The sequence below is a fragment of the Spinacia oleracea genome, chromosome 5, assembly GCF_020520425.1.
Source record: "Spinacia oleracea cultivar Varoflay chromosome 5, BTI_SOV_V1, whole genome shotgun sequence".
In the NCBI taxonomy this organism is placed as follows: Eukaryota; Viridiplantae; Streptophyta; class Magnoliopsida; order Caryophyllales; family Amaranthaceae; genus Spinacia; species Spinacia oleracea.
The window spans coordinates 57,953,374-58,024,955 of record NC_079491.1 but is presented as its reverse complement, the minus strand read 5'-3'; the positions used below and the strand labels follow the sequence as shown (position 1 = coordinate 58,024,955).

Below are 71,582 nucleotides of genomic sequence, written 5' to 3'. Positions count from 1 at the left end.
ATATTTTATTTCGGATAATTTTATATATATTTAATTAAACTCACGGCCCGGCCCAAGTTAAATAAAATAATTAATTAATTATCCCCGTTAGCCATTTTGATGCAAATATTAACTTTTAAAGCCCAATGAACAAAATTAGCCAAAATTGTGCAATGCGGGCTAGGCTTGCGCCCAGCCCAGCAATGCCATGTGCGATGTGGCCTACGAGGCCACGAGCTCATCGCCCATGCCCCGCAAGCCCATCGCACACCACGCAGCCATCGCTGCTCGTGGCTCGCTATGCTCGATGTGCTCGCTGCTCGTCGCTGCGCGCAAGGCAAGGTAGCCACGCCCTTGCTTGCTCGCAGCTCGCAAGCCAATGCTTGCCTGCCTTGCTCGTTCTCTCAGCCAGCGCGCGCGGCACGCAGCTCGCTTGCTGCTGTTCGCGTTGCTGCACTTGTGCTGCGGGGAGGCAGCACGCATGGGCTACGACGAGCCACACGCACCGCACACTCCTTTTGTCTCGTGACTTTGGTTCGTGCCATACGAACCAACTGATTAAAAAATAATTTTTCAATTTCACGAAACCATATTTGCATTAGTTATTTTTCACAAAATTAACAAATTAATCGTTTTTATTTTCGAAAAATAACAAGTTTATGATTTAATTAATTTTTACAACAATCCGATTATGCAAAATTTATTAAATCTAGGCTAACAATATTCAAATTTGACGAACGAACAATGTCAACAAAAATTTGAACATTTTTGATAATTGAATCATAAATTTTAAGTCGTTCTAAACATTCAAAATTCAGATTTTTATCAATTTGGTTTAAGTGTCGATTAAAATTAACGAATCTAATCACAATTTTAATCTAATAATTTTTAAAATCTGCCACTTTGTATGAATTTTATTCCCTTTCCCAATTAACCAAATTTCCAGATCTAAATTATTTAAAATATCAATTAGCGATCTAAAAATTACAAATTTGTGGAAAGTGAAATTAGGGTTTATACTTAACATTTATGGCAGAAAGTTCTACCAAAATTTTAAAAATATACCCAAGAACAGTAGGTAAAATTTTCAATCAATTCCGAGTAGTTTAGGTCGACCAATTAATTGAAAAACTTTCCGAATTTGTTAATTTTAATTCGTTAATTAACAAAAACTCCCAAAAACTCATACTTCGAGGCCTGTTTTTGCGATTATGTTCTCATGAGTTGATCTTAGAAAATCGTTTTCAATCAAATTAGGGTCAAAAAAATCAAAATTTCGATAATTTTCGAATTCAGAACTGCTTCGTGCGATCTATCCAATAATCCAGAAACATTCGAAAAAATTACGAAAAATATAGGAAAATTCGACATAATACAAAAACATATAATCATGCTAAAAAATTCTTTAATACATAAGGCTCATGTAAGGGAATACAGTTAAATACATATAACATGTGCGGAACAATCCCCAAAGCCAGAAAACATGTATAAAGCACAGATTAAGCAAACTTACATTCGAAGCGTGTTTTACCGAGTTTATGATTCACGAACACGAACAAAGAACTCCAAGTTTCGTTCCTCTATTTGGTTCACCGACACGTTTAGATCCGTCTTGATAATCGTAGCTTAGACAATATTCAAGAGTGTTTGCTTTTGGGAAGAACAGTTTTGTGTAGAGAGCAAAACTGAAACTACGTAATTTCTGAATTAGATTTTTGGGTTAGGAAAAACAACTTGGGAGTGTGGAATATAACCCTAAGGTTATATTTGTGTAACCGGCCAAGACACAAGGCCTTGACCGACCACACGCATGCCCACACTCACACGCAAGCCCAGCAGAAGCCGAAGCCCACAGCAGCCGAGCAGCAGCAATGGGCCGCGGGCCTTGCTTGCTATGCTCGCTGCGCTACTGCCCCTTGTGCGCGCACACGTTGTGCCGCGGGCTGGCTTGCTTGCTGCACGCGAGCTTGCTGGCTCGTTGGGCCTTGAGCGCATGCGCGCTTGGCTCGACGGGCCGGCAGCTCCATTGCGGCTCGTATTCGCGACGAACGTCTTACGGCTATTATTTATCGTATCATACACGACGAATCACCGTCGAACGGAAGATTATTCGTTTCGCCCGGCTTACGAATATTCGCGATACGATATACGATTTCGATCCAACGTCATATCGTATATTATGTTTTTCCGAACTAATTCCCGAAAAGCTATTAAATGAATTTCCGATTCATTTAATCTGGTGATCTGTTACATGCCATTGGTGTGACCTTATAGGTTCAGTCAAGAGTAAGTTGTGAGCCTAATATAGATTAGAACTCACTGATCGGAAGCATTGCTCCAGCTAGCTGTTCCGATCACTTGATCGATCTCACCGAATTAATTGTTCGTAATTAATTTGAACCTTGGTATTAGACTTAATGCACCTTGGGTGAAGTACACATTTCCTTCACCACACGCACTGCACACCCCTTTGTCTCGTGCCTTTGGTTTGTGTCATACGAACCAACTAATTAAAAAAATAATTCAATTTCACGAAACCATATTTGCATTAGTTATTTTTCATAAAATTAACAAATTAATCGTTTTTTATTTTCGAAAAATAACAAGTTTACGATTTATTTAATTTTTACAACAATCCAATTTTGCAAAATTTATCAAATCTAGGCTAACTATATTCAAATTTGACGAACGAACAATGTCAACAAAAATTTGAACATTTTGATAATCGAATCCAAAATTTTAAATCGTTCTTAACATTCAAAATTCAGATTTTTACCAATTTGGTTTGAGTGACGATTAAAATTAACGAATCTAATCAAAATTTTAATCCAATAATTTTTAAAAACTGCCACTTTATATGAAATTATATTCCCTTTCCCAATTAACCAAATTTCCAAATCTAAATTATTTTAAAAAATCAATTTGCGATCTAAAAATTACAAAATTGGGGAAAGTGAAATTAGGGTTTATACTTAACATTTATGGCCGAAATTTTTTCCATAATTTTAAAATATACCCAAGAACAGTATGTCAAAATTTCAATCAATTACGAGTAGTTTAGGTCGACCAATTAATTAAAATACTTTTCGATTTTGTTAATTTTAATTCGTTCATTAACAAAAACCCCCAAAAACTCATACTTTGAGGCCTGTTTTTCCAATTCTGTTCTCATGAGTTGATCTTAAAAAATCATTTTCAATCAAATTAGGGTCAGAAAAATCGAAATTTTGACACTTTTTAAATTCAGAACATATTATACGATTCATCCAATAATCCACAATATTTCGTAAATTCAACAAAAAATTCGAAAAAATTCGACAGCATACAAAAACATATAATTCATGCTAAAAAGTACTTTAATACATAAGGCTCTGATACCACTATAGGGGAATACAATTAAATACATATTAACATGTGTGGAACAATCCCCAAAGCCAGGAAACATGTATAAAGCACAGATTAAGCAAACTTACATTCGTAGCGTGTTTTCCCTAGTTTATGATTCACGAACATGAACAAAGAACTCCAATTGTCGTTCCTCTATTTGGTTCACCGACACGTTCAAATCCGTCTTGAGCTTCGTAGCTTAGACTTCACTCAAGAGTTTGTGCTTTTGGGAAGAACACATCCATGGAGGCTAAGAGAGAATTAGGGTTTCTCTCTCTTCCTTAGGGTTTTATGTGTGTAATCTGAATTGTATGAGAAAAACATATATTTTGGTTATTAAAATAACCTAGATAATAAGCAAGCCAACAGACCAAGGCCTAAGGCCATTGGCCGGCCAGCAAGCCCACGAGGGGCTTTATGCGTGCACAGCAACATGGGCCGCGGGCTGCGAGCTGCTGCTTGCTTTGTGCCTTGTCCGCGCGCGCCACACAACAGTAAGGCCTATGGGCCAGCGCTGCATTGCCATGCACCTGCGCCCATGGGCCTTGCGCTTGTGCGCTCCGGCTCGTGGGTTGCTTTCGTATTGCGATTAAATTTGTAATACCCCGGAATTTTAAACTCGATTTATTAAAATCAAAAAAAAAAAAATTATTAACTTGATTTCGTTTCAAATAATTATGAATAATCGAATTTCGTTATTTTAATCGTTTTTACGATTTATTTTAAACGATAAATTTATAAACGAAAATTTATTTATTTTTCGTTAACGATATTTTTATTAAGAATTATTTTAAACTAAACATTTCTATTTTTAGTAGTTTCCAAAAATAGCAACAAATTTCAGAATTTTGGCCTAATCTTGTGAAATGACCAAAATGCCCTCAAGAATAAAATTCCATTTGTTTTCTCCTTTTTCCTGCTATTCACGTGAACCAGAGGAAGAAACCATTTTCTTCCTTCCTTCTCCTTTTCCCTCAATCTGATACACATTCATTGCCAAGTTCAAATTGGATTCTTACTCATTCCCTTTACAAATTCAACAATCAGAGACCAATTTCCTCAACCAAAAATCAAAATCAAAAACTCAATTTCACTCCCTTTATTTTCCTGTGATTCGGACCATCACCCACCACCACCACCACAAACACCAACTGCCACCACCTCAACCACCACTGCCCCCACTGTCTACCTCCGTCCAACACCACTCGACCACCACAATCACCAATTCACCACCGCATACCCACCATACCCCCCTTCTCCCTCTTCTTCCCCTCGCGGTCCCCCGCCCCTCCCCTGTTTCCTCCCCCTTCTCTGCCTCGCTGCACCACCGCCGTCACGCCCCACCACCTTCAGTCACCTCCACCCTCGCCGCCGAGTCGTCCCCTCCCTTCGCCCAGAACCACCACACCAAGAATCCCCTGCTTCTTTTTTTTCGCACGACCTTTTCCTCTCTTGCCTCGCCGTATCGCCGCGGCAAATCACCCACCCTAACTGCCGCCTTTACCAGCGCGGGGTTGCGACGCCAAACCACCGAGCCGGCCAGGCAGCCACCTCCCTCCTCTCCTCTCCTCCTCTTCGTGTTCTCCCCTCCCCTGTTCCGTGTTCTGCTTCCAGAAAACCAAAACCAAATTTTTGGTTTTTGGTTATATCCCTTAAAACCCACAAAATTAAATTGGGCCAAATTAATTTGGGCCTTGGGTAAGAAACCAACTTATGATTTCAGATTTTCCTAATTTATTAGTTTCATGTTTTAATTTATTTCTATGATATAAATATTTACTAATAAAATTATAAATTATTTTTCAGGTTTAATTATCGATTTTAATAAAGGAAATTACTAGATTTATTTAAAAAAAATGGAATTTAAATAATATTCATGACAAACAATTTATGAAATAAATATATATACATATATATTTTGATTGAAAATTAGATTAATATTATTTTCATTAAATTTCGAAAGTATATTTTATTAAAACTCTTTATTTATAAAATTTATTAATTATAAATCTATGATTTTATAAACTATTGATTTATTTATCGATCTAGTACTAATTCAATTATTTAATATTTTGAAAGAAATTGGACTCGGAGCTCAGGACGAACGAACCAACGAAAATCCCTTAGCAAAGTCGCGGAATTAAGGTAACGGCTATTGCTAGTACCCGCAATTCCCTTATAAATGCGTTTATGAAATTACCACGTTATGATTGATTTATGAACTGAATGTTTTGACATGTTTTATTGAATTGCGGGAAATGAAATATGATTTGATTGAATTATTTATTATAATATGTTTTGATGGAATTATTCCTTATTTCATGATTGATTGAATTTCTTATAAAATGATATTATGATTGATTGAATGTCTTATAAAATGATGTTTACAAGAAACCATGTTTGATCGTATGATCCAAAGGAAATATGTTACTTCAACTGAAGTAAAAAGGCTTAAATGTAAAATTAAACGAAACATGATAAATGAAAGTGAAAGACATAGTCCGTTTGGCGGTATATGTTCACAGGTTACTATTCTCGGTCATGCATGTACCCATGGGACATCCGCCCATTGAGCCAAGGCTCTCATGTTTTTCGGGCCAAGGCCCCATGTTTTATGGACAGCGGTCCATCGTGGAAGACGTTCCACCATGTCATACTTGCCACGGCTAGCATGTGCACCCTAAATCTATAAATGAATTAAATAAAGGACTTTATAAAATGATTTACTATACTCTATTCTCCCTGTGTTATTAAATAAAATGAATTGAAATGAATTTACGCTGCTAGAATAGTTCGTTACTAAGTCTTCGGCTCACCGTTTTGTTTTCTGTTTTAGGTACTGCGGGGAACGATGGAAACGATTAGTTGGCGAGGAATTTCACCATTATAATATTCACCTAGTTTATGCTTAAAGTTATAATAGTTTAATTAAGAACTTTTAGTAAGTTATGTACTTTTATTTTGGTAATATAAAGGATTATTATATTGAGTTTTGGGATTTGATAGCTTATGATTGATGGTTGCCTTGTAATTCCCAAGAGGGAGTTACGGCAGGTAATGTCCCGACCAAATTAGGTTAATTCCGCTGCTAATTATGCTTAATAATTGAATTAGAGGTCGGGGCGTTACAGTTTGGTATCCGAGCGAAGGTTCTGGACCATTAGTGCTAAACCTCACGGGTTTTGGCACGTAATTAGATCATTAGGCTTTAAGCAAAGAGTTTTAAGGAATTAAGTAGAAAGAAATTTTCTAAAAATCATGATTAAGTTAAGCTAAAATGAACATGAATGTGAGTGTAGGAACGGGTTAAAGGGCTTATTTTCTATTGATTATCCGCTTCAATCTGATAAGACATGTCATGCAGAATGTCGACTATCGAAGCTAACAATGATGTTACCAACGGAGCTCACAACGAGCACCATGTTCATGATGATAACGACACGATCCACAAGGAATATGTCCATGTCGACGGCCATGAGGAAAGAATGGAGCGATTGGAAAATGTAAGTGCGATGTTGGCCGAATTAGTTCAAGTTTCCCGGAAAAAGAAAGATGTAAGTGGGAACGAGAGCGCAACGATGTTCAAGAGCTTTTCAACGATCAACCCACCATCCTACGATGGCAAGCCCGATCCAGTTGAATTCGAGGATTGGATAAGTCGCATCGATCAGTTGTTTGAAACCCTGCAATGCCCGGAGAAATGGAGAGTTGACTTTGCCGTGTTTTATTTAACGGGCCAAGCAGGATTATGGTGGAAAGTAAACAAGGAACGAAAGAATGTGCCGGGATTTGGTTGGAACCAACTCCAGAAGTTAATGAGAGATAAGTTTTATCCACCATCATTAAGGAAGCAAAAGGAAGATGAATTTCTGCACTTGCAGCAAGGAACAATGAGTGTTCTAGAGTACGCAAATAAGTTCATGGAGCTGTTAAGGTTCGCACCAGACCTGGTGTCGACAGAGCAGTCCAGGATGAACCGTTTCGAGCGAGGTCTGCACCTTAAGTACCAAGATAGGTTGTCCACTCAAAGGTTTACTTCCTATCAAGATATGGTTGATATTGCAGCTAATGTAGAGCGAGTGGTACTGCTTCGGGAAGCGAAGAATGTTGGGTATAAAAGGAGAAATGATAACCAAGGTCCAGGAGGAGCAAAGAAGCCTAACCATGGATATCAAGGAAATCAAAGGAGAAATGATGGTAGTCAAGGAAATAATAGGGGACAAGGAATCCAAGGAAAGAAAAAGCGGTCGTAAGGATGTGCCAAATGTGGAAAAAGGAGTCATGTTGAGAGTGAATGTCGTGTTGGCACGAATGCTTGCTATCGATGTGGAAGCCATGATCATTACGTCAGAGATTTCCCAAATCAAGTGACGCCAACCATGAGAGGACCAGTTTCAACTAACAACGATCGTGGTCGGAACAACAATGCAGGAGGTTCAAACCGCAATCCACCACTACCCCCGCCAACTGGAAGAGTGTTTGTGATGAGACAAGATGAAGCAGATGAGGATGATAATGTTATCACTGGTACCTTTTCTATCCATCACTAGTGGAAAAAGGGTCATTTGCATCGCACTTTTAAGCACATTTGCGTCGCACATCGTGCGTGGCAAAAGCTCTCGACGCAAATGACTAAAAGTCATTTGCGTCGCACATTTGTGCGACGCAAATGAACCTTATTTGCGTCGCACATTTAGCTAATGTGCGACGCAAATAACTTTTCAGGCATGGTGCTGAAAGTCATTTGCAACGCACATTAGCTAAATGTGCGACGCAAATAAGGTTCATTTGCAACGCACATTTAGCTAATGTGCGTTGCAAATGACTTTCAGCACCATGCCTGAAAAGTTATTTGCGTCGCACATTAGCTAAATGTGCGACGCAAATAACTTTTTAGGCATGGTGCTGAAAAGTCATTTGCAACGCACATTAGCTAAATGTGCGTTGCAAATGACAATTTTAGCGCCAAAAAATTAAGTCATTTGCCTCGCACATTGAGCTAACGTGCGTTGCAAATGACTTATTTTTTTAAAAAAAATATTCGTTTTTTAATATTTTAGTTGGAAATTCCGACATGATCGTCTTTGAAATGAGACGCTTCATTCCCAGTACCGGGAATACATTTATAATTAATACCTGTCACTAAAGTTTACAACGTAATTAACGTTCCCAATAAAAGGCAATTAAATTCGTCATAGATCGATCAACCAACATGTTACAACAAACATAAAATTATTACAACAAAGGTACGTAGCTAGCTAGAGATCAAGTTCATATTACAAATTAAGCTAAAAATTCGACATTGTTCATGAAGTAATCTGCCCAAAAATCTTTCACCTCATTAATCTCCTCCGGTGAATAGGGCAATGTTCTTGAAAAATCCTAAAAAAGTGTAAATAATTCAATTTATCAACGATTGATCAATATAATAGTTTTGTGTACTTCAATTTATTATATAAAGTACGTAGTTTATGAGAACATACCTTAGTAAGATCTTGACTATTACCATGATTCATTATTATGTCGTACATAAAACGCATGACGTAGTAGCCACAATCTAGTGATCCCGGTTGTTGAGCACACTAAATGCATTAAAATAAATAACACAAGTAAAATTTCTATCACATTGTATGTTATAATTTTGAAAAACTTATTTCTTAGGTAAATAATAAACTAATTATATATATATATATACCTGTGCTGGAATCCATGTTAATTTAGTTCCCTTAGATTGTCCACCTAGTCTCTTGTAACTCCGAAAAGCACTACACATTCGATAAAATATGCAATTATATATACTTTGTTTACACATGTAAATGCAAAGAATATTTTACATGTAAGTGCAATTATATACTTTATTTACACATGTAAATGCAATTATATACGTAGTAGTCACATTTAAGGCTAATTGGGTCGTTCTAGGTCATTTTTAGGCAAAAATGATGTTTTCGAACCCAACTTTGAACCAAAGAACCTAAGGAATGTTTTCAAACTTATTACACGTCTCATATGCATAGTTATAACTTTCTAAGGCCCTTTACAATCTATTATTTCACATTTAAGGCTATTTGGGTCGTCCTAGGTCATTTTTAGGCAAAAATGATGTTTTCAAACCCAACTTTGAACCAAAGAACCTAAGGAATGTTTTCAAACTTATTACACGTCTCATATGCATAGTTATAACTTTCTAAGGCCCTTTACAATCTATTATTTCACATTCAAGGCTATTTGGGTCGTCCTAGGTCATTTTTAGGCAAAAATGATGTTTTCGAACCCAACTTTGAACCAAAGAACCTAAGGAATGTTTTCAAACTTATTACACGTCTCATATGCATAGTTATAACTTTCTAAGGCCCTTTACAATCTATTATTTCACATTTAAGGCTAATTGGGTCGTCCTAGGTCATTTTTAGGCAAAAATGATGTTTTCGAACCCAACTTTGAACCAAAGAACCTAAGGAATGTTTTCAAACTTATTACACGTCTCATATGCATAGTTATAACTTTCTAAGGCCCTTTACAATCTATTATTTCACATTTAAGGCTATTTGGGTCGTCCTAGGTCATTTTTAGGCAAAAATGATGTTTTCGAACCCAACTTTGAACCAAAGAACCTAAGGAATGTTTTCAAACTTATTACACGTCTCATATGCATAGTTATAACTTTCTAAGGCCCTTTACAATCTATTATTTCACATTCAAGGCTATTTGGGTCGTCCTAGGTCATTTTTAGGCAAAAATGATGTTTTCGAACCCAACTTTGAACCAAAGAACCTAAGGAATGTTTTCAAACTTATTACACGTCTCATATGCATAGTTATAACTTTCTAAGGCCCTTTACAATCTATTATTTCACATTCAAGGCTATTTGGGTCGTCCTAGGTCATTTTTAGGCAAAAATGATGTTTTCGAACCCAACTTTGAACCAAAGAACCTAAGGAATGTTTTCAAACTTATTACACGTCTCATATGCATAGTTATAACTTTCTAAGGCCCTTTACAATCTATTATTTCACATTTAAGGCTAATTGGGTCGTTCTAGGTCATTTTTAGGCAAAAATGATGTTTTCGAACCCAACTTTGAACCAAAGAACCTAAGGAATGTTTTCAAACTTATTACACGTCTCATATGCATAGTTATAACTTTCTAAGGCCCTTTACAATCTATTATTTCACATTTAAGGCTATTTGGGTCGTCCTAGGTCATTTTTAGGCAAAAATGATGTTTTCGAACCCAACTTTGAACCAAAGAACCTAAGGAATGTTTTCAAACTTATTACACGTCTCATATGCATAGTTATAACTTTCTAAGGCCCTTTACAATCTATTATTTCACATTCAAGGCTATTTGGGTCGTCCTAGGTCATTTTTAGGCAAAAATGATGTTTTCGAACCCAACTTTGAACTAAAGAACCTTAGGCAAAAATTTAGGCAAAAATGGCATTTTCATATGCATACTTTACTTACTTGTTTAGTGGCTCCTTAATCATCAAATTTCTCTTCTTCTGTTGAGAATCAAATATGTAGACCTCACGTTTAGACAAGCAAAGAACTAAAAGCATCCAGTGACTCCTACATACAAACAATAAACGTATGTAGTTAGAAAAAAAAAAGTTAAATTTATAACAATCAATTAAAAACGAAGTTCAAAGTAATTTTCATACTTTTCGTAGTATGGACTTAAGATGAATGTCTTAGAACTAAGTGCACTCATGGACCTCGTCATGTACAATAGAATTCGATCTGCATCGGACTTTAACATGGTGGCCGAGATCATCTCCGGGCACATGAATCCAATACTATTGGGGTGACAATCATCGTGAAAACACAACTCACTCAAAGCCCTATAATATAGAGTGTAAGAACGTTAAGACAATCATAAAAATCAAATTTAGGGGCAAAATATGAATTTAGGTAACTCACGTAACAAAAACTTGTATTATTGATATATTGAGCCATGCTCCCGAGAGAAGTTGATCGGTGTCTTCAACGGTGACACTAATTTCAAAGTCCTTTTCCATATTGAATGTCCTTTTAGTGCAATGTACCTTAACGTGCTCCCCTTCTTTTAATCCCAACATCATAGTTTTCATCACATTGCACTTACCACTCAAATTTTGCACTTTATAATTTTCAAGGAAATAGGTTTTTGATTTAGTGTTGGACGCTTTTGTTCCACTTCCCCCAACCACTATCTCTTTCCCTTTGTTCCCTTTCCCTTTAGGCTCTTTACTTGTAGGCTTGTTTACCTGAGGTATGATTTTCAAATAACGATATACATATTAGTGAGCATACATGGTATAATAGTTCTACTTCAAATTATCATGCATATGTTAGTTACCTCCTCATTCATAAGCGACACCAAATGCTTTGGCCACTGAGTGAAGGTACCATGAGCTTGAGCAAGTTTCTTAATATATTGAGAAGGCACGGGGACGGGAGCTTCTTTGTACGGGGGCTCAAAATCATCAACGCTCACTTTCACGTTATCGGACGTGACGTCGTTGTGGTGATCAAGGAGCAACTCTGGACATATGGTACCATAGGCAACAAAGACTTTCTCCGAGCCTATGTTCAGGTATAGATGGCACGGGACAGGTTCCTTATTATTTATTTTGAACAATAACGCAAATACAATGTAACATGTTAGAAAAGTTCAATAGAATTAACTAGAAACAAATTACTTGAAAAACACAAATTATCATACCGTAATGTCGGCAAATGGATCTAAACCCCCGGAACGACAACTACTATGAACATTTGCGTCTATCCTCATATGGCTTGGTATTTGGACACCAAGTTCTTTAGCAAATGTGATAAATTTCTCCATGACCATGGCATCCATCTTGGAGTTCATCTCTTGTATTGTCTCATCTTTGACCCTTTTGGTCACTCTTGCTTCCATTTCCTCCATCTCCGCATCTCCATACCGTCGAAAGCTACGCCGCTCTCCGGTCCCCCACACAGCTTTGATGCCTACTCCACCACCAAATGTTAGTGGTCTCCCTTCTTTAGTCTTACCAAGTGCACGAGATAAGACATCATCTCGTGCACTTTTGGGAACAAATTCCCCTTCATCTTGTTTCCTTTTCCATTCATCCTACATGAAATCAAATGGTTTTGAGAAAAGTTCAACACTTGGTTTCATAGTTAAGAACATATATGAAATTAGAGGAATCACAACATTACGCAAAATTGTTAAATGAACTTACAATATTTTCTTTGACCTTTTGTGTGCCCTGATCCGGCAAGTAAGGATTTCCTTTCTCATCTGGTACCGATCTTGCAAGAAGCCATAAACATGTCCTACTCGGCAAACTTGAAGAAATTGTAGACGCAGAGGAACCTTCAGATGACGAAGAAACTGAGGGAATGTACCCTTTTCTCTGCCATTCACTTGTCATTTCAGCATATGATTTCTGTCCCATATGATGAGGATATATGTTGAAAGATTGACTTTGTCTTGCTTTCTCACTTATTTCCTAATTTTAGGGGGGTAAAAGAAATTATTACAACAAAATAAAACTTAGATTATAACAAGACTTTAAATAAGAATAATTTTTATACCTCAGCTTCTTCGGAGGTACGTATCTTCACAAATTCCTTCCATATATCCTTAGTTATATAACTATACAAATCATATGGCATCTTTTCATCTTTTGGCCTTTTTCTTGTACCCCGGATCCAACCAGTCGTCAATCTTGATTTGAATTCCCTCCAACGCTTATCACAACTCTTTAAGACAACTTCTTTCTTAGTTTCATCTGTGATATGAAATTCTCTCTAAATGAAAGAAAAAGAAAAGGAACAAGAAAGTCTTTTAGCACATGAAAAAGACACGTAGATATGTACAACTGAATTTCCAAAATAAAACCGGTTACCTTGACGTCTTCCCACAAAGTGTCTTTTATTCCTTGTGAAACATCTTCCCAGGTTCTGATCAATATTGAAACCTTTACGCGACTTATCTCGCCAATGTGATTCTTGTAATCCGTTGCCCATTTCCCTGTGGGTCGGTCCAAGTGATCCCATTCAATTATTCTTGGAACCCCGGGCATGGATTTTATTCCTTTTGTAGGGCCTCTTGGCTTTTTTTTTTGCTTTTGGGGCACTTGATTTGGTGATTTGTTAGAAGGACCTGAATTTGCGTGTTGATCTTCATCCATGCCTGACGCTACTGCATTGGAAAATCATCAAAATTACATACCTTCAAAAGCAGGATTTTAAAATAAAAATAAAGAACTGACCAGTTCTGTGCACTGATCTGCACAGCTCAGATCAGAACTGTGCAGATCAGTGCACAGAACTGATCAGAGCTGACCAGTTCTGTGCACTGATCTGCACAGCTCAGATCAGAACTGTGCAGATCAGTGCACAGAACTGATCAGAACTGACCAGTTCTGTGCACTGATCTGCACAGCTCAGATCAGAGCTGTGCAGATCAGTGCACAGAACTGATCAGAGCTGACCAGTTCTGTGCACTGATCTGCACAGCTCAGATCAGAACTGTGCAGATCAGTGCACAGAACTGATCAGAGCTGACCAGTTCTGTGCACTGATCTGCACAGCTCAGATCAGAACTGTGCAGATCAGTGCACAGAACTGATCAGAACTGACCAGTTCTGTGCACTGATCTGCACAGCTTAGATCAGAACTGTGCAGATCAGTGCACAGAACTGATCAGAGCTTTGCAACATTTTGGAACAGATCGAAACCCATGAAAGACACCATCAATCATGCATGCTGTCATTATTTCGATTCTAACCCATAAAATGACGTTTTCCTAGGTCATTTTTAGGCAAAAATGACATTTTCGAACCCAACTTTGAACCAAACAACCTAAGGAATGTTTTCAAACTTATTACATGTCTCATATGCATAGTTATAACTTTCTAAGCCTCGTACTAATCTATTATTCCACATTTAAGGGTAATTGGGTCGTTATAGTACATATTTAGGCAAAAATGACATTTTCGAACCCAACTTTGAACCAAACAACCTAAGGAATGTTTTCAAACTTATTACATGTCTCATATGCATAGTTATAACTTTCTAAGCCTCGTACTAATCTATTATTCCACATTTAAGGGTAATTGGGTCGTTATAGTACATATTTAGGCAAAAATGACATTTTCGAACCCAACTTTGAACCAAACAACCTAAGGAATGTTTTCAAACTTATTACATGTCTCATATGCATAGTTATAACTTTCTAAGCCTCGTACTAATCTATTATTCCACATTTAAGGGTAATTGGGTCGTTATAGTACATATTTAGGCAAAAATGTCATTTTCGAACCCAACTTTGAACCAAACAACCTAAGGAATGTTTTCAAACTTATTACATGTCTCATATGCATAGTTATAACTTTCTAAGCCTCGTACTAATCTATTATTCCACATTTAAGGGTAATTGGGTCGTTATAGTACATATTTAGGCAAAAATGACATTTTCGAACCCAACTTTGAACCAAACAACCTAAGGAATGTTTTCAAACTTATTACATGTCTCATATGCATAGTTATAACTTTCTAAGCCTCGTACTAATCTATTATTCCACATTTAAGGGTAATTGGGTCGTTATAGTACATATTTAGGCAAAAATGACATTTTCGAACCCAACTTTGAACCAAACAACCTAAGGAATGTTTTCAAACTTATTACATGTCTCATATGCATAGTTATAACTTTCTAAGCCTCGTACTAATCTATTATTCCACATTTAAGGGTAATTGGGTCGTTATAGTACATATTTGGGCAAAAATGACATTTTCGAACCCAACTTTGAACCAAACAACCTAAGGAATGTTTTCAAACTTATTACATGTCTCATATGCATAGTTATAACTTTCTAAGCCTCGTACTAATCTATTATTCCACATTTAAGGGTAATTGGGTCGTTATAGTACATATTTAGGCAAAAATGACATTTTCGAACCCAACTTTGAACCAAACAACCTAAGGAATGTTTTCAAACTTATTACATGTCTCATATGCATAGTTATAACTTTCTAAGCCTCGTACTAATCTATTATTCCACATTTAAGGGTAATTGGGTCGTTATAGTACATATTTAGGCAAAAATGACATTTTCGAACCCAACTTTGAACCAAACAACCTAAGGAATGTTTTCAAACTTATTACATGTCTCATATGCATAGTTATAACTTTCTAAGCCTCGTACTAATCTATTATTCCACATTTAAGGGTAATTGGGTCGTTATAGTACATATTTAGGCAAAAATGACATTTTCGAACCCAACTTTGAACCAAACAACCTAAGGAATGTTTTCAAACTTATTACATGTCTCATATGCATAGTTATAACTTTCTAAGCCTCGTACTAATCTATTATTCCACATTTAAGGGTAATTGGGTCGTTATAGTACATATTTAGGCAAAAATGACATTTTCGAACCCAACTTTGAACCAAACAACCTAAGGAATGTTTTCAAACTTATTACATGTCTCATATGCATAGTTATAACTTTCTAAGCCTCGTACTAATCTATTATTCCACATTTAAGGGTAATTGGGTCGTTATAGTACATATTTAGGCAAAAATGACATTTTCGAACCCAACTTTTAACTAATCTACAAATTAACTTGGTGAAAAAATAGTTGCCAAAATAGTACCTATCTCACTATTTCTCTTTTTCAACATAAAATCCTTCATCATGATCTCGGCGTGTATAACTCATGTCAACATCGTCAATCATTTGAGGGATATGCCAGGAGGAAGGTGGAATCTCATTAAACTGCTCATCATACTCTTCTTCATCATCTACATCCTCAACGCCAAGTATTCTTCTTTTGCCTTCCAGAACAACTGACCAACTACGATCGGCAGGGTCAACCATGTAAAAGATTTGTTTTGCCTATGATGCTAATATGAAAGGATCTGCAAGATGCCCAACTCGACTAAAGTTTACAAGTGTCAGGTACCCATGTTCATCCTTTTTGACACCGCGACTAATATCAACCCACTTGCACCGGAATAGAGGAATCTTAAAATACTTATATTCCAACTCTAATATTTCTTCAATGACTCCATAGTAAGAGTTCGTCTTATCTACAAGTGTTCTATCTTTTACACTAGCATACTCTGAAGACAAACATATTGCCGTAACACCACTATTTTGCATCGTCGTTTTGTCATCTTGTCGCTTCGTGTAAAAAGAATAGCCATTGATGTCGTACCCCTCATAAGATATGACTTGACATTTAGGACCATATGCCAACCATCTCACCATGTCAGATACCTCATTAGGCGTGTCGAAAAATTGATCCATCACTCGACGCTTGAACCATGTGAGGAATGAACGATTATGCTCTTTTATCAGTTGAGGACCATTTTTTGAAGGATATTGCTCTCTAAGAAAGTTCATGTGCTCAGCCACGTATGGATGGACTTCACTAAGACTTTGCACCACAAACAGCTCAACCTTACACATCATTTCAGAACTGATTGATATCCTTTTCTTGCCAATTGTACCTTGACCCCCAAGTCTCCCATCATGTCTAGACTTTGGTACTCCGACTTCTTTCAAACGTGCCATATATTGAGAAACCCATGCAGCAACTTCCTCCGCGACGGTTCGTTGGACAATACTAGCTTCAGGTTTGGCCGGATTCATCACTCTATCTTTCAAGGTACCCATTTCCCGTTCAAAGGGATACATGTACCTCATACAAACTGGCCCACAAAGCTTAATTTCACGAACAAGATGAATAATCAAATGAGGCATCATGTCAAAGAATGATGGCGGAAAATACTTTTCAAACCGACACATGGTCTCAAGTACATCAGCCTGCAAATCATCCAGTATTGTTGGATTGATCACCTTGCTACAAATTGTGTTGAAAAAGAAACACAATCTTGTACTGGTATACCTCACTTGTGGCGGCAATATCCCTCGAATTGCAACCGGCAGCAATTGTTGCATCAACACGTGACAATCATGAGATTTCATTCCAACTAATTTCAAGTCAGACATGGACACAAGTCTACGAAAATTTGAAGAGTAACCGGCAGGGACCTTTAAGCCATGCAAAGACTCACAAAAGCTAACTTTCTCCTTTTTAGACAGGGTGAAACAAGCTGGGGGAAGGTACCAGCGTTTTCCCCTTTCTTGAGGTGCCAACTCGGAGCGACCCATAGCAGCCATATCTTGTCTAACTTTAGGCCCATCCTTCGTTTTCCCTTGCATATTCAACAATGTCCCAACAATGGCATCACAAACATTTTTCTCAATATGCATTACATCCAAACAATGCCTAACTTCCAAATCTCTCCAATATGGGAGATCCCAAAAGATAGACCTCTTCTTGTAACCACCACTTGGCTGACCTTTATAAGGCTTACCAAACTCTGTCTCAATGTCTTTAACCCGTTCATAAACCTCACACGCACATAAGGGGGCAGGAGCTTCTCTCATCTCCAATTCTCCATTAAAAGCTTCCTTCTCTTTTCGAAATGGGTGATCTTCAGGAAGATACATCCGGTAATCCATGTACACATCTTTCCCACAAAATTTTAGGCGCCTCGAGACCAAATCATCATGACAAACTGGACATGCCTTCTTTCCCTTTACAGAATACCCTGACAAATTTCCATAAGCCGGGAAATCATTTATCGTACAAAAAATCATGGCACGTAAAGTGAAATTGGTTTTGGTGTATGCATCAAACATCAACACCCCTTCATCCCACAACAATTTCAAATCTTCAATGAGTGGCTCTAGATACACATCTATGTCATTTCCGGGTTGTTTAGGCCCAGAGATTAAGAGCGACAACATGATGTATCTACGCTTCATGCATAACCAAGGAGGCAAATTGTATATGGTGAGAAGAACCGGCCAAGTGCTATATTGGGTACTAAGTGTCCCAAATGGGTTCATTCCATCCGTGCAAAGACCAAGCCTGAGATTCCGAACTTCTTCCCTAAAGACCTTGTACTTTCGATCAATGTTCCTCCATTGTGGAGAATCAGCAGGATGCCTCATTAACCCATCTTTCTTCCTCCCTTCGGCATGCCACCTCAAGAGTTTTGCAGTTTTCTCTTCTGAGAAAAGGCGCTTAAATCTTGGTATAATTGGAAGATACCAAAGCACCTTAGCCGGAGAAGGTTTCTTCTTAGTTGATGTTGCATCATTCTCCACGATCTTGTAACGGGACAATCCGCATCTTGGACACTCATGCAGATTTGCATACTGCTTTCGATACAACACGCAATCATTTGGACACGCGTGTATCTTCTCATAATCCATACCCAAAGGACACATAAGCTTCTGGGCCTCATAGTTAGACCTTGGAAGTTTGTTTCCTTCAGGAAGATTACCAGACGTGGCCTCCAAAAACTGTGAAAAACTCTTGTTGGTCCAACCGTTTTCCACCTTTAAGTTGAAATATTCGATGACGGCACCAAGTACAGTTTGTGTAGAACCAGGATATAATGGTGTTGCGGAAGCTTTGATTATACTATCATACATATGGGGACGCTCAACGAAATGATGGTCTTCCACATCATGCATCATATCATCTATCCTATCTTTCTCCTCTTCTTCCTCACTTTCAACACCAATATCATCCTCAATTTCATTATCATCACCATTATCACAATGATTATGCTGACTCGAGCTCGGCATACTAGAACTTGCCCCATGATCTATGCTCTCACCATGCCATGTCCACGTCGTGTAGTTACCCTTAAAACCGCGACGAACTATGTGATCAACAATATCATCAATATCCCGATACCCCCTTGAATTATTGCAATCACAACAAGGACACAGAATTAAACTTGATTCATGTTCTGATTGATGTTTCAAGGCAACCTTAATGAACTCTTGAATCCCTTGTAAGAACCTTGTAGAAAATCGTTTACTACCATACATCCAACTCCGATCCATTTTCAACCACTAAAGATAAAACAATATGACCAAATTTTGTCAAAGGTTAGAATATAAACTAGGCTATTCATATCATTATAAATCCATGGCTTCCAACAAAACCTACCATAACTAATAACAAGTTCCCATAGTACAATTCATTTCACATCACAAATTCACAAACCCGAATTTCATTTCATAACCTTAATTCAATAAAACCTAAATGTAATAAACAAATAAATTCAACAAAACCAACTATTATAATAACCTATTACAATTCATCAAAAACTACAATTAAAATTCAACAAAACCTAAATCTTAAATGTGCACAATTAAAATTCAATTAAATAATATCCACAATCATAATATATTCAATCTTAAAATTCAACTAAAATGTACAATTAAAATTCCAATCAAAATATCCAGAATTATAATTAAAATGCACAATTAAAATTCAATTAAAATTCAATTAAAATTCAATCTTAAATGTAAATAATACCTAATTAATTATTGAAGAGAGGAGAGATGTGAGAGCAACGGGACGTGCAGGGGGCGGTGGTGCAGGGGGCGGTGGTAGTATGGGAAGTGTGCAGGGGCGGCTGTGCCGCGGCAACACTGTGCAACACCGCGGCGGCAGTTTGTGACAGCGACAGAGAAGAGGGAGCAGGAGGACTTCCTTGGCCGTGAGCGGCAGTGAAGCAACGACGACGGCAGTGAAGCACCGACGACGGCAGTGAACAGGGTGAAGCCGCCGGTGAAGCCGCCGGTGAGAACAACGCAGCTAGTGTTGGTGTTGGTTTGGTTTGGGAGGGAAGCAGTGTCGAGCAATATTAACCTAAGTCAGAATGTTCCTAAGCAATTAAGCTGAGCGCGAATTCGAAAAAAAAAAAATCAAAACACATTTGCGTCGCAGCTTTGTTAAACTGCGACGCAAATGACTCTAGGATGCCCCCCAGAGTCATTTGCGTCGCAGTTTAACAAAGCTACGACGCACTTGATTGAGTTAATTGCGTCGCAGCTTTGTTAATCTGCGACGCAAATGACTCTGGGGGGCATCCTAGAGTCATTTGCGTCGCAGTTTAACAAAGCTGCGACGCAAATGACTAAATTTTATGCTAAAATTTGTCATTTGCGTCACATGTTCAGAATGGCGTGGCAAATGCGGGGATGCAAATAAGCCTTTTTCTACTAGTGCATTCTTCACCTGCCCATGTTCTTTTCGATTCCGGTGCTTCGCATTCCTTTATTTCTCCATTGCTTGCTAAATGTTTAACTTTGAAACCATGTTGTGACTTTCATGCTATGAGTGTTGCCCTTCCTAGCGGAGAAATTGTGAAATGTAGAACCATGTATAAGAATTGTCCTATTATAATAGAGGAAGTTGAGTTTCTAGCGGACTTAATAGCTTTTGACCTATCTGAATTTGATGTAATCTTGGGAATGAATCGGTTGACTAAGTATGAAGCTAACCTTAATTGTTCGAGGCAAAGTGTGACCCTTAGAACGCCAAATGGAGATAGAATTTCATTCCATAAGTTAGTAAGAGAACCAACGATCCAGATTGTCCATGCTTTGCGAGCCCATAAAACGATTGAGAGTAGTTTTTCCGGTTATCTGTGTAGTATTATTGACCTAAATACCCCTGGATCTTCCATTACCGATATACCCGTTGTTTGTGAGTACCCACATGTTTTTCCAGAAGAAATACCTAGTATGCCCCCACCAAGAGAATTAGACTTTAGCATTGAGTTAATTCCAGGATCCACCCCCATCTCTTAGGCACCATATAGAATGGCACCATCTGAGTTACAAGAATTAAAGAAACAACTAGATGAGTTACTTGAAAAAGGATATATTCGACCTAGTGTTTCACCTTGGGGAGCCCCTGTTTTATTTGTGAAGAAAAAGGATGGAACTATGAGGTTATGCATAGACTATAGAGAGTTAAACAAGATCAGCATTAAGAATAAGTATCCCTTACCACGTATTGATGATTTGTTTGACCAGCTTCGAGGTGCAAAAGTATTTTCTAAAATTGATTTGAGGTGTGGATACCTTCAACTCCGAATTAAACCTGAGGATATTCCAAAGACAACCTTTAGAACTAGATATGGTCACTATGAGTTTGTTGTCATGCCTTTTGGGTTGACCAATGCACCAGCTGTATTTATGGATTTAATGAACCGTATTTTTAAACCCTACCTTGATAAGTTTGTGGTTGTTTTTATTGATGATATTTTGGTATATTCCGAGAGTAATGAGGAACATGAGGTTCATTTGACAAAAGTGTTAGAAACATTGATTGAAAACCAATTGTATGCCAAGTTATCAAAGTGTGAGTTCTGGCTTAAGGAAATCTCATTTTTAGGTCATATTATTTCTGAGAAAGGTATATTTGTTGACCCTGAGAAAATAAAAGCAATTGTGGAATGGCCTAGACCAACTAATATCCCTGAAGTAAGGAGTTTTATGGGTTTAGCTGGATACTATAGAAGGTTCGTTCAAGACTTTTCTAAGGTTGCCTTACCCATAACCCGACTAGTTAGGAAGAATACCAAATTTGTGTGGAATGATGACTGTGATCGTGCATTTCAAGAACTTAAGAAACGTCTCACCACTGCCCCTATTCTTACCCTTCCATCTGGAACTGAAGGATTTGTTATTTATAGTGATGCTTCTAAGAATGGGTTAGGATGTGTCTTAATGCAAAATGGAAAAGTTATAGCTTATGCTTCTCGTCAACTCAAAGTCCATGAACAGAACTACCCTACCCATGACCTTGAACTTGCAGCTGTTGTTTTCGCCCTTAAGATTTGGAGACGTTATTTGTATGGAGTTTCGTGTCAAATTTTCACTGATCATAAAAGCCTTAAGTATATTTTCACTCAGAAAGAGCTCAACATGAGACAACGTAGGTGGTTAGAACTCTTTAAAGATTATGATCTTGATATTCAATACCATCCCGGAAAGGCTAACGTGGTTACCGATGCATTAAGTCGAAAATCTCACCTAAGCTCAATCCTAACTTTTTCTCGAGCCAACCAAGATGATCTGCAAAAGATGGAAATTGAGTTCATTAAGAAAGGAAGTGTATGTTTGTATACGTTGGTAATGAAGCCAACTTTGATTGATGAGATTAAGGAAGCACAATGTCAGGACTTGCAATTAGAAAGAATAAGAAACGAAGTGCAAAATGGGAAGTCACCTGGTTTTGTAGTGCAAGAAGATGGCACGTTGAGATTTCAAGGGAGATTATGCGTACCAAACGACGAAAAGTTGAAAAAGAGAATCTTAGAGGAAGCTCACAGTTCGCCATACTCGATCCACCCTGGAGGAAATAAGATGTATAAGGATTTGAGACAAGTGTATTGGTGGAGAAACATGAAGCAAGAAGTGGCAGAATATGTGGCTAAATGTTTGACGTGTCAAAGAATTAAGATAGAGCATCAAAGACCAGCAGGTTTGCTGCAACCTCTGGATGTGCCAGAGTGGAAATGGGACTCAGTTTCAATGGATTTTATCGTAGGGTTGCCAAGGTCAACCAAGGGGATGAATGCTATTGGGTCATTGTTGATCGATTAACAAAGTCAACGCATTTCTTAGCAATGAAGAACAATTCAAGTTTGGATCAACTTGCTGAACTATATGTGAACACTATTGTGCGGTTGCATGGAGTACCTAGTTCGATTGTTTCTGATCATGATACAAGGTATCAATCAACCTATTGGAAAGAATTGCAGAAAGCTCTTGGAACGAAACTTAACTTTAGTATTGCATTCCACCCAACGACTGATGGAAAAACAGAACGTACCAATCAAATTGTCGAGGATATGTTGAGAGCATGTATTTTGGATTTTCAAGGAACCTGGGAGAAGTTTCTACCTATGGTTTCGTACAACAACAGTTATCAGGCCACCATTGGTATGGCACCGTACGAAGCTCTTTATGGAAGAAAATGTCGAACACCATTATGTTGGAGTGATATCGATGAAGCACGTGTCATAGGACCAGAATTGATTCAAGAAACTACCGACAAGATTCGTTTAATCCAATCGAGAATGAAAGCAGCGCAAAGTAGGCAAAAGAGTTATGTAGACCAACGAAGAAGACCATTAGAATTTGAAGTTGGTGATCACGTGTTCTTGAAAATTTCACCCACAAAAGGAATAATGAGGTTTGGTCAGGCTGGGAAGTTGATCCCAAGATACATCGGGCCATATGAGATATTAGAAAGAATAGGAGAAGTAGCATACCGACTTGCTTTACCGACCGATTCGGAAAAGGTGCATAATGTGTTCCACGTATCCATGTTAAGGAAATATGTTCCTGATCCCAGCCATGTGATTGTTCACGAACCCTTGATGTTGCGAAACGATCTGACTTACGAGGAGAAACCAATCGAAATTCTTGAACAAAGAGAGAAACGACTTAGAAACAAAGTAATTCCAATGGTTAAAGTCTTCTGGGCCAATCACTTGACATCTGAAGCCACCTGGGAAGTCAAAGCGCAAATGAGATCGAAATACCCCCAGTTATTCGTTGAGAAGCAATAAGATGTATGAATTTTAATGTGCTATTTCAATAATTATGTTATAATGTTATTTCATCATGTTTGTGCAACGAATAGAATGATTAAGTGCGAATTGTATGATTTCTATGGATGGCTAGTTTGACTGAGCTCCAGTTTCGAGGACGAAACTTTTTCTAAGGGGGTAAGGATGTAATACCCCGGAATTTTAAACTCGATTTATTAAAATAAAATAAAAAAATTATTAACTTGATTTCGTTTTAAATAATTATGAATAATCGAATTTCGTTATTTTAATCGTTTTTACGATTTATTTTAAACGATAAATTTATAAACGAAAATTTATTTATTTTTCGTTAACGATATTTTTATTAAGAATTATTTTAAACTAAACATTTCTATTTTTAGTAGTTTCCAAAAATAGCAACAAATTTCAGAATTTTGGCCTAATCTTGTGAAATGACCAAAATGCCCTCAAGAATAAAATTCCATTTGTTTTCTCCTTTTTCCTGCTATTCACGTGAACCAGAGGAAGAAACCATTTTCTTCCTTCCTTCTCCTTTTCCCTCAATCTGATACACATTCATTGCCAAGTTCAAATTGGATTCTTACTCATTCCCTTTACAAATTCAACAATCAGAGACCAATTTCCTCAACCAAAAATCATAATCAAAAACTCAATTTCACTCCCTTTATTTTCCTGTGATTCGGACCATCACTCACCACCACCACCACAAACACCAACTGCCACCACCTCAACCACCACTGCCCCCACTGTCTACCTCCGTCCAACACCACTCGACCACCACAATCACCAATTCACCACCGCATACCCACCGTACCCCCCTTCTCCCTCTTCTTCCCCTCGCGGTCCCCCGCCCCTCCCCTGTTTCCTCCCACTTCTCTGCCTCGCTGCACCACCGCCGTCACGCCCCACCACCTTCAGTCACCTCCACCCTCGCCGCCGAGTCGTCCCCTCCCTTCGCCCAGAACCACCACACCAAGAATCCTCTGCTTCTTTTTTTTCGCACGACCTTTTCCTCTCTTGCCTCGCCGTATCGCCGCGGCAAATCACCCACCCTAACTGCCGCCTTTACCGGCGCGGGGTTGCGACGCCAAACCACCGAGCCGGCCAGGCAGCCACCTCCCTCCTCTCCTCTCCGCCTCTTCGTGTTCTCCCCTCCCCTGTTCCGTGTTCTGCTTCCAGAAAACCAAAACCAAATTTTTGGTTTTTGGTTATATCCCTTAAAACCCACAAAATTAAATTGGGCCAAATTAATTTGGGCCTTGGGTAAGAAACCAACTTATGATTTCAGATTTTCCTAATTTATTAGTTTCATGTTTTAATTTATTTCTATGATATAAATATTTACTAATAAAATTATTTATTATTTTTCAGGTTTAATTATTGATTTTAATAAAGGAAATTACTAGATTTATTTAACAAAAATGGAATTTAAATAATATTCATGACAAACAATTTATGAAATAAATATATATACATATATATTTTGATTGAAAATTAGATTAATATTATTTTCATTAAATTTCGAAAGTATATTTTATTAAAACTCTTTATTTATAAAATTTATTAATTATAAATCTATGATTTTATAAACTATTGATTTATTTATCGATCTAGTACTAATTCAATTATTTAATATTTTGAAAGAAATTGGACTCGGAGCTCAGGACGAACGAACCAACGAAAATCCCTTAGCAAAGTCGCGGAATTAAGGTAACGGCTATTGCTAGTACCCGCAATTCCCTTATAAATACGTTTATGAAATTACCACGTTATGATTGATTTATGAACTGAATGTTTTGACATGTTTTATTGAATTGCGGGAAATGAAATATGATTTGATTGAATTATTTATTATAATATGTTTTGATGGAATTATTCCTTATTTCATGATTGATTGAATTTCTTATAAAATGGTATTATGATTGATTGAATGTCTTATAAAATGCTGTTTACAAGAAACCATGTTTGATCGTATGATCCAAAGGAAATATGTTACTTCAACTGAAGTAAAAAGGCTAAAATGTAAAATTAAACGAAACATGATAAATGAAAGTGAAAGACATAGTCCGTTTGGCGGTATATGTTCACAAGTTACTATTCTCGGTCATGCATGTACCCATGGGACATCCGCCCATTGAGCCAAGGCTCTCATGTTTTTCGGGCCAAGGCCCCATGTTTTATGGACAGCGGTCCATCGTGGAAGACGTTCCACCATGTCATACTTGCCACAGCTAGCATGTGCACCCTAAATCTATAAATGAATTAAATAAAGGAATTTATAAAATGATTTACTATACTCTATTCTCCCTGTGTTATTAAATAAAATGAATTGAAATGAATTTACGCTGCTAGAATAGTTCGTTACTGAGTCTTCGGCTCACCGTTTTGTTTTCTGTTTTAGGTACTGCGGGGAACGATGGAAACGATTAGTTGGCGAGGAATTTCACCATTATAATATTCACCTAGTTTATGCTTAAAGTTATAATAGTTTAATTAAGAACTTTTAGTAAGTTATGCACTTTTATTTTGGTAATATAAAGGATTATTATATTGAGTTTTGGGATTTGATAGCTTATGATTGATGGTTGCCTTGTAATTCCCAAGAGGGAGTTACGGCAGGTAATGTCCCGACCAAATTAGGTTAATTCCGTTGCTAATTATGCTTAATAATTGAATTAGAGGTCGGGGCGTTACAAAATTATCCTTCGACAATTTATTTATCGTTTCATAATTGACGATCCAATGTCGTACGATACGATTATTCGTCTCGCCTAGCTTACGAATATACGCAATACGATATACGATTTCACAATCCAATGTTTAATCGTATAATTATGTTTTTCCGAACTAATTTCCAGAAAAGTTATTAAATGAGTTTATTCCTATTCATTTAACCCGGTGATCTGTTACATGCCAATGTTGTGACCTTATAGGTTCAGTCAACAGTAAGTTGTGAGCCTAATATAGATTAGAACTCACTGATATGAAGCATTGCTCCAGCTAGCTGTTCCGATCACTTGATCTCACTGAATTAATTGTTCGTAATTAATCTGAACCTTGGTATTGGACTAATGCACCTTGGGTGAAGGACATATTTCCTTCAGGTTCGTCTTGGGCCTCAAGCAATGTCCGATTACTTAGTCGCCAAGTAACTTTGGCTTTGAGTATTAGTTTTCTTAGTCCTCCTAGAACTGGATTAATTAAGAGTTTAATTATTGCTGCAATTCTAATTGGTTAAGAATTTCAATCCTAAAGGGATTGGTAATTGTTTTCCTAGTAAGACTCAAATCCCTTATTTCCTGCTCTATAAATATGAGGATGGTCCTCATAATTTATATACATATCAATACATCAAATCTTATTCTTTGCATATATTGTATTCAAGGGAGAAAATAGTTTAATTATAGCCTAACCCGAGTGCATAAAACCTTAGTAATATCCTAGTTGGTTGAACCTAAGGCGGATCGAATGTGCCGTGGACTTTCTACGGAGGGGCGACACTTGAAGCTCTAAATACTTGTTCTTGTTCGGTTCGGGAGCAGGTAGGGAAGGCACACATCACACTGTATGTAACCTAAATTATGCTAATTGACTATGTGGCAATTAATTTGGATTCCTTGCTTTATGGTTTTTCCGCATGAATTATATTGTTTGTATTATTCATAACCCTAAAAATACAACAACATACAAAGGTTATATCACGCTTAACAAAGATAATTTTTGGATAAATCGGCCTTAGGTTCCCTTAATTAACTTTAAAGCAAAGTGACCATATACAAGTAGCAAATACAATGTTCTAAATGCATGATTCAACCCGCCTAGTGCCATGATTAGGATTTCATGAAAACGATCCTTGTCTTGTGTTTGAACGTACTTTTCAAGATATATTGCCAAAAATAAGCGGTTCGTTCCCGTATCCGAATCTCACCCGTTCGGTTTCAAGATTCAATGCCTTATCCAAAAAGAGTCATGCTAAGGTCTTTCTAAACTAGATCCTTAAACACGTTTGGCAAAGAGTCCTCCGAATTTCAAATTAAGCTGTAGAGGCATCTACGAAAAATACAAAAGAAAAACCACCCCCTACAGACCCTGAAATGTTCAATTTGTAAATCTCAATAAAAAATAATTTGTTTTTAGTTTGTTAATTTGTTCATTACCAATCGGATATATCATCATAAATTGTTCAATTTATTAACACAATTCCTGTTTTTGTTTTGTTCATTTATGCATGAATGCGGGAGAAAAACATATCTTCGCCACTTCAAGAGAAACGGTGGCAGGAGATTTGGGGTGAACTCGTTTATTTGATGTACTCTTTAAAGTAATTTTGGTTTTACATATAAATAATAGAGATTTTGACAATTGTAAGTAATTTGTACTCCGTATAATTTTTTTTTATTTTTTTTTATCTCTTCTTTGACTTTTATTTTATTGTTTTCGGGAAAGAAAATGAGATATTATAGGACTAATTTCCACGATCGTTGAATTTCAATTCTATTGCTTTTATGTTTTGCGGAGAAACAACTCAATTCTTGTTGACTTTTTACCGTTACATTGCCTAATTTTATGAATAATAATTACTTTCCTAAATTGAAAGATTGAAGCAAATCATCAGTTCTTTAAATTAGTAAAGAATCCAAATTTAATTTTATGCGTGATTTATGTATGTCTGACTTATATGGTTATCTTGATTTGTTATTACAATAAGTTTTTTAAATTACTAAACAATCAACTTTTTTTTAATTTTTTTTATTGAAAATTGAATTGTGAAGGTGTGAGGGTATTATCGTCTATTCCCAGAGAGACACGAAAAAATGGATTATCGAAATACCCCTCTCCTCCTACCAAAACAGAAGTTAGAAGATGCTCAAGGAAATAGACATTCCGTAGCATTTAGGCAGGGCTGGGAGCGCGTGTTTGATTCTAGCACGCATACAACATAAACGAATTTCAGTGGGAATCCGTATATGTTTTTCTTTCTTTGTTTCTGATTTCTCTCTCATCAATTCGTGAAATCTGCCTCCGATTTTTACAATACAATCACCAATTTCCTTCCTCTGATCAATCTAGGGTTTTTGCTTTGCTGAATCTTGATTCAATTTAATTCTATCAATCTTCGATGTTCAGATTCTGGTGCGTTTTTCTGTTAATTCTTATTCGCTTTTATTTGATTTCTTCATTTTGATTCTAGTATTCTTCAAGCTTTTGTTTGTTTTAAGTAATTGAATGATTTTGTTGTCTTTGTACTTTGCAATTCGATGAAAATATTGAATTTATATAATTACGTAATTCGATGCTTTATTAAGCTGTAAATTGGCGTGGAAAAATAAATTGTACGTTTTGTTGGAAGAATTTGATCGTCGAATTAGTGAGAAATTACGGCCGTTATAGTTCCTAAACATTTCCCTAGTTCACAATCTATGTCTGCTCTTTTGAAATGAATACGGATTTACACCCAACCTGCTGAGCTCTGTAGACGGTATTGGATCAGGAATGATCAGTTATTTGTAATACTTACGGGAGGTTTAAATTTTAACTAAATTTATAGGAGTTTTTATCAAAGGGTCCTTTCTAGTGGATGAATGTCGAATAAGGCCATTATTGATGCTTTCCCAGCTTTCTTAGGACTATTGAACTTTTTTTTTAATTGGCTGCCAAGGTTTAACTTATGGCCTTGAAGAAATTTAGCTTTTCCTAGACTAGATTTGTTTAATTTTTTTTACCCAAACATACGTACAGACGTACTAGATTTAGCGTATCGATTCGTTAGTGTACTCTCTGTGGCCAACCCCTTCTCCAGTTCTCCATAGTTGTAGACTTGGTGGATAAGGGGAAACAAATATTGCATCTTGGGATGTTCCTCTTTCGCAACATAAGTGATTTAATACCTTATACTCCCTCCGTATTTTTTTAAGAGATACACTTGGTCGGGCACGGGTATTAAGAAGAATAATTGAATGAAATAAAATAATAAATCAAGTGGGGTTGGATAGATATTTTAATAATTAAATATGTGGGGACCATGTCATTTTGGTGGGTGGAGGGTGGGGTGGGTTTATGAAAATATTTGTTTAATAGGATGGTGGGTGATATGGTATATTAGATGTATTATTTAATTAGATGGTGGGGTTGATAAGTTACTAAAAATGGCAAGTGTATCTCTTAAATAAATACGGCCGGAAAAGGCAAGTGTATCTCTTAAAAAAATACGGAGGGAGTATGAAATGAACTTTCCCTCAAAATAAATACGAAATGAACCCTTTTTTTCCCTGCTTGTTAGTGATTTCAATTACTTGCAAATCGAAATTATTTAAATTCCAAAATATTAGGCATTGTCCTATATAGCACGAGACTATTTATACCGAGTATATCTTATGAGCGTCAAACTTGTTTTTCTACATGTGATATCAGTGGTGGGTGTGCCCTGGTATCAGGGCTGTCTCTGGGAATTCAGACAGAGGCCCTGTTCTTATTTTATTTTATTTTAATGTGGAGGCCCTTTTCTTAATAACATGATTAGTAACACTAAAAAACAAAAAAAAAATGTACATATTGGGAGTCGATCTCGCAACCTATGAAATATTAAGAGAAGATTGTACCATTGATCCACAAATCAATTAAGTATCTTCTATTTGCACGATTTACTATATAACTAATAATTGGGCTATGTAAGTTATTACCACTAATTTTTTTTAGGCCCCCAAATTTGGGGTCTGTGCTGGAGGTCCTATTAGACCTCCCTATAGACGGCCCTGCCTGGTATATAGGTGCCAAGCTACTATTTAGTATTACCATCTAATCTTAGTACATTATTCCTGCCTTGATGATTGCTGCTTACAGGGGATCTCAAGACCAGGGATCACAATCACGTCCACAAGAGGTCCCTACACAGTCTTGGTATCCTCCATCTGTCGTCGAGTCTCCAAGTTCTTCTCGACCCTCAACACCTGGTAGAAATTCTTCTAGCAGTTACAGTCTACTGAAGCCATTTGAAAGGCCAGAAACTGGTTCGCATGTTTCACCTGCTGAAGCTGCTGGAATTATTTCCACACTTAGGGACAAGAGGTAAGCTTCAACGTGTATCAACTGATTCATCCTTTATCTGCTTATGTAAAACTTGCTGAAATTTTTAGTTACCTGTTCCTCCTGCAACCGACCAGCTTCTAGTTAGGTGGTATGGTTTTCAACTAAGGAAACAAAAAGATTTAGCAAATCCAAGGCATGTCTAACAAATATATTCAGCAAACCACAAATTCAACAAGCACTTCGTATTAGATTCAGCACAAATAAATTCTATTATAAAATAAAGTGAAGCTCAACCTATGAGTTCCTTAAAAATAAGTTCAGTTTAGCAAAAATATTGTTCAGCAGAAGTAAGTTCTAAAATTTATGTTAAGTTAGTTGGAACTTATTTGAAATTATCTTTAGTTGTAAAATGAGTTTGGTTGCCTTTCACCTAAGCTTATACAGTTTTACTTTCTTAAACCTATTTTCCTAAGGCTAAAAGAACAAGGCCGTAATCCTTTATTGCTTAGCCCTTCAAGAACCGTGTTTTGGGGTGACAGTAGCTACGTTATCATCCTTTTTGGATATATCCTATGGAATGTTTAATAAGAAGACACATTCATATTACTCCTTGGTTATGACGTTGATTACTTTGAGGAAGTTGTTAACCATGCAGTGTCTTATATGTGTTTCCCCAAGTAAAATTTTGGAAGCTTTGAGGCTATTTGTAGTAATCTCAAATGGAAAATGGATAAAGTTTTATGCAAACCTCCATTTCATTTGGCAGTTATAGGTCGTAACTCGTAAGACTCTTTTTTCCTTTTGCATGGCATATGCCGTTAGATCTTTATTTTTATGACAAATAGGTGAATGAAGAGAGAACCAGGAGTTGCAAAAGCTCAGAATGGAAATTGGCGTGGCACCTATACTATATTGAACATAAAAAGAAAGAATTCCCCAGATAAGATGACTATAAAGAAGGTCTATTACTTCTCAAACTTTCTTTCTTCCTTGCCACAAAGCCCAGATCGTCGGAGAACGTTCCTCTTGTAATTCTTTCCATCTTGAGATAATACTATCGGGATTTTGAACAAACCTAATCTCCAGAGCAAGTAATCATTAATAATAACTAATGATTTTTGGTCGCCTCAATTTTGTAAGAATTGGTGCATTAGCAGATTACCAAAAGGATATTTATGTATGTCCCAAGACTTCTGTGTTGGATTTAGAAGGGGTTGATTTCATTGGACAGGATTTGCCAAAGGAAATACTTTTTCTCGGATGGATCATCCCTAAATTATGTAGTACATTTTACTTTTGAAAAAAATTTATAACCTTCAACAATGTATTTCACTAATAATTTACAAATTAAATATGCAAACACTTTTATGAGATTCTTCCAGAAAGCATATATGTAGTATAACTTTAAGATGTTTTACTTGTTGATATCAGCAATAGAGGCCAACGTTAGTAAGATTTGAGAGCGTAATCAAAACTCGCATATCAGCTTTTAAGGCAGTATGTTTTTTCTCCTATTTTTCTTTTTTGTCCAAAGTGGGATTAGGTGAACCTGAGTGAAGGACATATGTTCTTATATTGAAAAATCATCACACACAGATATTTTGAGTTTTTCCCTTTTGAGCTATCCTTATTTATAGTATGAGGATTACAAATAGGGATATAGGTATATAAAATACGGTGTTGCCCTTTATAATAAAAACTAAGAAAAATTGATTCTAATAATCCCACATTTGAGCGGTTCACAATAATCCCACCTTTGGGCGGTTCATAGACAGTAATCCCACCTTTGAGTTATTTTGTATAATCCCAACTTTTGGACCTATCCGCATATTATGGTCCTAACAGGTAGTTCTGTAGTTACCTGTCCATGCTTTCTTTAACTGGTCCAACTTTTATAGTTTTTTATTGTATTTATTAAAGAAATTCCCTCTTTCTCCTCCCCCTCCCCCTCCACCGCCAACCTCCTTCACCTCCATTGCCACCCTTCCGCCACCCACCATGGCCTTGTTTTGGTGGAGTAATGAAAGGAAAAAATTAAAAATTAAAAATTAAAAATTAAAAAATGTTGTACCCTGTATGGTCACAAGGGACCATTAGTGTAAAATAACTCCAAAAGTTCAGATTATTAAAAAATAACTCAAACGTGGAGTTAGTATATGAGAAATTGAGAACCGCCCAAAGGTTGGATTATTAGAATCAATTTTTATTTTTCTTCCTTTACTATTGTCAACAATATTTCAAAACAAACACAATGTACATTCCTTTTAAATTAGTGGTTAGTGCCATTATGTTTTGTCACTTTTTCCAGCTTTTCTTATGATTTTTGTATGTTTGTTTATACGAAGTATTATATTCCTTCAATCCTTGCCACCTTTGTTTAAGAACTATTATAAAAATGTCACTACCGTTTAAAGAACAACATAAATTGGCATAAAATTTACCTTCAACTGGTCCTAGCGGATTCATATACTTCGTTGACTATTTTGTAAACAAAAGTAGCAGAAGTGGACAAGAAGAAGTTTAGTGGCATCCCTCTAGCTCCAGTTGTGCTTCTTAAAGAGAAATTGTCAAAAAAAAATAATCAAGTAATAGAATATAAGAAGTGGACCATTTTTCTTTAGCTTTTCAAAATACTGTCTCAACCTTTGACATTGATTTACAGATTTGTTATCCAACGTGAATTGCTTGTATAGTAAGACCAGCTCCTCTACTCCATGTTTTTCCAGAAAAAAAAGAACTTTTGATAGGTGGAAATGTAGACTTTGTATGTCATCATGTATTGAGGGGCCTGAAGAAATCTTTATTAGTTAGGCTCGACCACTCGAATGCTCAACTCATTTGAGGTCTGTGGATGCATTACTATACTTCCTGAACTTTAGTTTCATGGAGGAGGTTGTTATACTAAACCAACCTCGTTGTCAGATCGAAATAGTTGATGATCCATTTGGCTTGATCCTAACTGTTCTTGTTGTCTGTCATGATGTAGTGTTGATGAGTTACGGAAGCTTTTGAACGACAAGGAGGCCTACAATCAATTCTTGCTTTCTCTTGATCAAGTAAAGACTCAAAACAATGTGAGTTATCTAGATTATTTCTCTTCCTTAATCAAACTCTTGATATTTTGTTATAAGCATTCTATTTTGCAGACTGGAAGTTTGAATAGTAATAGAATCACCATTATCAACTGTTACAAAATATTAGAAATTAGGGATGGTTGTGTCACTTTAGGTAGAATTTTTTACTTGTTGGCTTGACTGTGTGCTTTGATAATTTTGAAACATTCATTAACTTTTTAATGTTATTTCTCTTAGGGCCCTGGAAGTGTTGTTTTATTCTGTACCACAAACTTCCTGCCTTGAAGGAAATGGTCTTACACCTAAAATGACGATTAGACACAAAATGTCTTTTTTTTTTTATTTATGTATTTAGTGTATCACTTCTGTAATTTAGAGTACAAGCTTCAAAAACGTGAGTTTCTATTTCTTTCCCCTTTCCTAATGTTTAAATGCAAGCCAATTGTGCTTTTCTATGCCACATTTTGTGAGCATGTCATTGAAAATGGAGTTGAATTGGTTGGTTTATGTTGCCAGTAATGACTTCTACTGGTTATTTAGGAACAATTGAGGGGAAAGATGTAGATGAGGAATTGGTGGGAGCAGGATGGTAAAGTATTATTGAGTTGTCAGAGGTTGGATTGATGCATGGCTGTTGTTTTTTGGGAATTGTTGGAACTTGAAAGAATAGTCTAGCTGGTGCGAATTTAACTGGTAAAAGAAAAGTGACAATAGAAAAATCTTGTTGCCAGTAGCAGCTTCAACTTAAATGACAAATAAATGGCTCAATGAGACTGAAATTGACCTTGTAAGAACACTGTTGTATGATAGATTGTTTATCAAAAGACTGTTTCCGTTATTGACACTAGGGATGTTCTCTGGATCATGATGACATTTCAAAAGAAAATTACAATTGACCAACCTGGCGTGTGGGCGTGTGTTTGATACTGTGATAGCAATGACATGTATTTCCTGAAGAGTTAGCACACCTAAATGACATCTATTTTTTTAGAGAGAGCTTTGAAACAAAAGAAGTTAAGGGGTTGGAGATTTACATGGAAATATCCACAACATAGAGAATGTTCATTTGGGGGAAGGTGTTTATGGATGTCCTTGAATGTTACTTCCCTAAAACCCTACTACAGGGATAAGGTCTGTATATGATTTGTGTGTATTGCGTACTTGTATCCATTAACTTGGAGATGTTTCTTTCATGTTTTGACTTTTTTTTTGTTTTCTATGGTCAGGTAAGAGATGAATTGCAAAAAGCAACTCTGCAGCTTGCAAGTGAGTTTTTTTGGATTAAAAGATTTCTATCTGTGCTCCAAATTATAAAGGCTGAGCATCTGAGGCAAAATACTGTGTTGATTTTTTGTTTGTAGGAGAGAATTTGGAGAAGGAACCACAGATAGTGGAACTGAGAAATCAGGTGAGTCTGTCAGATTCTAACTGGAGAAGCTAAAGTTCTTATGACTTAAAGTTTATGCATAGAAAGTGCGATAAATTACTGAGACCTTTCTTTATTGTTGATATTATTATTACAGTGCATGATCATCCGCACAAGTGAGTTAGCTGATGCGCTGGAGAAGTTGAACGACCTGGAGAGGCAAAAAGAGGCTATTATGAAGTCCTATTCTACAGCATCACTTCTGCACCGATTGAAAGGTAATTTTGAGCATGGTAGACCAATGTCTTGATTCACTTATGGATTATTATTAAAGCGAGTGCATATTAGAATATTAGATAATACCATTAAATGTTTTTGGAAAGTGAGACATCAGGATTCTGCTTTGGTTATGTCTCAGGTTTCTTTATACTGTGACATGTCTTTTTGCTCCATCTCTTTTAGAATCATATTATGAACTTTGAAAGATTGATGATATGATCCTTGGATCAGTACAAATATTTTAGGAAATTTGAGACAAAAATAGCTGGTGGTGTTTCTCCCTCTTCAGTCATCACCTCTTAGTCTCTTACCTGCATTGGGGTTGGGGTGGGGGATAAAATTGAGGATCAGCTTGATTATAGCTCCATATAAGAAAACTGGAATCATTGATAGTGCATGTTGGTTTGTTTGCGATTGAAAATAAGGCAGAGGTGATGATGAATCTTTTGTTCCTCTAGGTTTTGTTTGGCGGAATTCTTGTATTTGGTTTTTAGCTACTCCTACTCCCCTTCCTATAGAGATTTAAAAGTTAACTATATGATAAATTTGATGAGCCACGAGTGACAACTTTGAGCGGATTATGACAATATTTAATGACTTTTTGTCCCTCCAATCTTTTTTACCATCTCTCATTGCTTTAATTTAATCAAAACGTGCTTAATCTTGGCAGAGGCAGTGAACAAAGCAGATGAGGAATCCGAGGCCCTTCATAGCCAGTTTCTTACTAGGGAGATTGAGCTGGGGGCATTTGTCCAGAAATACAAGAAACTACGTTCCCTGTATCACCGTCGAGCACTTACTCATCTGGCAGCCTCCACATCTTCGGTTGGATGACTTTACTTTGTCGTCAGCGTTATAGGCAAATTGATGTACTTTGATATTTCCCTGTGTGTTATCTAGTTAGCTAGTATCGATGTTGGGGGTGTGGTGCTGTTAGAAGCTGTAATTTGGATTGAGTAGGGAGGATAGAGGCCCCGTCAAAAAAAGATTTGTTTGCTTATTGTTGCATTTTAACGTATTGTTGTGCTTGATAATATATGTAAATAAATTTATTTTATTTTGAATTTCTTGTGTATTGAGCTAGATTTTTCATTTTTAAAAGCATATGACATAGAGAGTGTACCAAATTCTAAATTCTAAAAGCATATGACATATGACATATGACATATGAACCAAATTCTAACCAGTTTTGGGGAAAAAATGGTAAACAAACCCTTTAACAAAATATTCACCTCGTACTAACTTTGCCATACTTCTAACAGTTTGTTTTAGGTAAACATTGTATATCAATACTTTGGATCAGGATCTTCTAGTGTCCAAAGTCTTTATAGGGTAACGCTGAGACCGATGATTGAAAGTTAAGCTCTCTTCTTTACGAAAATAAAATTATTAACTTATGAAGATTATTTGACCGTTGTTAAAATGTTTGAAATTTGAATAGGGCCTAAACACCGTGATTGCAAGTTTGCAAGCAATTGAAGTTACGATCAGACAATACTAATCAAAATAAAGTGACCCTTTAAAAATTACTTTAATACTCGGAGTCCATACTCAAAACACTCCAAACATATTTCTCCTTCTAACCTATGGCATGGTACTCCAGTCTGTAAATCAAAACCTCAAGCACTTCACAGATATCAATCCACCTTCAATACACATGCTACAAATTATATCAGATTACCTACCTACATTGCAGCATCATTTTCATCTCGCAAAAAGTAATCTGAAACCCTAAAAGTAAAGTTAAGGCAAAAGAATAGGTGCTTTCCAATGGGAAAATGGTACTAAATCTCTATTTACAACAGTTCTGTTGTGCAACCAGAATGTTTCAGCTGACTGGTGAAAATGTCTGACTTTTCGTTGGAGTTCCCAAAGAATTCCATTAATAGTAGAGCATGGTTGTGATTCTGGAGCATAGGACCACAAACATCTCACCTGTCTACCACGAGCAATCATGTTCTCAATCTCCTCATCTGCATTAGTATGATTCCAAGGTTCAAAAGACCTTTCAGTGAAGGGAACCTCAAATGGAGTATTAAACAGATGAAGTCAGTCTAACCTGTTATTGATTCCAAATATTCCAGGAGTTGGGGCCCTATTCGAGTTGATGGCCACTTGATTGATATCTGGCTGTAGTCTACAACATTCTGAAAAGGCAACTCTACCTGATCTGACAGCACTACTGGCACACACTCCTGTTTAACAGAATTATTCAAGTTATTTTCAATGCCACGGGAACGTAAAAGAGGGAGAGACCGAGAGGAAAGACAGGAAAAGACCACAAAAAAGGACTCGTAGAAGCGTAGGGTCCATGATGATTCTCCACGTGGAGCTAGGCAGAATTTTGCGTTGCGGAGATGTTCAAAGTATTCTTTCCTTCCTAGTTTGTCAGGACCACTCAACTTCAACTCTGGAGATTCCAACTGTACATATAATCAATATACATATTTTTTGGAGCTATAAATATCAAAATCCATCACAGTTCAAATTATAAGCAGAACAGAGTCAAAATCAGACAACAAAGTTCCATCATGCAATTGTGCAATTCTCTAAAGTGAAACAACAACTATCACTGTCAACCAAGCATAGATGATGAAAATGATGTCAGTAATTCAGTCCTACGACCAGTTAACTAGAAGTGATTGATTCCTCTTTCAAAATAAAAAGAAGTCATTGATTCTAATTGGGAAGGCCTATTTCAATCATGGAATACTTGCTGATCCTTTTGGAAAATCAGAAAAACGCTTGAACGAAAAAAACAAAAATCATTCATCATTATCATTACTCATTGCCTCAAAGAGGCTCCCGCAAGAAGCGGGGTAAGGGGGGGTCGGGTGTACGCAACCTTACCCTTGCAACTGCAGATAGTTATCCAATTGACCCATAAGCGATAACGGGACGACCATCTTCTATTTCATGAAAAGGAAGTGAAGAGGTTTTAAGAGCCATTTTGATTTAGTCCATTACATCCCACAACCAAAAGAACAAATGAATCTTTGGCTCCATCCCAAATGGACATGAGCTTCTTCCAGCAATCGGAGTAAAAACTATTCCGAGTAATTTTGAAACCACGAGAGAAAAGAAAAGCTCATAATAGAATTCATTTGAAAAATAGAAAAAGAGCCCCGATCTGCAATGCCCATCTTTCGATAGCATAGGGACCTTATATCAATAAATCATGTTTCGGCATAAATCACTATGATAAAGTAACAGCCCATTTTCTACGTTATATGCAGGCAAGCAAACAAATTTTCAAGATTCACAATAATTTTTTATAATTAGTTTTCAACAAAGTCATCTAGAAGAACATAGTACTAGATACAAACAAGTAGTACACTGTACATATAATAAGAAATAATCACAAACTACAGAAACAGACATACCTTATCAGGAAATTTCTTCGCAAGCTCAATTAATTGAAGACGACCAATCTTCCCCTGTGCCCTACCTAAGAAGTTTGCCAAGAACTTCCGCCTTGACAGTGGCAAAGGCTGAACTAAAGAAGCTCCTTCTTTCGTCATCCCATCATCAATATTCCCAGGGACGATGATATCCTTCCACGTGTTAAAGGCACTTGTATCTCGTTTATCAGTACGATCACCCTGATGACATGCAATAATGTATCTTGTTTATCAGTACGATCACCCTGAGCAACAATGAGTACACCTAGCTTGTCTCCATAAATTCCAAAAAAAGGTCCCTAATATCAAAAATTATAATAGGGGCAGTGGTTTATGACATATTACACTATTTTCTAAAGTTACTAAAGTGCTTAAAATTTTGTTCTTTCTGAATCTTGACTTATTTTTCTCTCGAAAGAATGTGACCCATGAAATCTGTTCCTAATTATCACTGTTGGTGCTAATAGAGAAGATGAAAGGCTTCGTGAAACAGCATCTCTAAAGAACGTCTAAAGAAAGCACTGAATGTTCAGGGAAAAAGGTTACAAGAAGAATAAGAATGGGAGTAGAAGAACGGTTTAACATGGTTCTTTTAGGTTAGTCTTTTACTACCTTTTTTCTATGCATCAGTATGGTAAATCTTAGATACAATTATAGCAAATTGTGGACTATATGCAAGTTCCTTGTGCCCTGAGCCCTACCTTCCCTTTTTAACGAAGAAGGAGATACTAGGAGAACCGGGTTAAATTAGAAAAAACCCATGGTCAATGAGTAACTGATGGGTTAGACAAAGCCACTATTGGGTTGGGGGAGGTCAACAGCAAGTGGGTCAAAAAACCGTTGCCTTATGACGGGCAGATGAGGTAAAAGCAGGTCGGAGTCATGGCAGGTCACTTGGGTGGGCCAACAAATTTCAAACAAGGAAAAAAGAGATAGTGGAGAGCAGTGTTTAAAAAAGCGCAAAGCGCAATAAAGCGATATGAGTCCTAGAGCTTAAGCGTAAAGCGCAAGCGCAAAGCGCGAGCTTCATCGAAGTGACGCGCACTTTTTAAAAATTCAAGGTTTTTTTACCATTATGGATATATATCTTACCAAATAACCACAAAAACACATAAACATCAGATTTTCTTCCCTATTGCTCCTTGTTTTAACAAAAGGAAGCATATAACATGTAATATCCACTAGGGAACAAATATACTATGCTATTTTCAAAAGGATATGTAATCTTCTTTTTTTCTTCTTTTTTCTTTTCTTTGGACTCTTGCCCCACTTTCTATTGTTAAGGATTAATAGGATGTGGTCCAATAGACAATAACAACATATAAAAAAAAAGCTTTTAACGTGAAAAATTGAAAAAAATGAAGAATTTCAATGAAGCTCAAAAAAGCGCGCTTCCGCTCAGACCTAATTAAGCCCTTTTCCTTAGAGCTTCGAGCTTCAGCGCTTAAGCGAGCTTTAAGCGCGCTTTTGCTTTTTTGAACACTGGTGGAGAGATAAGAATGATCACATGTGAATACTAAACTATACGCGTAATTCTTGCTCAATGCCCCTGAACCGATGGATCTGCAAAGTTTTCTTACGCTGTCCTGATATCCTTTGCTGCAATACTGAGGGATTTCTTGATTTAGAATACTGGGGATACAATTGACTTTGATTCCCCTGCCCTTCGGTCTGGTTGCATGAGCGGCTTGGCTATCGTGTATTCTTTGGAGTTTGGGATGCATCTGACTTTGAGGTTTAAAAGCGAAGACTATGATTTCTTCATAACTAAGGGTTCAACATCAGCCCTCAACATTATCACTACTCCAATGCCTCTAAAAAAGGTTCCTGTCTAGGGTAGTGTGGGCAGAAGATGGGGGATGTTCAAATTTTACAACTTTTTTTGAACTACAATATAATGTGAATCTTTTTAACTGTAATGTTTTTCTCTTAAAGCATCAATAGTAGGCTTACTCTTAATTTGCCCCCTCTTAGTCTCTTTCCCCATCCACCTCATCAACATCTCTTAACAAGAGTTAGCTACCAAAACACCAAGAAATAGACTACCTCTTATATAGGTTTTTAATATTTTTTATTTTACTTTTAATACAAAATTGACAAAAAGCAACAAAAATATTCCATATTCCTCCACATCACCCTCTTATTTCTAAGAGCTACCTCTTATTTAGATAATGTTTCAATCAACCTCTAAATAAGAGGTAGCTAAGAGTTAGCTCTTTTTTATTAACAGCTACCTCTTAGATTTTCTTTCTCGCTAAAAGGGGCAAAGAGGGAGTTATTATTGATGACTCTTATCCACTCCTAATCTCTCTCCTCATCCACATCATCGCCATCTCTTATTAAGAGTTCTCTACCAAAAACCCAAGAAATAGGCTACCTCTTATACACTAACTCTTAAATACCTTTTTACATGTTTTCTCTTTTCTTTAAAGAAATATAACCAAAAAGCATGCATAAAATACACCTCATACCCCCTCTTATTTCTAAGAGCTACCTCTTATTTAGAGGATGTCGCAATCGACCTCTAAATAAGAGGTAGCTAAGAGTTACCCAATTTTTTTTTTGAGTTAGCTCTTAGAGATTCTCTCTCCTTAAGAGCGGGGGGGGGGGGGGGGGGTAAGAGTGAGCTACAATTTTAATATGTTGTTGAAGTTTTTAAAAAACAAATATTAAGCTATATTTGCTTTGAATCAGAACACAAAGCAAAGCTGAGCAATGTGCAGTTGTGCACACTCCAATAAACAGAAAAGAAAAAAAGTGTTTTATACTTCTTGCAAAGGGAAAAAACTCCCTTTTATATTTAATAACTAGTTTTAAAATCAAACTCTTATTCACGACACAAGTTTTGGACCCATATAATGAGATACCAATCAAAGGGAAAACTTAGGAAATACCTCAGGTGTCAGAATGATTGAGCGATTCAAGTATGTAGCCCATGACTTGAACAAATGAGCACCAGCACCACTACACATGGAAAAATATATAATTAAAACAAAGAATTCAAGACTAACACTAATGGACACATTCAACCAGCACAATATACATACATCATATCATGCCATTAAATTATAAGTATAAATAGACAACACAGATAAAGCACCAGCACAAAGAGTTATACAAGTAATTTCAAGAATAAAGCACATGATTTAATACCACAAAATACAGAAAAGACATTATGCCTTTAATAAAATCAAAATGGCGGACACCTAGTTTAAATGCAGATGCAGGTGAAGGAATGACATTAATTTGTTCTGACAGGCGTGACAGCAACTTTGATGGACAGCATAGAACCAACAAGGCGACAAATGCCATTAAACTAGGCTACCAAACACACTTAGGGAGAAGTCTTGCTATTCATGGATATAAGTTACAAGTCTATAAAATAAATTTCAAGCCAAAGAAAAGTCAAAGCTTCAAATACCATGATTTTTAGCACAATCTCAATAACCTTTGGCGTATTACCGAATCACACATTATTTTTGATTTTTGACCATGTACCTACCAGGCTACCTTCTAGCAGGTTTCTAGCAAACTATAATGTTTCCAACAGGACTACAAGAGAAACAATAACCTAAGCCTGAAGAAAGTGATTACAGAGTTAACCAGTTAAGACAGCTAAGTCTTGGGAGTGAGAGAATGCAGATTGCAGAGAGGCTGAATATTGTTGTTCATAATATTGAAGCAAGTCAATTCAAATACAGAAGACCAAGTACTAGACTCCTTTTGATAATGTCCTTCATCCACTAAACAAACTTGAGTATGTGTGTAAATGCATTCATAACTAAAAAGATAAGAACATATATCTTTCATTCTTCATTAAAGTCTAATGTTGGAACACCCTCCAATACATAAGTCCCTTTTACCGCACCAGCATACCTCGGGAAGACAAATATGTGATTACGTCCACCGGAGAGTCTGAAGTATGGCATCTGACTAAGCACCTAAAATAAAATTGCAAATTTCATGAAAACACGATCAGATATATATAAATAACAACATATTATATATGCAAAAGAAAATAATGCTCATCTAGGATAAGAAAATTGTATTTACTACTTTGTATATATTAGGAAGAGGAAGCAGCACAGTATAGAGTGGGGCTAAAAAGCTTATTACCTTTACATAAGTATTGTTAATTTCCTTGTCATTTAGACCTCCCATCATCCGAACACATTTTGCATAAGCTGGCACGAAAAAAAGATCTGCCTCCTCTTTATTCATGGTCCGGAACTTAGACTTCATAAGCAACTTATGTATTTTGACCTACATTTTATAACGAAAAATAAAATCACATATTGAAAACATCATAATCCAAATTACACGTTTTCTATAGCAGGGGAAAGGGCAGGACAACTCTTTGGCTTTCTCATGTTTGTACATCGAGCAAAATGCCAGTTTACAGAGCACGAAATGACAGAAAAAAGACAACAGTTTTGTGTAAAGACACATTATGGAAGTGACCTTAACATTAAACCTTTTACTCCACCTTGATGATATTAGACAACAGTTTTTGTGTAAAGATACATTATGGAAGTGACCTTAACATTAAACCTTTTACTCCACCTTGATGATATTTAACTTTAAAATACCAATCCTTGCATCCTATTATTCACCGGGTACAGTGTCAGACCTGTGATACCCAAATAGAATGCAACCCTCAATTCTATCTAAAGTCACGTGAACATTCTTAATAAAAATGATACCAAGATTGAACCCCCAAAACTACATCTATATCTGATACTTGTCCTTGTAGCATTGCCATCACCGGTATTTTCCTTTCAAATGGTGCACTATCTCAGACATAGAACAGTCATCATAATTCCAAGAAGAAAAGGTGCATTGCAAGATTTGTATGGTTCATGTCAGTGAAAAGAGTAATAGATACATTTTCCAACCCTTTGCTATCACATTCTAATAATTCACCCATTTAAAATTCTGTTTGATTTTAAGGCAATACATTACCTAGAATGGTAATAATTTAAGCATAAATCTACAACGGTACTATCCAAGATATTAATCTACACTCATTTTATTACAAACTATTTCCACAATCCCACATTTCTCCATGGCGTAAAATCATCATGATTGTAAAATAAGACTAACTCATTTTCAACTAAAAGTTCTATTACCATTTTCATAAGTTCATCACCTAAACCAAATGGAAAAACGAATTCTCTCTCTTCCATCATTGCTTCAAGCAATTCTAGGCAAACAGTTAAGTACTACTATTTTGACCATTTGATTAAAATGCATGCATAATAAGATGATTAAAAATGCCTTAAAAATCAATAATTCCTGAAAATACATGATTACTAGCATAAATGGACTTCATACCCCTAACAAATCCCCAGACAACCCTTTGCAAAATCATAAAATCGACAAGAGAATAAAAGATAGAAAAAAAAAAGTTAAAACCTGAGTGCCCCATTGGCCTTTGGTACAAGCATCAGGAGAGATTGTTCCATCACGACCGTACATCAAAGCCTTCAACCCATCCACCTCATTCTCATCATAGACATAAATCTTGAGGTTAAGGTGAGACCCATAACCCGGCTCAGGCCAAGAGAACGGACGGCCAGGATTAAAGCTAATGGAGGAACGTGTAGTGGGGCTCAATACAGGGGAACGGAACTCATCATAGCAAGGAGTGAAAGTTTGATCGAAGAGGCGAGTGAGGAAGAAGGTGGTTACAATAAGGGCAAGGGCGCCAATCTGGTGGGTGCGGGTGCAGGGGGTTGGCCTTGACTTGCTCGTTATTAAGCTTCCCATCCCACTGGTTAGATACTTGTGCAACTATCCCAAGTGAGCCACAGTTTCAGATTTAGATTTACCCCACAAATTGCACCATCTCCACTGCTGGATCGCCGCTACGATGAAGGGGGCTTGGTTGTCTTCCTGCTTCAATCCTAAGGCAGAGAAAGATAGACTATATTTAACAAGATCTCGTCATTTTTTTTTTAATTTCTAGAATCCCCAATTCTTTTGGTAAATCAGCAATAAGAAATGCAATGAGTAATCAGTTATCAATTTTTATCGTGAAAGAAATACAAAATCAACACACAATTCAGCTCAAAAAAAGACCCAACAACTAAAATCAATACTACTAACGATACATTTGAGAAATTTAAAGACCTGAAATAAATAATTAAGTGGACCCATCAAAGCAATCTTACAATTACACTGTTAAATCTGAAACTGACCGTTAAATGGAGGAGCCAGTGAATGTGGTGGTGGGGGCTATGGTGGTGTCTGGTGTGGAGGCAGCAGCAGCGGTGTGAGGAGTTGGAGTTGGAGTTGGAGTTGGAATCGGCAAAGGATGTCGTGAGATGAAGGATTGAGGAGGTATTTCTTTTTTTTTAGGACGTGAGTATTGCTAAAGTGAATAAAAACATTAGCTTTGGAATTCCAAGCTGAACACTTGATTGCTGAATAACTTTTAAGCAAATACTAAATTGAGAAGTTGTTTAATTTATAACACTAGACTGAGAAACAGTTCCAAGTAAAATTCAACTATTAGATCATAAAATCATGAAACGAGTGAGTGAGTGAGTGAGTAGTAAATTCATGTAAAATCATGGATTGGTCATATAAGCTCAAGCTGTTTGAAAAACGATAGTGTCTTAGGCCCGTCTGTAGCGTCCAAAACTAATTAATCACTTAATTGATTGACATTCAATAATTAATAATTAATTTCATATTGGCTAACTAAAACAAAGTACACTTGCTAAAAGCAGCTTCTTAAATTGGAACTTTGTATGATGAAAATCACTATGCATGTACTAGTACGTATTAGAATTGTCAATACAATGAAAATAAGGGAAAATCCGTGAAGGGAAAATCAATGAAAAGCATCATTTCAGATGCACGATTCTTGAGTTTTGACCATCAATCCACCCAAGCTTGGTAGTCCACTGCAGCAGGGTAGTCCAGTACCGCTTCAAGGCTTGTGCTAATGATGTATGTTGCCTCAATTGACATGTTTGCCTGACTTCTGATTTCTGAACCACAGATCTACTTGCAAGCCCAATGACAGTGCAAGCGCAGGCTTTATTTCGCCCTACTTTTTCCAAGCTGCTCAATGCTCTTGATATCCACGATAGCAACAGCTGCTCAATATTCGAACCAATTCAACAATCAATCTGCATTAGTTGGGTTAGGTTTGCTCTTGTTTTGTTGTCATTGTAGACTTCACCTTCTCCAATTGTTTCCGAATGTAAGCCTGTCTAAGCTTTTCTCGCCGAGCTGCTGCTTGTTCTTGCCTGCGTAGCTTCAGTTCAGAAGCATTTTCTCTGGCTTGATTCACCTCTTCGTGCACTTCCCTACAAGTCACAATTGGAAGAGGTACGTAGTAATTAATAATTAATAAATTTCAAAAAAATAGCTTATTGGAAGACGTGCGTAGAAAATTATTTTTTATTAAAAAATAGCCATGAAAAAAAGAAATTAAAGCATAAGATCATATATGAGCATGGGGCAGGCGGTGGGAAATGAAAATCATTATGGCATGGGGATTTCTTTGCTTTTGGATGGGGAAATTTCCGCCAATCTTGGCATGCCACATGCCCTGCCATGAGCATCTTGTAAAGATTATTTTTCAACGGCCATTTTTTTTTTATATTTCTGATTCATTAAATAAAATTACAAACGATAATAAAATTTCGAGATCTACAAATTGGACATCCATTTTGATATAATTAACACAAACAAATACTGTTATTATTATTATTTTTTTAGTTTCTGTTTCTATTATAATTTAACTCAATCTTCTAATTTCTGTTATTTTTATTTTTATTCATACTGTTATTATTATTATTATTATTTTAAGTTTGCACACCCGGTGCACCGGAGCTTATTGTGTTACTATTATAATGGTTGTTAGATAGAGAGAAGTAGTGGGTAAGAGAGATAATGAGGGAGAGGTGGAGAGTTTTTCCTTTTGCTCGTAGATAAGAGAGGGACGGGGATGCTCATGGAAAAATGGAAAATGATGAGTGAGAAAGTAGGTAGAGATTAGAGGGGCGAGGATTTATTTTTTGCCCGTGATTAACAAGGGTCTAATCTTGTAGTGAAAAGAAGTATCCAAAACCGTTCATCCAAGGGTTTTAACTATCAGCCCGACAAGTCATGGTGGTTAGCCAATGTGTTTCAACTATCAGCCCAACAAGTCATGGTGGACATTGGTGGTTAGCCATTAGTCTGCTCAATTTGCAGCTCTGACATACTATGCAAATAGACTAACTCACATGCATAATAAACTTACATGCACAAGCTTGAAATGGACTGAATTTGCAATTACAGGATTATGTGTCTAGATGCTGAACTTCTATCATGTTGTCAGGAATGCAAGTTATACAAGATTACAAGCACTTCATAGATGCATGTTAGTTACTCTTATGCTCTAGAACCCTTCATATTTGGTATTCCAAGCAAGTAGTTCAGCACATGGTTGCCTAATCCATAGTACAGTCAGATAGCAAACATAGTACAGGCAGAGAATACACACCTTGTGAGAAATCCTGTTTTATGGGGCATTAGATTTCACTAATACAAATTTTTAGTAATATCGTAAAATATACGCATTACATTTATACATACTAAGTAATACAATTATAGTTTATTTTTAGGGTGAAACAGGCCCGTGATGGCAGAAGAGCAACTCTAAACAAATCAAGAGTTGTCACCTTAGTTTAAAAAAGCACGTCTAAGGCTCCAGGACCCTTGTGCGCCTTAGTGCGCCTTTTGAAACTAAGGTTGTCACTAAGCCCAAAACAGATATCTTCAGAAGTCTAACAACAGAAAGATAGAATCCCCAAGGTGTAAGTGTAACAGATGTTGAAGAACAGCCAAAGATGCCCTCAAACTACAACCTATCGAGTATAATGCTGGTCCTCACAAGTGGTAATTTCAAAGAGAGATACTCTACATAGTAATTACAAGCATGTGCAGGTAAAACCCGAAGTTTTTCCATATGCCTGTTTAAAACAAGTATGCAGTGGGCCACACTACAATCATATGGAATCAAATGCCTCATTTAGGCCCCGTTTGTTTTGACGGAAAATACCTTTCCGAAAATGGTTTTCCCATTTTCTTTTGTTTGTTTAGTTAAGAGTGGAAATCAATTTTGCCCAAGTTGGAAAACAACTTTCTCCAGGGAAAAACCAACCTTCCTTTTGAAAAGAAAGAATGCCCCATATCCACTCTAATCCCGTATATTTCCTTTTCTCTCCTCTCATTTCCACTTCTATGTTCTTTTTCTTTATAATTTTTTTTTTAAGGAAACAAACAAAGGAAAACTATTTTCCCTTGATGTTTTCCCTTGAAAATAGTTATCCATGATCATTTTCCTTTGAAAGTGTTTTCCGTTGAAACAAATAGCATCAGTGTCAAATATCAACGAGTTTCTCGAAAATTCAAAAATTAACAAATCATTTATCAAACATCTTTGATTTCCAGTATTTTGAGATTGTGTAATAATTCAAAGTGGGCGACAAGGGGCTCCACGTTGTCCTGCAATTCTCTATCCAATAAATGAATGGAAATAACGCCACATCAACTTTATGCCCCTCTTGTAATATCCTTAAACAAACATTCCTTTTGAGGATGTCCTAAAACATTTGCTAGTTTCTTACTTTAATTACACCAATACATAACTTTGATTTCCTTTCCCACCCTTAATAACTGAAAATAAACTCACTTGAAATATATGACAATGGGCTTTGACTATACAAAATAAAAGTGGAAGCTCTATCAATTTTAAAGCGAACATTCTAATGCATGAAACAACACACCGCTTCATAAAGCGAACATTCTAATGCATGAAACAGAAGAAAAGTGATTCCAGACAAAAGCAAAGCTGAAAAAAGAAATATACTCTGGTATAATGACTCACCTGACAAAACGTTTGTGTTCATCAATGTCGACAGCTCCAGCAGTACGCCCCAAACCCAGGGGCTTTGAATTGAAAGGAATAAAGTCATCATATTCGTCAATTTTTTCAGATACTTTACTAGAAGAATCGTTAGGTTGCAACTCCTGAATTTCCTCTTCCTCATGACCCTTGCGGAAAAAATCAACACAATACTTCTCTTTATCTTCCTCATCTGAAAGCTCTCCCCTGGCAAGTTTTTCATACAAAGCAGCCTTTTTCTCCAGTGCTGCGTAGCTAGCAGAACCATCAGTAACAGCCTTGAGTGCGAGCTTGTCCCTATGATGTAATAATAAAATCATGTAAGCCAGCAAGATATAAATGCAGAAACAGCAAGCTGTGAATTACTTCCCTTGTCCCTATTTGTTTGCCCCATTTTCTATTTTTGGTATGTCCCTTAAAGATTGTCCCATTTCCTTATATAGTAACATGTCCCCGCCATTTAGCCCACTTGCATACACTAATAAAAGTCAATAAAGTAAAAATACCCCCATGTGCTTGCAAAAGTTTGGCCCAAGCCTTAATAAAACACATTTTTCCTATGGGGAAAACAATAAGGAACAGAGGGAGTAAATAATAAGCAGAAAAGTCAAGTAGCAGCAAAAAGCATTGGAAGGAAAACGGTCATTACTTTAGACCAACATTCTTTTTCATCCGTAACATCAACGACCAATCATTACCCCCAAAGCCTATAAAAAGGCTCCTGCCCTGGGTTGGCTGCATAGATAAAAAATGCGGTATCGGTCACGGTCGCGGGATCGGTCGCGGAGTCTTGGTAACGGAACTAATGCGTTAGTCGCGGACCGTGTCGCGGTTGTCGCGTAGGATTTGAAATTTAAAAAGAAGCCCCATGTCAACCCCATTCACTACCTACCCTAGTCCCCCTCCCCTAAACCGTACACGCGACATAATTAAAATGAATTCCTTTCTCTACCTTCTCTCTCCTCTCTTGTTTTAGATTTGAAAATGGAGTTCTCTACTCTATTTCAATGGAGTTTCTCCATTTCTTTCATTTTTCCCTTTCTTTTTGTCGAAAACATGGGAATTCGACTGAAAACCGAGTAGATGTGAGGTTTATAACGTTTAATGCGGACAAAATTCGTTCAGATCGGTTGAACCGGCCGAGATCTCGCCGTTTTTAAAAACACCTTTACAACTCGGGATATCTCGTATCGCCAGCCTCCAAAACCTTGTTAACTCGGGCGATACGAGTTAACTCGGGCTAGTTTTTACACCATGGTTGGCTGGGAGAAGAACTTTCTTCATAGTAATGATTTTAGAGGAAAAACAGTTAATTCAGTGACTTTCACGCTCTAAGCCAGTTACAGTTAGGGATGGCAATGGGTAGGGTCTGGGTAGGGTCTAGTAATACCCGGACCCGGACCCTAACTTTTTGACATATACCCATACCCTACCCTTACCCTATAGGGTCTAAAATTATAAGACCCTTACCCGGACCCTATGGGTCCGACAGGGTATGGGTAGGGTCTAGGGTCTTATGCGGGTCCGCGTAAAACTATAACTTTTATTTCCTTTTTTTTATGCAATTATAAGTAATATGCAAAAATAATACAAGAACAACGATAAATAAGGCATTTTAAAACAAATAAATAGCTAGTCTTCAAAAATTATCCTTGTCTTTCCTTAAATACAATACGTTTTAAAGTACGAAGCTCATAAATTACAAAATCCCACATTCTTAACTACACAACATTAATGTTAATAAATAGGCATCCATTCAGTACTTTAGTAGTAGTTATCGTCCATATATATCATCTACTACTTCATCATCAAGATCCTACAAAAAAAGTGAAGTATAAAAATAACAAAATTTAACTGGGTCTAAATATAGGGTATGGGTAGGGTATGGGTCTTAAGGGTCCGCAGGTAGGGTATGGGTAGGGTACGGGTCTGAAAAATTAAGACCCTTACCCTACCCTAAAAAAAACAGCATATGCCCATACCCTACCCTTACCCTATAGGGTCTAGAAAATAAAAATCCATACCCTAATTTTAGGGTAGAGTCTGACAAGGTCCGAGTAGGGTCCTGGACCCACTGCCATCCCTAGTTACAGTACTAAGGGTGAGATTATCCCTAGTATGAATCGGAATCTTTTATCCACACTCTAGGGATAATGTGTTAAAAAATTGCAGCAAGTCTAGAGGTAGGTTTGAAAATCCAAAACTCCACTCAAGGCTCCATTTTTTTCTCCAGTCAAACCAAATCAAATCATGACACGTCATCACACTTTATCCTACTTAATTATTGTTTTTCTGGAGTTTAGGTGAGTTTGATGATAATATGTAAAAATAAGGAGAGTCTTGTGTTTGACTGAATAATGAAAAAGTATGTAAAAGTTAGTGAAAAGATGATGTGGTAAAGTATGGAGTTTGAGGGTCAAGTCTGAGGGATAAACTCACCCTAATAAAATCAAGAGTTGTTGCTCTTTGTTAGCCAGGAGAAAGATCTTCCACCCCTCTCAAGTCAATTAACTACAAAGAGAACCTCCCGAACAATGCCAGCTCAAAAACACAGACTAACACCTTCACCCCCCTCAAGGTCGGTACTTCTCTTTACTTGAGAATAATGCCTTGTCAAAAATACAACAAACTCTACCAGTCGGCAAGATCAAATACTAATCTCAATGGAGTTCTCAAGATGTATTATTTCCTTCTATCTCAGCAGCAATCAGAATTCTCCATCTACTTATTTGTTTACCCACCACTACGAACCGCTAACATATTTTTCTTATATCTTATAGTCTTGAAGAATTAAGAACTATCAATCTAATCCGGCTAATTTTACTCGAAAGAATCAGTACTGGGATCAAACTTCACCGAGCTAATTCAAGTTACTATACTCATATTCCCCATCAACACCCAGAAAACAAAAAATTCACCATTAGAATCCAACGTATTAAATTTTTCCTATGTTTCATATACGTACTCCTCAATCCTAATTTCGATCACCGGTTCTCAATCATATAACCTAGCTCGGCCAGTTTATTTAGCCAGCTTCCAATCAATCTAAGCTAAAATCAGTACCCTGAAATTTTGTCAAGTACCACAATGGGTATCAATGATAAAATTGACAGAATGCAGAACCCAAAACCAACGTCATTTCTCCCTTCACTGTTCTATTGATGGTCTCTCCACCACCCGTTTTCACCCACTTTGTCCACTTAAACCGGGGAAAAAACCCTAATAACATTACATTTGGCTACAAAAACACATAATTATACTTCTAAATTATGTCGATCATACAAAATTAAGCACCAAATTACAAAATTAAACATTCATGCATAATATAAACGCATAAAAATGAATGAATTAAGAATCGAGAAAAGGAGAGAGAAAGGTTACTGATGAGCGCGCGCATCAACGCCGGTGTTTTTGCGAGCAAATGAGTTATTGGCAGTGATCTTCTTCTTGGCGCGGTGGTATTCGACGTCGGCGCCGGAGATTTCCTTGGATTTCTTGGCATCTTCCTGGGATTTGTAGAGTTCAGCTTTGAGCTCAAAGATTGAAGAAGCACCAACACCTTCAATTGCTTTATGCTTCTTCGGCATAATTGTGGATTCTGTGAGCCATCCTAAAGATTCTGTACCTACCCTCTTCCTCTTTTCCTCCTCTTTCACCATTTTTTTTCTCTCCTCAACCTTGGTTCTGGAAATCTCCAGAAATTGGGGTAGTTCTTCAATTTGGTGTTCTTCTTCTTGTGACTTCGCGCTTTTGTTTTATTGGGACCAAAAATGGAGAAACTCCGACTTTTGGCCCTATCGGGCCATTAAAGTTTGTAAAACTCTTAATGAAAATGTTCTCACTAATATTATTGTGGACGGATTACACTTGCGTGGACCTGGTCCACAATAATATGAGTGTGGATCCAAAATTAATAATTTATTTAGTATCTTTTTAGATACACAGTGACCTTTATTGTTCATATAATTACTTTAATTAATTAAATAATAAATTTATTAGATATAGTAACTATTTTTTGTATCATAGTAACCTATGTTTTTAAAAGTTAATTGTGATTTATAATCATATTATTCAAGCACATCATGTATCAACGACACCAATTTGATATAATTTTTTTTCATAATAATCATAATAAATATGCCAAAATAAATTAGGAACAAGGTATTAACTTTCTTTACCTTCATTTAGGCATCGTCCACAATAAATTTAGTGTGGACCAAGTCCCTTTAAGAATTGGTAATTGTGGACCAAGTTCAAAAGAGGAACTTCTACTCTTATCATTTTCAATCACACGAGTGAATTAGACCAAGCCTAAATTCATTTGTTTCAGATCTATTTTTCTCTTCATTCACTCGACCTTTTCTCTTTCCTTATTCTCTAGATCTTCTTCTTCTCTCTCCTCATCTCACGAGCTTCTTCTCAACTCAACATTAATGGATTCTCTCGAGGTTCTGAAATTTTCTTCTACTTGCATCTATCTGTTCGTTCAATTTTGATCCTCAATTTCAAGCTTTGTTTTCGCTCTCCTCTATTAGCAATGCCGCCAAAAACTAGGGGAGGTGCTTCGGTTGGAGTTCGGAGAGGCCACCGTAGTTAAGCTACTCGCAAGGAACATTCAGGTCTGTGTTTCATCGTAATTTTAAAAAAATGAGGGTTTATATAGAGGTTCGAATGAGGTGTCCTTTATCAGGGGATGCACCTGGGGTAGGGGTTGCGCCAAGGTCAAGGCTTGCATGATTCCCAACAAACCGAAGCATGGCTTAGGCTTGGTTGGGTGAGTTGGCAATTTGTATTAAATGCTTTGTACTTGTGTCTTTCTTGGTTGGCAAGGCTAAAGAAAATTGTTGTGACTTGATGTAACAACGTTTTTAGGGAATTGTGTTTCGGGTTTGAAAAGGTGCTCGGGATTGTTGCTCTCGATTTTGTTGCATCGGCGCCCGGGGTGCTCGATTTTATGTGTTGGTGTCTGATTTTGAAGGTGTTTACACGATTTTAAGTGGAAACGTACCTCGGAGTTGGATTCTGGCATCGGATTTTGGAGATTACTTGGATTTTGAACTTGCGTTTGGAATTGAATTTTGAACTAATATCCAGTATTGGAAATGGGCTCGGGGATTGGAATTTCGGAAGACTGAATTGAAGTTTGGAATTTGAAGATTAGAATAACCTTTGTCCTTTGTGAATTGATGTTTCCATTAGGAGTTGCCCCAACTAAAGAGAGACCGGTGGTATCATCATTGACCCTTAAGGGGAGACACAAATTAGGTGTCTACACTACCTAAATAGTACGTAGTATGTGATTTTGAGGTTACTATTTATAATATATTGACGTTACTACTCATATTATATAGATATTTATTTTATATTTGAAATAAGTAATAAAATGAAAGAAAATGTATAATAAAAAAATAGTGCAATTCCTGTTGTGGGATCTTTTACGGTGATGACGTGTCACGCGCTCGTCGGAGGTATCAAGTATGAACTGGCACGATCCTCTGGAAACCTGCAAAACAAGAATATTCCCGTAGGAATATTCCCTCCGATGCTTAAGTAAGTATAAGCTAGAGAGAGAAGTAATTTGTAGAGAGAAGGCAGAGCAAAGATAGTTTTTGGTAGGTGGGAATGAATTGAATGCCCCCTTTACCTTGGGATCTGAACTATTTATAGGGCTAGGGTTCCTTGTGAATTGATCCCATAACCCTAGCTGTAAGATGTAATGCCTGCTGGGGATTGGAACACGTGTCCAGGTGAATAGAACCTGATGGACCCTTTTGGACTTGGGCCTGGCCATGAATTAAGTGGGCTTTAATAAAGATAACGTCCTTTTATTGCTTAAGTGATGGGGCTTGGGCCATCATTCAGCTCTTGGACCCACGTGCCACCTGCAGGTGGGCTATACTCAGGTTACCCCTGTCTTGGGTCTCCTTGTGGAAGCATTCAAGCCCACAGTATATGCCCCTCATGAAGAGTGAAAATGGACGTTAGTTTTTACTGTTCTTGGGTTATCCTGTACGGTAATGATGCGTGGAAAAGGTAATCATTTCTTACCCCTCTATAAATAAGTGGTTGATTCAAGTGATTTCCCCCCTCATTTCTAAAAATAGTTTGAGAGCCACAAAGGGAAGGTGATTTCCGGCGTCCATCAGCCACCAGGGAGCACTGTAGAACCACCGTGGTCTTCAAACCCTTGTTCTTGAAGTTCTTCATCTTTGGGAATTGAATTTCTTTGGAAGTTCCCTTTTTAATCCAACAGGTAATATTTCTTTTGAGGAAACTTGTTTGTTGATTTTTGTTAATTTTGTTCTCGTTTCCTGTCTATGGTATGTTGATCTAGTCAAATTTTGAGGACGGCGACCTATTCTTTTGACGTCTTCATTTCCCAATTTATGCCCGTCTTGAGCCAATTCTTCAGTCTGTGCAGGATATCATGGTGCAGATAGATGAAGATCCATGTTTCGAAGGGGAATCTAAAGGAAATAATGCCCTTGGTCCAAGTATGCATTCAATGATAAGTCTAATAAATGCGGTTCAGTATTAATTATGCAAGTTAATAATTCAGTGAGATCAAGTGAACTGTATGCTTAGCTAGAGGCCGCTTCAGTTCAAGTGGAATTAATAAATATTAATCCACAACTTACTCTTGACTGAACCCATAGGGTCACACAAATAGTACGTGAACGGATCAAGTATTTAAGTGAATTAAGTACTCCATTTATGGATATTCGGAATCGATAGATCTTGGTTCCAGTGGGAGCTGAAATCGTCAAAAGACAAATTATGAATACTCCGGAAACGATGATATTGCCGGAAACGGAAATATGGATCGTAACGGAAATATAAATATTATCCAAGTCGTAGATGTTTCCGGAAACGGAAACATGGTGCGTATCGGAAAATATTATCGGAAATGGAAATATTGTCGGAATAGGAAATATTATCGGAATCGGAAATAAATTCCGGAATCTGAAATATTAAATATTTGTTCGAAACGGAAATTAATTCTGGAATCGGAAATATTAAATATTGTTCGAATCGGAAATGAATCCCGGAACCGGAAAACGAATCGGAAGCACGACGTACGAAATAAGCTATTAGGTTATGATACATATAAATCATATATAAATCATGCAGAAAAACCATAAAGCCAGGAATCCAAATTATTTGCCACATAACAATTAGCATAATTTAGGATACATACACTTTGTAGCGTGCCCTCCCTAGCTGCGCCGGAACCGAACAAGAACAAGTCTAGGACTCCAAATGTCGTCCCTCCGTAGATAGTCCACAGCACGTTCGGATCCGCCTTAGATTTAATTAACTAGATTTGCACCTAAGGTATTATGATTTATTCGAATATTTTAGGCAATATTAATCTTAGTTTTAATCCTTACAACTAGATGAATACTTGAAATTATGTGTTCATAAATTGTGAATGCCATCACATATTTATAGGGTAGGAATAATGGAATTAGAAGTCTACAAGGATTCAAGTAATCTAAATCTATTAGAATTAGACTTTACTTAAAACTAGTAACTTTAGGAAATTAATCTTTTTAATCTAATCCTAATTGCTTAAGGATTCGATGCACGAACTTCAACACACACACGAGCACGACCCACAAGAGAGCAGGCAGTGCCCGCGCGCGCGGAGAAGCCCACGAGTGGCTTCGCAGCCCACGAGTGCTCGCAGCCCGCGTCTGCTCGCAGCCCGCGTCTGCTCGCAGCCCGCGTCTTTGCTCGCAGCCCATGGGCGCGCTGGGCCTGGCCTTGCGCTGGGCTTTGGGTGCCTTTGGCTGTTTGCTGCTCATGCCTTGCGCGCTGGGCTTGCTAGGCGTGGGCCTGGCTTCGTGATGGGCCTTGCGTCTAGCAAGCTCGTCCGATGTTTTATTTCGTACGACGCGCTTCCGATTAATTTTCCGTTTCCGGAATTCATTTCTGATTCGAACAATATTTAATATTTCCGATTCCGGAATTAATTTCCGTATTTGAACAAATATTTAATATTTCCGATTCCGGAATTATTTTCCGATTCCGATAATATTTCCGATTCAGACAATATTTCCGTTTCCGGCAATATTTCCGATTCCGGCAATATTTCCATTTCCGATAATATTTTCCGATACGTACCATGTTTCCGTTTCCAACAACATCTACGACTTGTATAATATTTATATTTCCGATACGATCCATATTTCCGTTTCCGGCAATATCATCGTTTCCGTAGTATTCATAATTTGCCTTTGACGATTTCAGCTCCCACTGGAACCGAGATCCGTCGATTCCGAATATCCATAAATGGAGTATTTAATTCACTTAAATACTTGATCCGTTCACGTACTATTTGTGTGACCCTACGGGTTCAGTCAAGAGTAAGTTGTGGATTAATATTATTAATTCCACTTGAACTGAAGCGACCTCTAGCTAGGCATACAGTTTACTTTATCTCACTGAATTATTAACTTGTATAATTAATACTGAACCGCATTTATTAGACTTAGCATTGAATGCATACTTGGACCAAGGGCATTATTTCTTTCAGTCTCCCACTTGTCCTTAGGGACAAGTGTGCATTTCCTAATTCCTTTGTCGCTTGATGCTTGCTCTTGAACATAAGGTAAGAGTTGTCATCCTTATTATGTCTAGAGGTGTTTCTCGGTTTCAGAGTTCAACTGATCAAATAAACAGATAATCATATCCTATGATTCATCTGAGCGCGACCATGCATTTTACAGTTTCTTGCTCTCCGAGTGGTCTTGTACAACTTTCAGCATCTCATCCCGATTTATGGGAGGACAATCCCAATCTTGCGATCTTGAGATTAGACTTCGTTTGACAGGTGATTACCCGAGCGTTGCCTTTATAGCCTCCTTTTACGGTGCGACGGTTGACAACGTCAAAGCAACCAGTTCTCAAACAAGTAATCTCAAATCACTCAGGTATTGAGGATTAGTGTCTAATAATTTTTATGAAATTTACTTATGACAGATTTTTTATCTCTTACAGTAAAGTTTCATAGGTCTGTCCGATACTATTCTTCCCAAAATAAGTATATATGCAAATGATTGCGACATTGCCATGTCCACATAGTTCAAGAAACAGAACTACTAGTCATCTTGCATTCTAGTCGTCTAACGTTTTCTATGCGTCCATCTTTATAGAAAACTCCGACCAGGGACCATTTTCAACTTTTGACATTCAAGTTCACTTGATAGACATTTCTTAGTCACAGGACTGGTCCTGACAGTCTATCTTGAATATATCGTAAATTGAAGGGACTCATAATTTAATAAACCACAAATTAAATGAAAAAATGAATTCTATTCATTAATGTGAATGGTTAACCAATAACGTTTTACAAAGTATTAAACTCTAAAACTTTAAAACATTAAAGAAGGACATCAAAGCCATTCTCCAACATGCTTGATTCCCATAGCTGCAGTGTGCGAGTTGTGCTTCGCCTGCGGCAGAGGTTTAGTTAATGGATCCGAGATGTTGTCATCAATTCCAATTTTGCTTATCTCGACTTCTTTTCTTTCAACGAACTCTCGTAGAAGGTGAAATCTACGAAGTACATGCTTGACTCTCTGGTGGTATCTAGGCTCCTTTGCCTGTCCAATAGCTCCACTATTATCACAATACAGAGCTATTGGTCCTTTAATGGAGGGGACTACACCAAGTTCACCTATGAACTTCCTTAGCCAAATAGATTCCTTTGCTGCTTCATGTGCAGCAATGTACTCCGCTTCAGTTGTAGAATCCGCAATGGTACTTTGCTTAGCACTTTTCCAGCTTACTGCACCTCCGTTGAGGCAGAAGACAAACCTAGATTGTGATCTGTAATCATCTTTGTCGATTTGGAAACTTGCGTCCATATAGCCTTTAACAATTAATTCATCATCTCCACCATAGACCAGGAAATCATCTTTGTGCCTTTTCAGGTACTTCAGAAAATTCTTGGCAGTAGTCCTGGATCTGACTGGTATCTGCTCGTAGCACTAAGTGAATACGCAACATCCGGGCGTGTACATATCATAGCATACATTATTGAACCAATCAATGATGCATATGGAATCCCACTTATTCGTCTACGCTCATCTAGTGTTTTTGGGCACTGAGTCTTGCTTAGAGTCATTCCATGAGACAAGGGTAGGTAGCCTCGCTTGGAGTCTGCGATATTGAACCTTTCAAGCACCTTATTGATATAAGTGCTTTGACTGAGTCCAATCATCCTTTTAGATCTATCTCTGTAAATCTTGATGCCCAGTATGTACTGTGCTTCTCCTAGATCCTTCATCGAAAAACATTTCCCAAGCCAAATCTTGACTGAGTTCAACATAGGAATGTCATTTCCGATAAGTAAGATGTCGTCGACATATAATACTAGAAAATCAATTTTTCTCCCACAGACCTTCTTGTATACACAAGATTCGTCTGCGTTCTTGATGAAACCAAAGTCACTGACTGCTTCATCGAAACGTATATTCCAGCTCCTTGATGCTTGCTTCAATCCGTAGATTGATTTCTTAAGCTTGCATACCTTTTTAGCATTCTTTGGATCCTCAAAACCCTCAGGCTATGTCATAAACACAATTTCTGTTAAAACGCCGTTTAAGAAAGCGGTTTTGACATCCATCTGCCATATTTCGTAATCGTAATATGCATCGATTGCTAACATTCCAGCCTGCAGTGTTTGTAAAACCCACTCAAAAGATCCAGAAAGTTTGGAGACCTAAAGAACCTAGAGTAGTTACTGTTGCTCCTGTAACTGTGGAGGTTGAGAAATGTGCTGAAACTGAGGAGGTTGTGGCTTCTACTGTAGTTGAGAACACTCCAGTTGCTGTTGCTAAGCCTAGTGATGATGGGTGGAGGGTAGTATCCAGGAGAAGAAGAGAGCCTAGATCTCATATTCCTGCTCTTGGTTTGGCCCAAGTTCATGCTTCTGTGGTGAGCTCTTCTGAGGATGAAGGTGGAGGTGGGGGAGAAGGTAGTGTGGAGTTCCCCCTATGATAATATGCTCTTGGAATGTGAGGGGGCTTAATGCTCCTTCAAAGGTGGTGGAGGTGAGGAGGTTTTTGCAGAAGAATAATGTAGATGTTGTAGCTCTGGTGGAGACTAGGGTAAGAGAAATTAATGTTAAGAAAGTTCAGAATAAGCTTGGAGGTGAGTGGAAGTGGGAAATGAACTACTCCTGCTCTCCTAAAGGGAGAATTTGGGTTGGTTGGAGACATAGTTTGATTACTTATCACGTTGTGAATAAAACATACCAGTTTATTCATGGAGTTATCTGCACTAAGACTGGCTTAACTAGTGCTGAGTTTACTGCTGTCTATGGTTTACATACTATAGAACATAGAAAGCCCTTATGGGTTGATTTGGTCAACACTGCAGGTACTGTAGGCCTTGGCTCCTTATGGGGGATTTCAATTCTGTTTTGTATTCTGGGGATAGGATTAATGGTAATCAAATTCAAGATAATGAAACAAGGGACTTTGAGAGGTGTATTGATGCTGCTGGTTTGGCTGAACTGAAGAGTTGTGGGCACTTCTTCTCCTGGAGCAATAAAGGGCAAGGTGATCTGAGAATCAGTTCTAGAATTGACAGGGCTTTAGGGTGTGCTGCTTGGCATACAGTTTTTGATGATGCTGTTGTGGATCATCTTAACCCTGGACTTTCTGACCATTCTCCTCTTGTTCTCACTTGTAAAATGGAGGATCATTCTAAAGGGAGGCCTTTTAGGCTCTTTAACTATATGGCTGATCACCCTAGCTTTAATCAAGTGGTTCAAGATGGTTGGAAGGTTAATATTCAGGGTACTGCAATGCACCAGGTGTGGAAAAAATTGAAATGTGTTAAGCAGGGTTTGAAAACTTTACACAAGAAGGAGTTTGCAAGACTTGAAGAAAGAATTGATACTATCAGGACTGATCTGATGGCATCCAAGTCCAGCTGGCTGCTACTCCTACTGACACTGATTTACAGGTGAATGAAAAAAGGCAAACAGAGTTACTTAAAAAGTTTCTGGGGATTCAGGAAAGTGCATACAGATAAAATCAAGAATTCAGTGGTTGAAAAAAGGTGACTCAAACTCTAAATTCTTCTTCAGTGCTATGAAGGAGAGTACACAAGGAATAGCATTGACTTATTATATGACACTGCTGGCAAGAAACTGGTCACTACAGAGGAAATTCAGAAAGAAATTTGTGTATTCTATAAGGAACTTGTTGGGTCTGCTACAGATAATCTTGTTGGGATTGATCTGGATGTTGTTAGAAAAGGGAATCAACTGACTGCTGATGCTACTCAAGGTCTAGTGGTTCCAGTTACTAATGATGAGATTGATGTTTCTTTAGCTGGTATCAACATTCACAAAGCCCCTGGCCTTGATGGTTTCAATAGCTTTTTCTTTTAGAAGGCATGGGGGACAGTTAAAGATGATATTTATGCAGCTGTGAAGGAATTCTTTGACACTGGGAAAATGCTGAGAAAAATCAACAACACTTCAGTGACCTTGATTCCTAAGGTTCAGAATGCCACAAGTATTAAGGATTTTAGACCTATTGCTTGTTGCTCTATTGTTTATAAGCTTATTTCTAAAATCCTAACATCAAGAATGCAGGTTGTGATTGGTGATGTGATAAGAAATGCTCAATCAGGGTTCATTCCTGGTAGGAACATTTCAGGTAATATTTTGCTGGCCTCAGAATTAGTCAAATGCTATTCTAGAAAGTACATCTCTCCTAGATGTATGATCAAGGTGGATTTAAAAAAGGCCTATGACTCTATTGAGTGGCATTTTCTCAAGAAGATGTTGCAAGAATTAGGTTTTTCTAGTAAATTTGTCAACTGGATTATGCAGTGTCTGTATTCAGTTTCTTACTCTATCCTGGTAAATGGAGCTCCTACTTCCCCTATTCCTGCTAAAAAAGGTTTGAGGCAAGGGGATCCTATGTCCCCCTATTTGTTTGCAATAGGAATGTAGTACTTGTCAAGGTGTTTGGGCAATGTTGCAGGTGATAAGCACTTTAAGTATCATCCAAGATGCAAGAAGTTGAATATAACCCATATGATGTTTGCTGATGACCTACTGATGTTTTCCAGAGCTGATATCCCTTCTGTGACTGCTTTGTTTGGGGCTTTCACAAAATTCTCTCTTGATTCTGGTCTGTTGGCTAACCTTCATAAAAGTGAGGTCTACACTGCTGGTATTCCTGATGATATGTCTGATCAGATTGTAGAGCAAATTGGCATTCCAAAGGGTTCTTTCCCCTTTAAGTATCTTGGTGTTCCTTTGACAACCAGGAAACTTGTTTGCTGATTGCAAACCTCTTATTGAAAAGATAGTTGATAGAGTGAGGAGCTGGACTGCAAAATTTTTGTCTTATGCAGGGAGGTTACAATTGATCAAGTCAGTCTTATTTGGTATTCAAATGTACTGGAGCCAAATTTTTGTGATGCCAAAGAAAGTAATGAAGGAAATTCAAAGGATCTGCAGGTGTTTTCTTTGGACAGGTTCTGATCTGGGTTCAAAGAAAGCTCCTGTTGTCTGGGAGCAGATGTGTTTCCCCAAGAGTTGTGGAGGGTGGAACTTGACCAATCTTGTTATTTGGAACAAAGCAACTGTTGTGAAGCATCTGTGGGCTCTTTCTATGAAACAAGATAGACCGTGGGTTAAATGGATTCATATTTACTATGTGAAAAATCAGAATTTCTGGAGTATGCCTGTTCCCAATGGGCTCACTTGGTCTCTTAGGAAGATTTGGCACAGTAGAGACATGGTGATGCAAGTTGGTACCTTTGACCAGTTCACTTATGCTAGCAAATTCAAGATCAACAAAATGTATAAGTATTTGCATGATATTGGAGGGCATGTTTCCTGGAAGAGAATAATTTGCAATAGCAAAGCTACCCCTAAAGCTGCCTTCATTGTCTGGTTGGCACTGCATAAAAGGCTTCCTACTAAGGATAGGTTGAGAGGTTGGGGAATGAACATTTCTAGTACCTGTGAGTTATGTCAGGCTGCTGATGAGAGCCTTGACCATTTATTCTTTGATTGCTCAGTTTCTAAGGAGGTTCGGAGTGGTGTTCTTCAGCATCTGGGAGTCAGTAGATTAGTGATGCAGTGGGAATTAGAGGTGCAGTGGTGTTCAGTCAAAAGCAGAAGCACAAAAGAAGCTGATATCAGAAGAAGTATTGCATTTTCTGAGACTGTCTATGCTTTGTGGCTGCAGAGAAATGCTAATCTCTTCAAGAACAAACTTGATTCCATTGATTGTATTGTTAGGAGAATCTTATTCATTGTGGCTTGTAGGTGTGAGTAGGTAGTTTGTTCTTCTTGCCTTTGTTGGTGCGGTTCCCCTTCCTGTTGGCTGGAACTGCTTGGTGTATTGTTGTTTGGTGTTTTCACCTCTCTTGGTAATAATATTCCTTATTATTTGCCAAAAAAATAAAAAAAAATTTAGGGCGAAAAGTCGAAAATTTATTATTCAAATTAATTTCCGATTATCATGGATTCAAATCTAGGTCATAAAAATTTAAAATTTATCAAATTTAACAATTTTTATGGTGGTTGTTAATCATGGATACCTAATTAAATTGTCAATTAATTATGAAAATCAAATCAAATCAAATTCTAAATTATTCGAATTTCAACAAATTAATTACAATTACAAATTAGGTTGTATAATTAACAAGCTTAGGCATTTAAATTTGTTAAACATATACAGTATGTCAATCAAAAATTCAAGATTTACAAACAAGACTCGCAAATATTTAATTTAACATCTTAAAAATTACAAATTTTGCGTTCGAAAAACTAAAACCTCCGAAAAGTCATAGTTAGGCTTCGAATTTGGGAATTCTGGCTTCGGCATCAAATCTTTGATTTTAGTCAAAATTTTAAAACGCCGTTTACATGCGAAATTCACTATAAAATTATACGATTCCGACCATTATTGACTAAACTGCCGAAAATTCTGCGAACATATAATTAAATAATCGCACGAATTTGCAATTAATTACAAAAAATCAAAAATTTCGAAATTAATCACCCCTTTTAATTCATTGCAAATTTATAAAATTTAACCATGTTAACTAATTATTATGGAATTAATTAGAGGCTCATGATACCACTCAGGTCTGTGTTTCATCGTAATTTTAAAAAAATGAGGGTTTATATAGAGGTTCGAATGAGGTGTCCTTTATCAGGGGATGCACCTGGGGTGGGGGTTGCGCCAAGGTCAAGGCTTGCATGATTCCCAACAAACCGATGCATGGCTTAGGCTTGGTTGGGTGAGTTGGCAATTTGTATTAAATGCTTTGTATTTGTGTCTTTCTTGGTTGGCAAGGCTAAAGAAAATTGTTGTGACTTGATGTAACAACGTTTTTAGGGAATTGTGTTTCGGGTTTGAAAAGGTGCTCGGGATTGTTGCTCTCGATTTTGTTGCATCGGCGCCCGGGGTGCTCGATTTTATGTGTCGGTGTCTGATTTTGAAGGTGTTTACACGATTTTAAGTGGAAACATACCTCGGAGTTGGACTCTGGCATCGGATTTTGGAGATTACTTGGATTTTGAACTTGCGTTTGGAATTGAATTTTGAACTAATATCCAGGATTGGAAATGGGCTCGGGGATTGGGTTTTCGGAAGACTGAATTGAAGTTTGGAATTTGAAGATTATTAGAATAACCTTTGTCCTTTGTGAATTGATGTTTCCATTAGGAGTTGCCCCAACTAAGGAGAGACCGGTGGTATCATCATTGACCCTTAAGGGGAGACACAAATTAGGTGTCTACACTACCTAAATAGTACGTAGTATGTGATTTTGAGGTTACTATTTATAATATATTGACGTTACTACTCATATTATATAGATATTTATTTTATATTTGAAATAAGTAATAATATGAAAGAAAATGTATAATAAAAAAAACAGTGCAATTAATGTTGTGGGATCTTTTACGGTGATGACGTGTCATGCGCTCCTCGGAGGTATCAACTATGAACTGGCACGATCCTCTGGCAACCTGCAAAACAAGAATATTCCCGTAGGAATATTCCCTCTGAAGGAAATAATGCCCTTGGTCCAAGTATGCATTTAATATTAAGTCTAATAAATGCGGTTCAGTATTAATTGACAAGTTAATAATTCAGTGAGATCAAGTGAGCTGAATGCCTAGCTAGAGGCCGCTTCAGTTCAAGTGGAATTAATTATATTAATCCACAGCTTACTCTTGACTGAACCCGTAGGGTCACACAAATAGCACGTAAACGGATCAAGTATTTAATGGCATTAAATACTCCATCTATGGATATTCGGAATCGACGGATCTTGGTTTCAGTGGGAGCTGAGATTGTCACAAGCAAGAAATGAATGCTCCGGAAACGATGATATTGCCGGAAACGGAAATATGCATCGTATCGGAAATATAAATATTATCCAAGTCGTAGATGTTACCGGAAACAGAAACATGGTACGTATCGGAAAATATTATCGGAAATGGAACTATTGCCGGAAACGGAAATATTGTCAGAATCGGAAATATTATCGGAATCGGAAAATAATTCCGGAAACGGAAATATTAAATATTTGTTCGAAACGAAAATTAATTCCGGAATCGGAAATATTAAATATTGTTCGTATCGGAAATGAATTCCGGAACCGGGAATTTAATCGGAAGCGCATCGTACGAATTAGCATCGGACGAGGCTTGCTAGTCGAAGGCCCAGCACGAAGCCAGGCCCACGCCCAGCAAGCCAAGCGCCCAACACGAAGGCCACAGCCTCGCCAGGCCCAGCGTAAGGCCAGGCCCAGCAAGGCCGTTGGCGCGCGCGCTGAGCGTGCTCGTGGGCTGCGAGCAGCGACTGCTCGTGTGGGCCGCAAAGCCTGCGCGGGTGGTGCGATGCTCGTGGTCGTGCGACACTCGTGTTCGTAACTGAAATGGATAAACTTGAATCCGGCGATAAGAGTGAAACAAAAGCCAAGTGTAAGCACTGTAAGCAAGTTTATACTGCAAAATCTTTAAATGGAACTTCTCATTTGAGAAGACATCTTGATAAGTGTCCTGCAAAAAAGAATGTTTCAATTAAAAACTTTATGATTGGGGGTCAAATTAATTGTGAAGGACAATCAATGGCTTTAAAACATCCTAAAATTGATCCAGAAGCAGTAAGAAAAGCTATTTGTATGTTTGTTGTTGCTGGAGCTCATTCTTTTTCAATAGTTGAAGAACCCGGCTTTAAGAATATGTTTTCTACTGCTTGTCCCAACTATAAAGTTTGAGTAGACACACACTTAGGAGGGATGCATTAAAGTATTATGATAAAGAGAGACAAGCTGTTGAACTTGATATGCAAAATGCTCCTGGTAGGATTAGTTTTACATCTGTAATTGGAGAAATGATAGTACGCAAGATGAGTATATTTGTATAACTGCTCATTGGATTGATAATAACTGGAAGTTGCAAAAGAGAATCATTAGATTTGGGGCATTGACGCCTCCTTTTGATGGGGTTAGTATTGCTGAGGATGTTTCTTTTTGTTTGGCTAAATGGAAAATTGATGGAAAGGTGAGATCATTTACTTTGGATAATGCCACCTATAATAACACAATGTGTAGCCAGATTAAGAGACAACTTGTGAGGAATGGAATGGAACTTTTATTTGGTGGTGATTTTTTCTAAATTCGTTATTGTTGTCATATTATAAACTTGGTTGTGCAAGCCGTCCTTAAGCTCATTGATAGTGTTGTGGATAAGATTAGAGCAATTGGTAGGCATTTTAGATACTCTATTCCAAAGAAGAAGAAGTTCTATGAAATTGCTCAACAAACTTATCACTTGAATCCTAAGAAACGAATGCGAGGGGATTGTTGTGTTAGGTGGAACTCAACTTATTTGATGCTTGATCGTGCTCTTTATTTTAGGGCGGCTATTGATCATGTAGTGGAAAAAGATAGTGAAATAAAAATGTATCTTCTTGATGATGATGAATGGAAAAAGGTGTCAGTGATTCATGACTTTTTAAAGTTTTTTTATGATGTCACTAATGAGTTCTCTTCTTCCAACACTCCAACAACAAATATTTATTTTAAGGGAGTTTGGGATATTCAATGCATGTTACTTGAAGCTGCAAATGGGTCAAATTCATTTTTAGATGCTATGGTCAAAGAAATGCAAAAGAAATTTGACAAATATTGGTCCGACTACAATTTGTTGTTGTCTTGTGCTTATGTTTTGGACCCTAGGTTTAAGCTTAAATTGGTTGAGTATTGCTACACTAGTCTTTATGGCAAAGCACGTGTTAAAGAGAAAGTGGCGGAGGTAAGATCCACTTTGTGTAATTTTCTTAAGGAGTATAGGGATGTGGATGGAGGAGGTATTGGTGATAGTGGTAAGGTTAATGGGGGAGAACCAACCACCCTTTCTAATGGTAGTGGTAGAATGGCAAACTTTGGCTCTTGGATGAGTAGTCAAGAACAAAATACCGCCGATAAAACTCAACTTGATCTTTATTTGGAAGAAAAAAATGCCGATTACAATTCTAAACTTGATGTGTTGTCATGGTGGAAAAATAATGGTGCACCTAGACATCCACAACTTGCGGCATTGGCTCGTGATGTATTAGCTATTCCTATATCTTCCGTTCCATCCGAGTCCGCCTTTAGTATGGGTAAGAAGTTGATTAATCCTTGGAGGGGTTCTCTTACATCAATGACAATTGAATCTCTTGCTTGCTATGAGGATTGGCTTCGTGCAAAAGGTTTCTCTTTAGGTAAGTTTCTATATATCTTAGTTTCCACTTCATTTACTTATATCCTTAATTATTTTAACATTTTTTTTGTCAAGGTGGTTCAACCATATTTACCCTGCCACAAGATGAACAAGATGATGAAGATGACTCCAAGGAAGACGAAGATTGCCAAATTATTGAGTAATGATTAGTGGTGTGATTTGCATTTTTTCTCTCTTTAATGGACATTGAACTTTGTTGAAGAAGACTTGAAGACTTGTATTTGATTTTTTTACTTTGTTTAATGGTTTTGTACTTTGTGATTCTTCCTTTTCTTTGGAAGTTTGGATTAATTGGGACTTGGGAGAAGTACTTATGTTATATTTTCTAAATTTCTTATTTGAACTTTGAAGTAATTTCATTTTTTTTTGATGAGAAATTTGAAGCTCTTGAAGAAATAATGATTATAATGATTAGAATTCATTTTAAACCAAAAAAACCCGGCCCGGCCCGTGAAGCCCGACTGGCCCGCTAAAAACGGGTCTGGGCAAGCAAATCTGGCCCGGTCGCTGGCCCGGCCCCGGCACGTAGCAGTGGGCAAAAAATTGTGATGCGGCCCGGCCCGGCCCGGTGTTTGATCAGGTCTAGTATGGAGTCTTTTCAACAGCTTTTGACGGAGCACGATTCAGTGTGAGTGCTGTAGTTTGCAACGCATGTCCCCAAAATTGTAAAGGAAGTTCGGCTTGACCCATCATTGACCTGACCATATCGAGTAAGGTCTTGTTTCTCCGTTCCGACACTCCATTCCATTGAGGTGTCCCCGGAGCAGTCAATTCAGAAAGAATACCGCATTCTTTTAGATGGTCATCAAACTCGTGGCTAAGATATTCACCTCCTCGATCCGATCTTAGAGATTTGATTTTCTTGCCATGTTGATTCTCTACTTCATTTTGAAATTATCGGAATTTCTCAAACGATTCAGACTTGTGTTTCATTAAGTAAATATAGCCATATCTACTGAAATTGTCCGTAAACGTTATGAAATAGCTGAACTCACCTCTAGCTTTTGTACTCATAGGCCCACATACATCCGTATGTATTAGCCCTAGTAGTTCGCTTTCTCTTTCTCCCACCTTTGAGAAAGGTTGCTTTGTCATTTTTCCAAGTAAACAAGATTCGCATTGATCAATCTTCTCTAAGTCGAATGATTCTAGAATTCCCTTCCGTTGAAGTAATTCCATGCGCTTTGTGTTTATATGGCCTAATCGACAATGCCACATAAATGTGAGATCCGAATCACCAGTTTTAGCCTTTTTAGTATTTATGTTATAAATGTGTTTGCTCGTATCTAGCACATATAGACCATTTTCTTGTTGTGCTGAACCATAAAACATTACATTCAAAGCAAAAGAACAACTATTGTCTTTAAATTGAAAACTAAAACCTTTAGAATCCAAACTTGAAACGGAAATAATGTTTCTGGTGATATTAGGAACATAGTAAGAGTTTTCTAGTTCCAGAACAAAACCACTAGGCAAAGAAATAAAATAAGATCCTACGGCTAATGCAGCAATCCGTGCTCCATTTCCCACGCGTAGATCCATCTCGCCTTTATCAAGCTTTCTACTTCTCCTTAGTCCCTGCGAATTGGAACATAAGTGTGAGCCACAACCAGTATCTAATACCCAAGAAGTAGAATTAGCAAGATTACAATGTATAGCATACATACCTGAAGGAGAAGCAATGTTCCCGTTCTTCTCATCTTCCTTTCTCTTCAAGAAATCCCTCTTCCAATGCCCCTTCTTCTTGCAATAGAAGCATTCAGAGTCGGCATGAGAACGAGTCACCCTCTTCTGTTTACCAGAACTGGTGCCGTTGGACTTAGATGAGGGCGTAGCCTTGCCCTTACCCTTCTTGCCCTTGTTCTTGCCTGATTTGTTGAAGTTCTTGCCCTTACGCACCATAAGCACATCGTGCTTATTCTCTTGCTTGAGCGTCTTTTCAGCGGTTTTCAGCATACCGTGAAGCTCAGTAAGAGTTTTCTCCATGCTATTCATGTTGTAATTCAACTTGAACTGATCATATCCACTATGAAGCGAATGGATAATGATGTCAATAGCCATTTCATTTGAAACGTCAGAATCTAGAGCTCTCATATTCTCAAGGAGTCCAATCATTTTAAGAACATGTGGGCTCACTGGTTCTCCTTTCTTGAGTTTAGTCTCAAGGATCAACCTCTGAGTCTCGAATCTTTCGATTCTGGCTTGGTCCTGAAACATGTTCTTCAACTCCGAGATGATTTGGTAAGCATCCGAGTTAATGAACGTTTTCTGAAGTTCATGACTCATGGATGCAAGCATCACACATTTGACATCCATGTTGGCCTGGATCCAACGATTAAGGGCAGCTTGAGTCACCTCCGGCCCGGCGGCCTCTGGAAACTCTTCCTCTAGGACATATTCTTTTTCCTCATGCATTAGAACTATTTGCAAGTTCCTTTGCCAATCGAGGAAATTGTTGCCATTCAACTTCTCCTTGTAGAGAATTGAACGCAGGTTGAAAGTGTTGTAATTGTTTGCGGCCATTTGATTACTACAATCGAAAAGAATTTGCGATAAATAACCATTCATAACTTTAATAATTTTGAAATAAAAGCTAACATGGAATCATTAAAGCTATTAAACATTTCATTCATGCAAAAAGCAAAACATGGTCAAAAAATGAATGAAACGATTCCAAGACCCTAAAAGTCCTAAATCCTTAAGTAGCTTTGGCATGTCTTAAGTAGTTTAAGATTCTAGGTAAGCAAAACCTATTGCTAGTAATCTCCAAATTACTCTTGGTTAATAAATTAATACCATAATTTATCCCATTGCCACAACATAATGCCATTGTTGTTTGAGTTGAAACCACAATCAACGTGCTCCTTTGGGACGCCTTACCATCTAAGTCAACTAAAATAGCACCTCGCTTTGGCGTAAACCTACTACATTAGATCCTTAGATTTTTGTAAGTGCTTGATTTGGAAAGGCAATTTTTAAACTCAATATTACTTTGGACCTAGTTGTTTCTATGTTGGTTCGATTATTTAGTGAACTTAATCTAATCGAGTCATACGAAACAACCTATTCATGCAAAGCATACATAGATACATTCAAGCATAATATATATCAAAATGCATAAATAAATGGTGAACTAGTATGGCCCAAAACACTTGTCTTGAAGCATCCAATCTTCATCACCATCTTGTTAGCTTGGCATCGTCTTGAATCTTCGTTCAATTGCTAACTTAAAGTTCTAAACTTAGAAATACTTGAAAATAATAAAATTACATCAAAATTTCCATGGTACGCAGACCATATTTAAAACTTTACATTCAAAGATAGAACGGTTCGCAGACCGTATTGAACTATCCTAAATGGTCATACTAGTCACTTGGAGTACCTGCATTACATAAAATATACATTCTATGCAATCACCCATTCGTGCTAAAACGAATGGCCCATATAATTATGCAACTATTTACGTGAATTAATTAAAATTCACGCTCACATGAACGCGTCCTAAAAGATTAATCAATTTCCAAATTATTAATCCTTAGACTTTATTCTAATTAAAATTGAATTTAATTAAAATAATGCGACCTACAAAAATAATTAAAATAATTGTTTCATTTTAATTTCATTTGGTGGCTCCCACTCAAACCAATAATTATTCCGGATAATTAATTAAATATCAAATTAAAACTCGCGGCCCGGCCCAAGTAAATAAAATATTAAATTAAATATCCCATTAGCCCAAATTATTGCAAACATCTCAAGCCCAACGAAATAAACAATTTTTAAGAAAAAAAGTCCAAGTGCATGGTTGGGCTAGGCTTGGGCCCAGCCCATCGTAACGCTTGTGTGGCCTACGAGGCACACGAGCAAGCTCGCACACCTCGCAGGCTGGCGCGCGCGCGTGCCCACAGCTCGTCGCTGCCCTGCGC

General features: G+C 37.3%; 6 protein-coding genes across 6 annotated transcripts; 3 read left to right on the top strand and 3 right to left on the bottom strand.

Moving 5' to 3' along the window:
* Positions 1–11,058: 11,058 nt before the first annotated feature.
* Positions 11,059–13,600, bottom strand: LOC130461157 (uncharacterized). Its single transcript, XM_056829133.1, has 6 exons — positions 13,248–13,600; positions 12,934–13,149; positions 12,579–12,848; positions 11,708–12,466; positions 11,290–11,615; positions 11,059–11,210 (listed from the first exon to the last, which is right to left on the bottom strand). Exons 1-4 carry the CDS (start codon positions 13,530–13,532, stop codon positions 12,068–12,070), a joined length of 1,170 nt encoding a protein of 389 aa, XP_056685111.1. The 5' UTR covers positions 13,533–13,600; the 3' UTR covers positions 11,059–11,210; positions 11,290–11,615; positions 11,708–12,067.
* Positions 13,601–28,670: 15,070 nt separating this feature from the next.
* Positions 28,671–36,625, top strand: LOC110775741 (vacuolar protein-sorting-associated protein 37 homolog 1). The gene is made up of 7 exons (XM_021980343.2): positions 28,671–28,949; positions 30,657–30,881; positions 33,829–33,916; positions 35,143–35,182; positions 35,278–35,324; positions 35,440–35,560; positions 36,232–36,625. Exons 1-7 carry the CDS (start codon positions 28,936–28,938, stop codon positions 36,393–36,395), a joined length of 699 nt encoding a protein of 232 aa, XP_021836035.1. The 5' UTR covers positions 28,671–28,935; the 3' UTR covers positions 36,396–36,625.
* A 434-nt stretch (positions 36,626–37,059) lies between these two features.
* LOC110775739 (probable glucuronosyltransferase GUT1) lies at positions 37,060–45,398 on the bottom strand. Its single transcript, XM_021980342.2, has 9 exons — positions 45,163–45,398; positions 44,378–44,868; positions 43,079–43,225; positions 42,839–42,903; positions 41,857–41,926; positions 38,945–39,163; positions 37,841–37,984; positions 37,621–37,756; positions 37,060–37,534 (listed from the first exon to the last, which is right to left on the bottom strand). Exons 2-9 carry the CDS (start codon positions 44,729–44,731, stop codon positions 37,305–37,307), a joined length of 1,365 nt encoding a protein of 454 aa, XP_021836034.2. The 5' UTR covers positions 44,732–44,868; positions 45,163–45,398; the 3' UTR covers positions 37,060–37,304.
* A 285-nt stretch (positions 45,399–45,683) lies between these two features.
* LOC110775742 (uncharacterized protein At4g18257) lies at positions 45,684–52,676 on the bottom strand. Its single transcript, XM_021980344.2, has 3 exons — positions 52,251–52,676; positions 48,852–49,166; positions 45,684–46,281 (listed from the first exon to the last, which is right to left on the bottom strand). Exons 1-3 carry the CDS (start codon positions 52,526–52,528, stop codon positions 46,116–46,118), a joined length of 759 nt encoding a protein of 252 aa, XP_021836036.1. The 5' UTR covers positions 52,529–52,676; the 3' UTR covers positions 45,684–46,115.
* Positions 52,677–59,872: 7,196 nt separating this feature from the next.
* On the top strand, positions 59,873–63,187 carry LOC110780259 (uncharacterized). The gene is made up of 7 exons (XM_056829672.1): positions 59,873–60,257; positions 60,341–60,696; positions 60,816–60,848; positions 60,973–61,222; positions 61,316–61,795; positions 61,880–62,125; positions 62,169–63,187. Exons 1-7 carry the CDS (start codon positions 59,873–59,875, stop codon positions 63,185–63,187), a joined length of 2,769 nt encoding a protein of 922 aa, XP_056685650.1.
* Positions 63,188–65,804: 2,617 nt separating this feature from the next.
* LOC130461535 (zinc finger BED domain-containing protein RICESLEEPER 2-like) lies at positions 65,805–67,799 on the top strand. Its single transcript, XM_056829671.1, has 4 exons — positions 65,805–66,140; positions 66,241–66,532; positions 66,587–67,636; positions 67,711–67,799. Exons 1-4 carry the CDS (start codon positions 65,805–65,807, stop codon positions 67,797–67,799), a joined length of 1,767 nt encoding a protein of 588 aa, XP_056685649.1.
* The last annotated feature ends 3,783 nt before the right edge of the window (positions 67,800–71,582 follow it).

Coding starts and splice junctions, on each gene's coding strand:
- LOC110775739 (XM_021980342.2), bottom strand. CDS start 44,731: ATGGGAAGCTTAATAACGAGCAAGTCAAGGCCAACCCCCTGCACCCGC. Junction 42,904..43,078: donor TTAACAATACTTATGTAAAG/GTAATAAGCTTT, acceptor ATTTTATTTTAG/GTGCTTAGTCAGATGCCATA. Junction 37,535..37,620: donor ATATTTGGAATCAATAACAG/GTTAGACTGACT, acceptor ATACTAATGCAG/ATGAGGAGATTGAGAACATG.
- LOC130461535 (XM_056829671.1), top strand. CDS start 65,805: ATGGATAAACTTGAATCCGGCGATAAGAGTGAAACAAAAGCCAAGTGT. Junction 66,141..66,240: donor CTGCTTGTCCCAACTATAAA/GTTTGAGTAGAC, acceptor TGGTAGGATTAG/TTTTACATCTGTAATTGGAG. Junction 66,533..66,586: donor AATGGAACTTTTATTTGGTG/GTGATTTTTTCT, acceptor TGGTTGTGCAAG/CCGTCCTTAAGCTCATTGAT.
- LOC130461157 (XM_056829133.1), bottom strand. CDS start 13,532: ATGGATGAAGATCAACACGCAAATTCAGGTCCTTCTAACAAATCACCA. Junction 13,150..13,247: donor CTTTGTGGGAAGACGTCAAG/GTAACCGGTTTT, acceptor TCTTTCATTTAG/AGAGAATTTCATATCACAGA. Junction 12,849..12,933: donor GTACCTCCGAAGAAGCTGAG/GTATAAAAATTA, acceptor CCCTAAAATTAG/GAAATAAGTGAGAAAGCAAG.
- LOC110775742 (XM_021980344.2), bottom strand. CDS start 52,528: ATGGTGAAAGAGGAGGAAAAGAGGAAGAGGGTAGGTACAGAATCTTTA. Junction 49,167..52,250: donor GTTGATGCGCGCGCTCATCA/GTAACCTTTCTC, acceptor ATTACATCATAG/GGACAAGCTCGCACTCAAGG. Junction 46,282..48,851: donor GAACACAAACGTTTTGTCAG/GTGAGTCATTAT, acceptor TGTGACTTGTAG/GGAAGTGCACGAAGAGGTGA.
- LOC110775741 (XM_021980343.2), top strand. Junction 33,917..35,142: donor AAGTAAAGACTCAAAACAAT/GTGAGTTATCTA, acceptor TTCTATGGTCAG/GTAAGAGATGAATTGCAAAA. Junction 35,183..35,277: donor AGCAACTCTGCAGCTTGCAA/GTGAGTTTTTTT, acceptor TTTTGTTTGTAG/GAGAGAATTTGGAGAAGGAA.
- LOC110780259 (XM_056829672.1), top strand. CDS start 59,873: ATGATAATATGCTCTTGGAATGTGAGGGGGCTTAATGCTCCTTCAAAG. Junction 61,796..61,879: donor CCCTATTCCTGCTAAAAAAG/GTTTGAGGCAAG, acceptor GCAATGTTGCAG/GTGATAAGCACTTTAAGTAT. Junction 62,126..62,168: donor GCAAATTGGCATTCCAAAGG/GTTCTTTCCCCT, acceptor TTTGACAACCAG/GAAACTTGTTTGCTGATTGC.